General features: G+C 33.8%; 5 protein-coding genes across 9 annotated transcripts; 3 read left to right on the top strand and 2 right to left on the bottom strand.

The window, feature by feature from the left end:
- Positions 1 to 5,535: 5,535 nt before the first annotated feature.
- On the top strand, positions 5,536 to 9,064 carry LOC110686196 (protein indeterminate-domain 2-like). Its single transcript, XM_021862795.1, has 4 exons — positions 5,536 to 6,441; positions 6,537 to 6,933; positions 7,042 to 7,379; positions 7,934 to 9,064. The coding sequence occupies exons 1-4, from the start codon at positions 6,294 to 6,296 to the stop codon at positions 8,728 to 8,730; spliced, it is 1,680 nt and encodes a 559-aa protein (XP_021718487.1). The 5' UTR covers positions 5,536 to 6,293; the 3' UTR covers positions 8,731 to 9,064.
- A 6,034-nt stretch (positions 9,065 to 15,098) lies between these two features.
- Positions 15,099 to 20,206, top strand: LOC110686197 (probable protein phosphatase 2C 80). The gene is made up of 5 exons (XM_021862796.1): positions 15,099 to 15,254; positions 15,607 to 16,255; positions 16,896 to 17,220; positions 19,056 to 19,208; positions 19,650 to 20,206. The coding sequence occupies exons 2-5, from the start codon at positions 15,660 to 15,662 to the stop codon at positions 19,944 to 19,946; spliced, it is 1,371 nt and encodes a 456-aa protein (XP_021718488.1). The 5' UTR covers positions 15,099 to 15,254; positions 15,607 to 15,659; the 3' UTR covers positions 19,947 to 20,206.
- Positions 20,207 to 20,801: 595 nt separating this feature from the next.
- Positions 20,802 to 25,379, bottom strand: LOC110686198 (vicilin-like seed storage protein At2g18540). The gene is given in 7 exon segments (XM_021862797.1): positions 20,802 to 21,475; positions 21,512 to 22,586; positions 23,087 to 23,205; positions 23,208 to 23,385; positions 23,499 to 23,579; positions 23,674 to 23,848; positions 24,973 to 25,379. Coding segments are annotated over 7 exon segments (2,472 nt in total). The 5' UTR covers positions 25,323 to 25,379; the 3' UTR covers positions 20,802 to 20,981.
- A 14,863-nt stretch (positions 25,380 to 40,242) lies between these two features.
- Positions 40,243 to 42,915, top strand: LOC110686199 (scarecrow-like protein 15). The gene has a single exon (XM_021862798.1). The coding sequence runs from the start codon at positions 40,428 to 40,430 to the stop codon at positions 42,234 to 42,236; it is 1,809 nt and encodes a 602-aa protein (XP_021718490.1). The 5' UTR covers positions 40,243 to 40,427; the 3' UTR covers positions 42,237 to 42,915.
- A 1,334-nt stretch (positions 42,916 to 44,249) lies between these two features.
- On the bottom strand, positions 44,250 to 52,250 carry LOC110686200 (G-box-binding factor 1-like). Of its 5 annotated transcripts, none has more exons than XM_021862802.1 (12): positions 51,997 to 52,248; positions 48,000 to 48,088; positions 47,813 to 47,863; positions 47,159 to 47,245; positions 46,978 to 47,067; positions 46,689 to 46,852; positions 46,304 to 46,358; positions 46,084 to 46,132; positions 45,755 to 45,969; positions 45,298 to 45,375; positions 45,093 to 45,218; positions 44,250 to 44,688 (listed from the first exon to the last, which is right to left on the bottom strand). In XM_021862802.1, exons 2-12 carry the CDS (start codon positions 48,057 to 48,059, stop codon positions 44,608 to 44,610), a joined length of 1,056 nt encoding a protein of 351 aa, XP_021718494.1. In that variant the 5' UTR covers positions 48,060 to 48,088; positions 51,997 to 52,248; the 3' UTR covers positions 44,250 to 44,607. The 5 variants fall into 5 exon arrangements, with proteins under 5 accessions (XP_021718494.1, XP_021718493.1, XP_021718491.1 ...); XM_021862801.1 differs by having other exon boundaries at positions 48,000 to 48,095; XM_021862799.1 differs by having other exon boundaries at positions 48,000 to 48,123.
- Positions 52,251 to 72,089: the final 19,839 nt, after the last annotated feature.

The following is a 72,089-nucleotide window of genomic DNA, read 5'->3' on the forward strand; positions in this document are numbered from 1 at the left end:
GTGAGTCTCCACAAGTACCAAGACATCAGGTTGATTAAGGAAATTGAAATCAAAATACTCCACTGGCAAATTAGGGATGCGCACCCACACGGGTAGGACCTTGATCGGAGAATCATTTGGAACAAAGTTTGGGATCCATTTTCTAATGGTGAGGTAGTTGTCATCTAGCAGCCAAGGCCCTTGGGTAAGAACATAGTTGTAGTATGCTTGGTTGGAGAATCTAGCAATATAGTAATTGCAGCCAGTATCAGTCAAGGTTAACTCACCTCGGATATTCCATTTTTTCTTCAACCTTCGCATTAAACCCATATACCCCAATTTAACACTAAACATTTTGATGATTAGTGATGTTTGCCATGGTTTTCTCAGTCTTTTCTTCTATTCTTTGGTCAAACTAATTATTGGACACCTTTCATCATTTAGGACCTCATCAGGTGGTGCTTCATCATCAGATACTTCTTCTTCATCAGGGAATGATTCAATCCATTGGAATTTCTATCTCCTTTCAGAAGATCTCGAAACGTGGACTGGGATTTTGGAATTTCTGGGTTCTTGACAACGTCATGAGGGTTATTCCCAGCAGCATGAGATGGATCAGAACGATGAATTTCCTCCGTCTCCATCATTTCTTCATCGTTTGATTGATCTCGATTGAAAATTAGATGTGTAATTTTTCTTTTAGGTTTCTTGTTTGATCGATCCAGTTGATCGTTTTCTTCCCTAGATTTTCCTGTTTCTACCATTGACGAGAGAAGGAAAATGAAAATTCGTTGTGATTTTTTTCTTCAAATGTATTGGAGAGGATTTGAACCCGGAAACCTAGAGAGCTTAGTGATCCTTACAATACAAACTCAACCACCAAACCAAACTTATCTTTTTAAAAAGAAAATTATTATTTTAATTGTGTTTGTACATACATTTATTAAAACTACCTTTTTAATAAAGACAATAGATTTATGACACACGTAGAATAAATTATAATATATGCAGTGCTTTGGTGTCGGTCTTCTAAGTATTTGAGCCATTTTTTTTTCTATTTTTGCAATATATAATTTCAATTATTATTTTCAAAAGAAGAAAAATAATCATGCCCTACTTTGACAAAATAAATAGGATATGAAGGTGCTTTTTATGTTGCGTCAGTCATCAATTGATAGCCATATGATATGCTTGTTCATGTATTTTTGACGGTTGATGTTTTTTCAAAGGCCAAAACCCACATTGCTCGTACTTTTGTTTTGTCGTAGTCATAGATTAATTATTTGATTAACATGACACATTTATTAAGCTAAAAATAGCATTATTAGAAAAATGCGTTACAATTTTATGACATACCCACATTTAATCGTGCATGAAAAATTAAAAAATTGTGGACATTCATATCTTGATTCTTGAGGTACAACTATACAATCTATTGACTTTAATGTCTTTAGATCTAGCTTTAGATGACTTCGTATTAAAGGGGAATTAAAGAAAAAGTTTTCTTTTGTTTTTCTACAAAAATTGTGGGTGTGGTAGCTTTCACAATACAAATCTAAGTTTCAAAATGTGTAATCAATATCTGTATTTTATACTAGAGATTAATTAATAACTTCTTGAAGAAAAAGGTGTAATCGTATTAGGGTATATGATGATGAAGGTTTTCACAAATAGTTATCAACAATTCACATTTAAGAATTAAGAATTGGCGTATAATTATGTAACTTTTGTGAAGTAAATTTTATGTCGTTTATTAATGCCATGGTAATGTGAGTCCATCTTCAAATATCTCATTTTCTTCATAATTACTTTGTACGAGTATCCTTTATCATCTCTTTAGATCTGGTATCAACTATCAAGTGTTGATGAAATTTTATTAGAAAAGCCCCATATATATAACAAACTTATGTTATTAGAAATTCATCAATCTATTTGTTTTTTAAATTTACTGATTTCAACACATTTTTACATAACATTTTCATCAAACTATGAATGTTACATACTTAAATCATTATCATTGAACTTTAAATTAATATTCCTTATTACTTAATATTACTCTATATTTTCTAAAAGTTTAGTAAACATGGCCTTATACGAAATATGAAATAAAATTAAAACGTACTCGTACTCATTGGCGGACTTGGCCTTGGTGGGTCAAATGACTCACCAGGGCCCAAAATATTTTTTAAGTTTTTAAAAAAAAAAAAAAAAAATAAATTATTTTCTAAGTTTTTTTTTTTTAAAAAAAATACTAACTTTGAACCTTTTGTTAATGTTGTTGGGTTTTTGATGAAATGTGAACCTAATGCTTGTACAAATTTTAATCTTGTCAATTATTAGTTTGTTAATTATTAGAGAGCTAAGCTTGTCATGTTGTCAATTATTAGCTTGTTAATTATTAGTTTGTTAATTTTAGTCTTGTCAATTTTAAGCTTGTTAATTATTAGTTAGTACTGTAATCTTGTCAATTTTCTATTTGGATGATCTTTGTAAATAATTTTTCTTGGGAATTTTGGTAAATTTTTTCTTTTTACATATTTGGTTATCAATTGTGACTCACCAGTCGGAAATTCCTGGATCCGCCACTGCTCGTACTTTGTTGTAAGATATCCTCTAGACTTTATGAACGGATTTCTTTCCATTAAATGTGAGCAGATTTTCATGACTCAATTATTGTCTAGCCAAGCCAAAAATATTTTTTTTAAAAAAGAAAAACTCCAACAGATGGTTTGAGAGAGACGAGGGCAAATACAAAAACGAAATAGAGTAGATAATGAAGCATTAAATATGAAGACTTACTGGGCCAATGGGCCCCAAAGTGATGGGCCATGGATCTAAATATAAATAAAGAATACTGCTACGTACTCGGGTACTATACTGCATGTATGTAACACTTCTACAGTTTTCTTTTGGGTTTGCCTAAAAGATAAAGATCCCAGTTTATAACGATTTTTGTAAAAAGGTGGGCCCAGATACCAGTTGGCCTAAGTAAATTTTTAAAAAAAAAAAAAAATTGAAAATGGTCGCTGTAAATCTGAGTCAATGCACGCAATGATGCATTGATGCGTACACAGAAAAGATAATGCTGCCTTTTTGGTTGTACGTCCCTCTTCCATCTTATCCTCACCACTCTTTTTTTACTCTTACTTAGGTCACTATTATTTCTTGCGGCCCAAGGCCCTTATAAATACAAAGTACACAGTACGTACTGTATAAAAATTAAGAATTACAGAGTTTTGGTATATTTGTCTGTTTCAAATTAGATGACACAGTTTGACTTTATACATATTCACATAAAATGTTTTAACTTCCTTGTGTAATTTCGTGTTGAGAGAAAAGTTAAGTTATGTGAAGTCTTGTTAAATCCGTTTCAACATCTATTTTGTAAATATCAAATTTTTATAATTTTTGATAATATATAATCAAAGATACTTGCATTAGAAAGTATACATTGACAAATGTGCCTAAATGAAATGCGTTATCTAATATGAAACGGAGGAAGTATTTACTTATGTTAATCAATTAGGATATATAACTACGTACCAAGTTTAATTTGGTCTAGGGAAAAAGATTGCACTTTCCAACCCTGAGGTTTGGGTTCAATCTCCACTAGAGACACTTTGAGTGTAAAAATCTCTCACTCTTCCCCCTTCACTTTCAAGGTGTCTAGTCCGCGAATACCGAACCAAAAAAACCGTAAGAGATAAGGTCTGGTCAGGTTCCTAGTGGAATATGTAGCATTAGGTAAAAGAAAACTCATATTGCATCCACGTTTTAAGCCCTATGGGCTCACATGTGAAGGGATGTGGTAAATTATATAAAACAATGATGTGCATTAATTACTAGCTTAATTTTTTTGGTCGAGTTGGTTCTCTAACAATAATAAGGCTTTCATAGCTTATCTATGAACTCTCATTGATTTTTAATAAACAGGTGTAGTTATTTACTTAACGTGTAGTAATGAGTACTAACATAAACATTTTTTCCCACAAACTATTGTAAATGTTGGTATGAGTATATAAGCTAATTTAACTTTATTTTTGGAATATGACAAACCTAGAATCTTACATATACAATTACTTGATTCCATTCCATTTTTTGATTATCAAACTTTTTATACTTTTTATTTGTTGAAAATTAAAAATAAAGTTAGTTAACGGGAAATATCAATAAGCGTAAAAAGAATCATAATGAGTAAATTAATTAACCTCTAGTGGGTTTAATCCCCACTGGGAAAAAGGATAACCCGGTAAAAAGCTTAATTATGCAATAACAATATATTAGTCGCATCAATTTGCAAAAATACTCGACATGTTAGGACATACTTGAGAGAAGTTACCCTCTTTATATTTGCTTTTAGGAAATATGATTTCTAAGGTAAAAGTATAGTCTGTGTGTTTTATAGATGGAAAGTGAGTGTTTTATAATAAGTTTCAAAAGTAGAAATTACTATTGTGGAGTATGATAAACAACTCTTGTCTTTTAGATTAGGTAAGTCACCAAATGAAGAGCTTTTGAACATGGGAAACCTCATTAGTAATGAATATAATTTGAAGAGGAAAAAAAAAAAAAACCCTAAATTTAAAGGGCAAAAGTACTTCTTAAAATATTACATGAATATTCAAAATTATTTATTAATAATCTCATATCAAAGAAATTTGTTAATAAATTCGAGTTTTATTTTTTATTTTTTTATATTGAAAATGACATGATCTTTGTTAAATGTGGAATTGACAAGATTTGTTATCAAAACTTAGGTATATTTTAACCAACTAATCTACTTAACATTTACAAGTTTAAAATATTATACTCAATCTATATGCACACAATATACGCTTTATCTTTTTAAAATTACAGACCAGACATTTTTTTTAGAGATTTATTTATGTGTTTTAGGAAATTTACATAGACACTACAACCTCACCCCTTAATTGACTCGTGTGACAGAGGTATTTCCCCTATAACATACTTGGCTCATGATTGATTCATTAATATACATTGACATTCATTTTTTAAAAGAGGTTTACTAAACTTAGCAAAACTGGCTCATACTTAATTATCGATTTGAAATATTTGAATACACATAATCACTTGACTTGATCTTAACTTAATTTGAATTTGAATTAACCCAACATGACCTAACAAAACCCATCAAATCAATCCTAAAGGAAATTTTTTTAACATGAATTAAGCACATTGACAACACAATCGAAAAATAACTTATTCGTTCTAAATCACCCAAAAGTCCAATACCAGATTAACACAAATAAATCTAATCCGAAAATAATCTGATCCAACTCCAATCTAACGACCCATTGACCACCTCTAAAATGAACCAACATACTACGACAAATCGGTGCCACGAAACATCGATAGGGCCAAACACAAAGCCATGTTGCCGACGAGTCACCCAACGGGTTGACACGACACCGTGATAAAATTCGAGTAAATCAAAACTCAATAAAATAACACAAGATTTTTCACCTCAACTCACGTGCCCGTACATTTTTTTTCGTTTATTACCCCCTTCATTTAATTTCATTTTCTTTTTCCTGTCTTTTTTATTTCCTTTCCAAATAATTAAAAACCTATTTTCTCTCTCTTTCCTTGTTTTTTCCTTGTAGAAGACCAACAAATGCATAGCAATTAGCAACTCATATCTGTTGACAATTTTGCAGAATTTCTCTCTTTTTTATTTTCTCTCTCCTCCATTTCTCAACCTCGCCGTCTTTTCAAAAATTCCCTTTTAACCCTCTAAAATTGTCCACTTCTTTAAATCTTTCCCTAAATATTCCCAAATCAATTGCTACTTCAACCCTCCATATCTTACAATTTTAGAAATCCCCCCTTTTTTCTTTGAAAAAAAAAACCCAAAAATTTCCCATCAAATCCTGCTTCTTCTTCGCCGGAAATCGGTTCATTTTCCGACGATCTTTCCGGCAAATTTTTTTGGTTAAGCAACAAAAAGAAGAAAACCCAGAAATTATTTCACCCTTTGTTTGAATTTTAGAAGTAATTATTAAGAGTAATTACTCTGATTAGTAGAAGCGTTAGCTAATTTTCGCTCCTAGTGTCATGTTCTTCTAGTCAGAGAATCAACAGTGCAGGGACCAGCTGGTAGTTGGGAGAAAGATTAAATTTTTATTTTGGGAAAGAAAATAAAAATTGTAGTGATAAAAGCAAATTGACTGGTAGCTGTTGAAGAGAGAGAAAAGGAAAAAAAAATAATTTGAGTGTGTTTTTTGTTTTTGTTTTTTTCTCTCTCTTAAAAAAACCCTAAAAAATATCGGTTCTTCCCCAAACATAATTTGGTGATGCCGGCAGATTTGGATGATTCATCAGCTCAAACCATGTCAAATAACACAGGAGCTTCTGGAGAAGCTAGTGTTTCTTCAAGCGGTGATCAAATAGAACCCTTAAAACCCCCAACTAGAAAGAAGCGTAATCAGCCTGGAATGCCCGGTAATCCTTTGATTCTACAACTTCCGTTGTCATTTTTGTTTGTGTTGTTGTATGGAATGGTAATTAACTTGTTGGTTGATAATTTGAACGAGCAGATCCGGATGCTGAGGTGATAGCGTTGTCGCCGAAAACCTTAATGGCGACGAACAGATTTGTGTGTGAAATATGTAACAAGGGGTTTCAGAGAGATCAGAATCTTCAGCTACATAGAAGAGGGCATAACTTGCCGTGGAAGTTGAGGCAGAGATCGAGTAAAGAAGTAAAGAAAAGGGTTTATGTTTGCCCTGAAATTAGTTGTGTTCATCATGATCCTTCTAGAGCTTTGGGAGATTTGACTGGGATTAAGAAACATTTTTGTAGAAAACATGGTGAAAAAAAATGGAAATGTGAGAAATGTTCTAAAAAATATGCTGTTCAATCTGATTGGAAAGCTCATATCAAGATTTGTGGTACTAGGGAATATAAGTGTGATTGTGGAACTCTTTTTTCAAGGTTGGATTTTTTTTCTTAAGTTTTTCTTGGTTGTAAGAGATTTTTTCTGGTTATTAATTTTGTGGGTATTTATTTCATTGTTTGTTTTTGTTGTTAATGAATTGACAGGAGGGATAGTTTTATTACACACAGAGCATTTTGTGATGCTTTAGCTGAGGAAAGTGCCAGAAATCATCCTAATGGTAAGAATAATGCTAATAACAATAGCACTAAGATGGAGATTGAGTCAAAAGCTTCAACTGTAATTGCTTCGCCGCCACCATCAGCAGCTGCAGCAGCACCGCCGCAGCCATCAGTGTCACAACAGATGCCTCCTCCGTCGCCATTGCCTGCTCCACGGCAATCAACACCGCCACCAGCACCACCAGCACCGACGCAGTCAACCCCGATTTCTGTGACTCCAGCTACTACTATGGTGTCATCTGTTTTGCCTATTCAGAGTTCAGGTATATTGACCATTTCTTAAGTAGGAAAACTAGATGGTGTCATATTAATATTTGTGTTTGTGTGCGTGGTTCTCTGATATGCTCTATATTTTTTTTTGTTGAATTGGATGATGAGTTTGGTTGTCTTTCTCTAATTTTGTTTGTTCTTAATCTTTGATGATTTTTCTTTGGATTTAGTTCATTTTGTCTGTTGTTGATCTTATTTTTTCCTTTTTTTTTTTGTTTTTATTTGGGTTTTAGATTGGATGCTTATATATTATTGCTGACTTAAAGATTGTATTAAAGCTACATATTTTAGTTAAAAGATGTTAACAGAGTGCATTTGGGTAGGAGATTAAATGATTTTAATATCTTTTAAACTTTCATTAAAGGGGCAGATCCAAATGATTCAAAGTGTTTAAGAGTGGAAGAGTTGGAAAGAAAGGGGGAGATGAGAAAGGAGACTATGATTGAATTTGACTCTTTTACTTTTATTTAAAGTTCATTTTCAGTGCAGAAAGATAAAAAGGCCATTGCTGTTTAGTGAAGAAACACTTTTTCATCTTGTTTTACAGTTCAAGGGTTGCCCGAAAGTCATACTCCAGTCTCGGAAGATGTACTCCCTCCGGTCGCTATAGTCCCAACTGGGGTAAATGGTAGCGGAAGCAGTAGCAGTAGTTGCAGTTCTAGTAGTGGTGCCAATACTAGCAGCAGTGTATTTGCTACCTTGTTTGCTTCTTCCTCAGCTCCAGCAGCTAGCTTACAATCTCATGCAAATCCGGCTTTCTCAGACTTCATTCAAACCATGACTCAACCTGAGTGCCCTCCACCAGAACTTCCCCAATCTGCACCTGCAGAACCCATTTCACTTTGCCTTGCTACAAATCACGGGTCATCGATTTTTGGGCCTGCTGGTCAAGAACGAAGACAGTACGCACCGCCTCCACAGCCAGCAATGTCAGCCACAGCACTACTTCAGAAGGCTGCTCAAATGGGAGCAAATGGTGGGTCTTTGCTTCGTGGACTTGGGCTTGTCTCATCGACTTCATCTGCTGGACCCTCAGATAGTCTTCAATGGACTTCTCGACAAGTTGAGCCTGAGACTAGCCCCGTCCAATCTGGCCTAGGGTTGGGCTTACCTTGTGATGAAGGGTCCGGATTGAAGGAACTAATGATTGGAAGTTCTTCAATGTTTGGGCCAAAACAACCTACCCTGGACTTCCTTGGATTGGGAATGGCTGCTGGGGGAAGCCCAAACGGGGGACTCTCGGCACTAATCACATCAATGGGGAACGGCCTTGATGTGGCTGCTGCAGCAGCTTCGTTTGGAGGACCCGAGTTCGCCGGTAAAGACATTGGAAGGAGCTCATGATATGAGGGGCAAAGGGAGAAGCTATTTTGTACAGAGCATCACTTAGATGTTGCAAGAGAATCAGATATAATTGTAGGTGGGGTTACTTATTTGCAATTTATTATGCCTATAATTAAAGACTTAAGAGGCAGTTGGGGTCTTTTTGATAAATCTGCTGCTTTTATAATGATAAAAAAGGGCTATAAAATATGTTGTACTATGTTGTAATTCAACTACTTCTGGTTAGAAACTTTAGACAAATCCATTCCCCCTGTTAAGTATGTAAAAGGGGGAATTAGTAAATTCTTGAATCAAGTTAAGTTTTATCAATTGTCCAATCTCTGCTGGTTGCTTAGCTGCTACTGTTCATGCTTGTTGCAATTTCTTTTTTACGCAAATATTTTCGAAAGATACGCAGTTTTATTACTATACCTTTGAAAAATACAGTAGTTCACTACTAAACAAGGTTGGTCTGATGGTGGGAGCTGCACTTGGCGACTTGAAAGTCCCAAGTTCGAATCCCACCGATAGCGCTTGTTTTGCAGTTTACCTTCCCCCTCTTCCCTCGTAGTCTCCTGCCCATGGGCAGATTCACTGTGTATCAGAGCTTCACGGTAGCAAGTTTTCTTCGTGAAGTTTAAATTCAGTGGCAAATTGAAAATAGAGCTTGCTGAAATCTGGTTGATTGCAAGTCAATCAACGGGGTGAAGCATTGTTGGCTAAGTGACTCTAACATCTACTTGTGACATACGGCAGTGCTTGAATCTAATTGGCGATGATCGTTGGCAAGTGACAGTGGCTCACATATTCAGAGAAGGGAATAGCGCAGTGGATTGGGTTGGCCAACCACGGAGTCATTCAGGAATCTCAATTGGAAGTTTATAATAATAATAATAATATGTTGGTAGAACTTAGTCGTATTTTAGAGGAGTATAATAGAGGTGTAGTTATGCCTCGCCTTATCCCTCCGTAGGGATACAATTAATCTTTATACATATATCAATGAACTAGTTTGATCTATGAAAATTATAATATAAGTTTTATTTTAAAATTTTATATTTATACCTATCTAACAATATATTTTATGACAAAATATATTTTTTAAAAAAATTTATAATTAAAGTTAATATTTGAATAATGAAAAAAAGTCTAACGCCTCACTTTTCTGGGACGGAAGAAGTACCTACTTTCTGTTTTAGGTTTTCTTATTCGATGTTTTAGATTCTATTTCCTTCTCTTTTTGACATACATTTTATTGTATGGAGTATTTCAGTTTTACCTAACAATATTTATACATTTAAATTTTCTACTCTGCATTATTTTTATCAATTTTTTTTTTTTACTACTATACATTTCTTTTACTTTATTTACCTTTTTTCATGCATTCTCTTATTTCTCTCCTCTCTTTGAAACAAGGTATGCAGTATTAATTGGACATACCAAAAGAAAACAGAGGGCATACAAGAAGCAGATCAGATTGATATGGTTATATTGGCACTTTCATGTGAGCTTCCTTTGTTTGCTTGCTGAGAGAATTAGCTTTCTTCTGGGATAACAACACTCTTTTGGAATATATATATACTGTATTTAATATCAAGTCAAAGGAAAAAAATAATTGACACTGAAATAATGTTAGGATATCCAACAATCTGACAAGTTGGCATTTAAGATTGCGTACCCCAAACAAGAATGCTACTTCTTTTGCTTTCTTTGGCCATCTCTATTTGTTTAGGCTTTGCCCTTGACAATCACCGGCCACTGCTCCTCTAGACTCGTAAACAGAAGATTGTTTACGTCTCGTCTCCAGCTAATATCCACAATTATTCGGTACTCATAGCCCGGCCCCATTCTTATACAATAGGTCATGTTCCGTAATAATATGTCACTTTTTAAATTAAGTTAAACCTTGAATACCTTTATACTTCGTTAGTGACTTTTGTCTGAATAACATCCACGACAATAAATTCGAAAAAATGACCGATGTTATATATGTTACGCGTTTCTAATAATTTTCGAACTTTATTTATACAAGTACTGTACTACTTTTAAGGTGGACAAAGAAATGAGCAAAAGATAATGGAACAGCTTAAAGACTAAAGAGGATGTTTTGAAAATTAAACAGAGAAATTGGATGAAATATAACATGGAATAATAGTAGTCTTAGTTCATAACCAATAAAAAAGATCCAGTTTGTAGTCCTATATATGAGGCTATAATGGTTGTTATTGTACACAGCAATTAAGTGGATGTCTAGTTGCTTATCAAGTTTTGACGTCGGCAATTGAAAACAACAGTACTGCTGAAACCCCTGGATCCTCATTATTGACATCACCAAATCGGTCCAAATTACCAATTATGCATGTCTAGCCTACCATCAAATATTAATGCTCAATCAGCTGTATCAATTTTTTCTTCTTTTATTTATGTAGCTTCCAGGCCTAAGTATAAAATTTTAAAACATATTCTAAGACTAAACTTGTACTTTTTTGTTTAGTATTGTAGTAATTTTGACATGTATGACAAAATAATGTGTTATTAAATTAGGATTTCACTTTGGAATTTCCACATATGACTGTAATTCTATATTTTAAAACTTTTTATCCCAAGTTCACAATTTTCCAACCCCTTAATCTTAATATTTTGTTTACAATCCTTTTGTTATATAAATTTTAGAAAATTTCAAGTAATACTCCCTCCGTCTCTAAAAGAATGACTCTTTTGGCCAGGTTTTAGTCCCAAAATATTCTTCTCATTTATATTAAAATACCCTCCAATTTACAATAATATTTGTGCAAAATTAGCTTCCCCATGTAAATATTGTTTTTTTCATGTACTTTTATTACTTTCTCTCTCTACTTTTTTGCAAATCTCATGTAAATTTACCTTTTCAATGTATTTTCATTAGCTTTCCCATACACTTGTATTTCTCATTTAAGTTTCTTAATGCTCGTGAAAACTCCCCAATAGGGTCGTTCTTTTAGGGACGGAGAGAGTAATGATAATAACTTTTAATATTCTTTATCATTATTAAATAAATTATTACTCTTTACTCTTTATATTTTATGCATTAACACAGATACATTTTACTTTATATTAATTACTCCATATCAAGTATTGTAATTAACCCTTCAATGATGGAAATATTTTAATACTTCTAGGTTTATTTTGGAAATTTTCAATGCTTTAGCATTTATTTATTTATTTATTTTTGAAAAATACCCAAGTTTTATAGAACCATCAATGTAAGTATGATTCCCAAAACAAAAAGAGAAAAAGGCCCCCTACAATATTCAATTAGCAACAAATTCCTATATGCATGTTTGACTGTGTGTTCCTGCATCCTGCCTCAAACCCCCTTGTTTCCCACTAGTCTATCTCCATCCAGTTGTTGGTTTACACACCTTCCCTAAGTCCCTAACTCATCATAACTCATGTATACTCAAGAGTCAAGACATATGTCATGAAAAGCCGTGTATGTAATACGGAGTATAAAATAGTATGGTAAAAGCTAACGAACGTTCCGAGGGCGTAGGACAAGCTAACTAAAAGTAGAAATTTTATATAAAATAAACATTAATTAGACTGATCGACACGTGATTTTGACATGCATTCCAAAATTAATAGTACTTTAAAAAATGTTTTAAATGCTTATCTAATGTCTTGGCACGTTCGTTAGCAAGATCCAAATAGTATTCATATATACATCGTAGTATTCATGTTATATAAGTATTATTTTTGTCATTAGGTATTGACTTCTCTCCTCAATCCATATATTTAAATCTACAAAGCGAAATAATTTAATCAGTAATGCTAGTAGTTTAACTCACCTTCCTAGCTCTTTGTGTTAAACATACGATTACATTATTTTAAATAGGTTGAAAAAGTTGAAGGAAGTTGAAGGAAGAAAGATTGAGACAAAAACTACGTAATAAGTGGGGGTTGTGAACTTGTGACCAAGATTGATGTGAAGAAGCAGTAGTTTAAAAAAATACGCACACACATTCTAAAAAAATGCTGCCAAGAAAATGTGAAAAGGGCAAAAAACCCGGCAATGCGAAAAACTAAGTACGTGTAAACGGGCTCGGATCCATATTCCCACAAACATTAATAATTTGTGCGACCTTCAAGACAAACTACGATTTCTATTATTGTTGTCCTTTTCTTATTTTTAATTATGCCGCGGGCTCGGTCTACAACTCTACATTTTACATTCAACTATTCTTTGTTTCGTTCTTGTCTTCTAGCTACCACATGTCTATGAAAACACCCTTTTCATTAAGCGAGTAAGTTTGGTGTAGTTGGTAATGTGTTCGTCTTGTAATTTAAGGTTACAAATTCAAGTCTTATCATTTACTTGTGTTTGAAAGTGAGGGATTCTTGTATCTTTATTCATTACTTTTAAGCGTTAACTTATTTTTCTGTTTTTCTTTTTTTATTTTTTATTTAATTTTTTATTTATTTTTTTTATCATATTTATTAATGTAAAACTTTAACGATCAATAACTTTAATTCTCCACAAGTAAAAATTACAAAAGTTATATATATATTTTTTTTTGGTGCAATATAAAAGTTATATATTATGATAGTATTTATTGAGACGAATTTAAACATATCCCACGTAAATATGTTTTTCTTTACATATTTATTAACTATTACTAAAACAAAACATTGCTGACATCATCTCCCCACAAAACTGTATACGTGTCGCTTTCTTATGAAATTTTTTCCCGCCTAAAACCATTGATGATGTCATTATTTTGTGATACTTTTTTTTTAAAAAGGATTTTTTTCCCCTTTTGTGTGATACTTTGTAAACAAGCTAAGTAAATTCTTTCAACAACTTTAATCTAGAAAATCAAAGTATAGTAAATTGATGAATATCAATAGTATCCCTTTCTTTTGATTTAAAGATATATCATTCCCTCTCCTCAATTCCTTAACACTAATATTTAAACGTCTGGAAATTCCTAAAATATCCAAACTGTATTTTAATAGGAAATCTCCTTCCAATGAATTTATGAAAAAATTGAAAAGATTCATTATATATACGAGTTCTATACTATATATATATTTTTTTATTTTTTTATTATAACCATGCATCGCACGGGGATAATCTAGTTATTCATAAAAGACGGTCAAAGGAGAGGTGATGAATAGTGTAAAAGTCAAAGCGAGTCAAGTAAAAAAGAACGGAGGAAGTATTTAGCTAGACTGATTGACTTGTAAGATGTGTCAGTTAATAAGCTTTTGAAATTGTCTAAATAATATTATGCAAAGTGCTAATTAAGGAATTATATGAAGAATGACTTACATGTATAAGGGTTACTTGAGCTACCATCTATTGGTTTAAGTATGGATCCTTATAAATGGAGGTAGTATGGTATGGAGTATAATATGTTTGTCAATGAGTACAGAGTACTCAACGAATTCCAATTGTAATATATAGCATTATAGTTTTCAGGTTTTGGATTGTTTTTATGGGTCTAGACTTCATTTGATTCAATCTAGTTTAGGTTTGGATAAGTGAACAACCATAGACGGAGGGTGTAATGTTTTGAGCATTAGTTAAGGAAGTTATTATTACTACTATTATCATATGTTAATGAATAGGATCTTATTGAACCTATGCCTCTATTTATTAGGTATCCATTTTAGCATTGCTAGTCCAACTCATTGGTGGTGTTGGGAGAGGGATTAAAGAATCCCCACTTCCACAGAGTTTGGTTCATAAATTTTAGGTAATAACATGAGTTTGGAATAAATAAAACTCGTGCCTAATGTCTACCAAAACTCCATATTATAAACTCATACCTTATATCTACAAATATATAGTTCAAATAAAAGATGAGGAGGATACGACTCATATCAAACCTTAAGATATGAAATTAAAAAAAAAAAAATCTATTAGTACACAACCAAACACAGACATTACGAATTAAGTTCCAATCCTTTATCACCAGCTCTATCCCCGAATCCAAATCCAAACCACACTCAATAAACCAAATGTCAATCCATTTTCAAACAACAGCTAAATGCAAGTTACTAAGAATCATGTATCGACCCATATTATCTTGATTTATTTTTTACTTAGTATTCCAAACTCATACCACCCATATGAACCAAATATCAGTAAAATTTAGTTCCATAATTGTTAAGTACGAAGACAAACCTTTACCACTAAGCCAATTCTGCGTAGTATTGAAAATTTGAGATTAATTGAACGTTTGAACCAATTGGATAAAGCTCGAATGAACGAGATTGGAATTAAAACGAATCTAGTCCATTATACGTATCAAGCCCATAGATCCGTTTAGACCATTTCAGGCTAGCAAGTTGCAAATCACGTGATTTGTGTTTCTCGTTCTGCCATATAATTTAAAATTATTATATCCATTTCTCTCCTTTTTTTTTTGGGCCAAGAAGAGAGAGAAAATTCCACCTTTTTCCCCATCGCCGGCACTCTTCTACTCTATCGCCGGATTTTATTAGGGTTTTATCCAACTTTCATCAATTATCCAATTTCTCATCAATTAATTTCTAATTAGGTAAGCTCTAAGCTTGATTTTTTAATTATTTTTTTAATTATTTTTGCTTTTTACTGAATTTTTTTTGATGTTTATTGTTTGATTTAATTTTCAATTAGAAGCTTATTTGATGATCATTGCAATTTAATTTTCAATTTCATAATTAAATAGCTTGCTGCTTTACTAGATTTTGTGTAATTACTTTCAATCTTTCAATTTTTTTTTGGAATTAATGTTGATAATGTGATATTGTGCTTGAATTATCCAAGGAGTTATTTATGAATTTACATATATATTAATATGTATTGATTAATTAATTAATTAGTAGCTGTGATAGTTGTGACTTATTGTGGAGATATGGTTAAATTTTTAGGTTTTATTGGGCTTTGTATTGGCAAGGGATGATTTGGCCTTTAAGGGTTTAAGATGCAATTGGTATCTTTGTCAAAGCTGAATACTGCTTGTAGTTCGTCTCTCAGAAGATTGTTGTCCGGTCGGGTTATATCGTGGGAGCAGGGGAATTTGGTTGCAAGTTTATGCATTGAGAGTCAAACTCTGAATCAGAGTTGTAATTCTGTGAGGTCTTATAGTAGTCATCGGATAAATAAGTTTTTGGTAAACACAACTATCGCGTCTTTGTGCTGCCGTGTTATAAGGAATCCGATGGCTGCTTCGGGGTCCCACGCTGTTTCTGGGGATGTATGTGTTGATACATTGTTTAAGGGGTATGGTAATGTTGTGGACTTTGCGAAGCCAGCTGGTGTTTTCTTTGGTGATAGAAGTGTTTATAGTTGTCGAAAAGCTAGTGTTGGTTTAAGAAATCGAGATGTTCACTTTGTTAGTCTAGCTATCCCTGGTTTATCTTACAAGAGTTGGGACTCTAGGCAGTTTCTTGGACAATGCTTGAGGAGTTATCGTGCATCACCTTCTGCGAGTTATTCTGATGGAGCTGCTGCTGATGTCCCATTTGACATTTCTGCTAGGGATGTGCCGCTTGATAATCCTACAGATACCTCTTCCTGGTATGTCCTCTTTCCCATCATATAAAGGACCTTTTGTTTGACATAGGGTTATGTATTATTGCTTAGGTATTTTGAATTCTGCTGTTAATTGTTAGTTTGTTACATGCTAGCTCATTTGAGAATTGAGATGACAGGGATCTAGTGTGGATAGCAGCTCTTCACTATAAATGTCACTAGTTTGAAACATTGGATGGTGTTTCAATCATTTAATTTGGTAAAATAGCTAAATAGTTTGGATACAAAGTACAATGGTATCTTTTTGGATTTTTTTTACCATACATAGATGATAGATGTACTGATATTATTTTTTTTCGTGAAACAGCCATTTTAACAATGGTACCTTCCCTATCCATATTCTTTCAAAGATGACAAATATATATAAATTCATTATAATTGTTATAGGCCTTAAAGTTAATTTGAATACATTAGGAGAGAGAGTAGGACTTGAGACACTGAGAGATGTTTGATTCTTGGATTAGCTGATGTTCATATATAGAGCATATCAGTTAACTCAACCTTGAAAAAGAAAAGCTGTATGGGTGTTTAGGAGGAGGCAATTGAATCATTGCATATTAAATACATTTATGAAAAGGAAAATAATAATAGTGATCAGCTTTGTTGTTGTTGTTGTTGACTGTAGTAAAAACGTAAGTCATAGATCCTTGAAGCTTCGTTCAGGATCATGTTACCTGCCACACCCTGACAAGGTTAAAACTGGAGGAGAAGATGCTCATTTCATTTGTGAAGAAAAAAGAGTGATTGGAGTTGCAGATGGTGTTGGTGGATGGGCAGATGTTGGTGTTGATGCTGGAATTTATGCTCGACTACTTATGTCTAATTCTATGACAGCTATACAAGAAATTTCCAAGGATGGGGTAGACCCGGCTAAAATATTGGAAAAAGCTCATGCTGACACTAATGTCATAGGCTCATCCACAGCTTGTATAATTGCTCTCACTGACCAGGTTGGTACTTTTGCTGTTCTTACCTGATAAAAATGAGACAACACTGTTAATTATCATGGTTGAAGTTGTTTAGGCGTGGTCTGTTTCTTTTTACAATATACGGAGCAGTTTATTGTCTGACTGCCTTATTTTTTTTCACTTATGTTTAAGAGGCATGTTACTCTTGCTCATCTTGTGTTTTTGTTGCCAGGAGTGCTTTTGCTTCCCCCTCCTTTTTAATTTATTCTCTATATTGCTTGACCATGAGTGAATGTTTTAAGTATCTTGGGTCCCTCATCCAGAAAACATTGATCCAGACGTGGCCCACGGGATTAAGTCGGGGTGGCTTAAATGGAGAGCGCCAACGGGAGTGTTATGTAACCGAAGCATCCCCTTACAGTTGTAGGGAAAATTCTACAGGACTGCCATAAGACCAGTGTTGCTCTATGGTAAAGAATGTTGGGCTTCGAAGAAGAAGCACATTAAAAAGATGGAGGTTATGGAAATGTACATGTTAAGGTGGGTGTGCGGGAACACTCTAAGAGATAGAATAAGAAATGAGGTTATTTGCAATAAAGTAAGTGTGGGAGGCATTGCAGACAAACTAAGGGAAAATCGCCTGCGTTGGTTTGGGCATGTAAGACGGAGACCCAAGGGTGCACCGGTTCGAAGATTGGAAGAGTGGGAACATGGAGGGGTTAAATGAGGGAGAGGGAGACCGAAAATGACTTGGTTGGAAGGAGTTAGGAAGGATATGAAGTATATGGATTTGCATGAGGATGAAGCATTGGATCGTAAGGGATGGAGGAGGAAGATTTATGTCGATGACTACACAGAATAATCAAATTTTGGTTCATGTAGCTGACCCCACTTATGGAATTAAGGCTTTGATTGATTTAAGACAAAGACCGAGGGTGCACCGGTACGAAGGGTGGAAAAGTGGGACAATGGAGGGGTTAAACGAGGGAGATCGAAACTGACTTGGTTGGAAGGAGTTAGGAAGGATATGAAGTTTATGGATTTGCATGAGGATGAGGCATTGTATCGTAAGGGATGGAGGAGGAAGATTTTTGTCGATGACTACACGAAAAAAATCACTTTTGGTTCATGTAGTCGACCCCACTTATGGGGTTAAGGCTTTGATTGATTATATTTATGTTCTTTAAGTTATGCTTTCTCTGCAATTTTTTTAAAATTGTTGATTCAAGTTAGAAAAACATATACACTTCGTTTCACAAAAATTACACCATGTTGATCTTTAGAATATTTACAAGCTAACGAGCTCTCTTTGACCATCTATTGTGATTTATATGTAAAGAAAAATATAGTCATGTGGGGTCTTGTTATATTCGGCTAGATCTATACTTTCAAATTTTCAACATTTAATAATTTTCACATATTGAGAATTATACATATTAATTGTCAAGGTTATAAGTCGAGATTCTCGGGAAGGATGAAATTCTCCATGGTGCAATATTTGTGGAATAGAGGAAATTGAAATGTACACCTTAGTTCTCTGCTATTGTTGGGGTGGTCTCTGTTCTACTTAATTAGAGGATTATCATGAATTGCCCTCATCGTCTTATGATTCATCTGAAACATAGAACCATTTATGCATTCTGTGGCTCTGTGCTATGCTAGATGATAACAGATAATACCAAGAGGACATTAGGAATTACATGTGTTTGCTGATTTATGTTTCTTTCCATGCCTAATTGGATATAATAATTCAAAACTTTTAGCTTGGTCACATGACTTTTGCCTGAAGCTCTGTATGCCTTCTGGATTTCTTGATATCATGTCTTCTATTGTCGTGAAAAGTCCACTGAGTGACTTATTATTTTATTATTTGGCAGGGGATCCATGCCATTAATCTCGGAGACAGTGGATTCATAGTAATCAGGGATGGAAGTACAGTATTTCGGTCCCCTGTGCAGCAGTATGGTTTCAATTTTCCGTATCAGTTGGCAAGTACTTCAGCTGGAGGTGATTTACCCAGTTCTGGCCAGGTACATTTTCTGCTGTTAGCTTTCATGGTTTCCTCTATTAGTTGGATCATACCATGACTACTCTAGTGATGGCTGTAAACATATTTAGGTTCCCTTTACCGTAAAACATTTGATGAATAAGGGCAGTTTTAAAGAGGAATTTACTCCTCTGCAACTCTGCCTTTTTTTTTTGCCAGCTTTCCAAATTTCTTCTTCTCTATCCCCTTGCTGGGGATTTAAAGAGCTGGAACTATAAATTATATTATTGGATTTTCGGGGCATGCTTAATCTCGTGCATGTGTTGTATATATGGTTTTCAATTTTTCCTTAAATTTTAGTTATGGAATATCTATGTATGCTAACCATTAGACTCTGAAATAATACTCTTCACCAAACTTGGTTTTTCTAGAGTGGTAGCTTCCATGTTTACATTTAAGTGATGTTTTATTCTGTATGTGGCAGGTCTTCACATTTCCTGTTGCTTCAGGAGATGTTATAGTTGCTGGTACAGATGGATTATTTGACAACTTATATGACAACGAGATTACTGCTTTGGTTGTCCAAGCTAAGAGATCAGGTCTCGATCCCCAGGCAACAGCACAAAACATAGCCACTCTAGCGCAACAAAGAGCTATGGATAAACATCGAAAAACACCATTTGCTGCTGCTGCACATGATGCTGGGTTTCGTTATATTGGAGGAAAGCTGGATGACATCACTGTTGTTGTATCTTATATCATTGGCGAGGATAATCAGTGAGTTGTGCCCCTTGTTAGTTTCTTTTTGTGTTCCTTTCAGTTTCCTGGTCACTAGAATTCCAATGAATAGAATGGTGAAACTAACATCGATTTTGCAGCAAATGTTCAATATTTATTTCTTTCTTTGTACTGGTTCATTCCTTCTCTCCTCTTGTTTTGTCTCACCAAAGTAGAGAATCTAGGGTGTACGCACTACACTTGGATGATAATGGGAGGGCTAGGAAAGGTGAAATAATTAGAGAATTTCTTCTTTTACTTGAATCTTGTTTTAATTTGAAAACTCTCTCTCTCTCTCTCTCTCTCTCTCTCTCTCTCTCTCTCTCTCTCTCTCTCTCTATATATATATATATATATATATATATATATATATATATAAACAATAATAAAAATAAATAAATAAATAATAATCTGAATAAAAACCACCAGGGAGTAGCCTTTGTTTACAAGGGTAGTTCTCTTGGAATAATGGCCCTATCCAGGTTTTGCCAACTTCTTGTTCTTATCATATTTGATGTTGTAATAATACTCCCAAAAAATCTTTAAGATAGATAAAAGATTATTGAGGTTAAATCGTAAAAAAATTTTCAAATAGCTGTTTAGACGAAAAAGAAAGGGTAAAAAAAAAAGCTGCGTAGTTTTTCAGAAAGATTTAATCTAATGTTGTTAAGCTTGAAAGTTGCCCTTTTTTTTTTTTGGCGTTGCCATGAAAAATTTAGTCTAGTGCAGCAACTGAACTGCTTAGAATTTTTGAGAACGTCACAAAATATTGAAGATGCAAGTGGCTTAATTTTGCAAGCATATAATAAGATAAACTATTAGGGTGCCATTGCAGATATTATCAAAATACAGAAGGAAAGAAAGAAAATTACGGTTTCCACTGCTCTCAAAGTGAAATATCCACCAGATTTCTACCTTAAAATCACATTACTTAACTATTACAAACATTTTTTATTGCCCTGGTGATGAGCTATATGTGGCATTATGATATTTAGGCAGGATTTCAAACGATGGTGCTAAGCTAATACGGGCATTGAATTTACCAACGAACATCTGAAACCTTTGTTGTACGCCTCAGAATTCTTCCTTCTCCTCTGCTTCCATCACTTTCTTCTGTCGATCTCCTTTTCCTTGCTTCTTTCTCTGCTTGCCTTTCCCATTCCCTTCTTTCTTCCTCCTCTCTTTTTGCTATTTCTTGCTCAGTCTCTTGTTCTTCCTCTCCTCCTTCCTCCTCTCTTCTCCTCCGTTCTTCTTCCTCTTGTTTTCTTTCCTTCTCTTCTCTCTTCCTTTCTTCTTCCTCTTGTTTTCTCTGTTTTTCCTCCTCTCTTTGCCTCTCCTTTTCCTCTTTCTTTCTCTGTTTTTCCTCTTCTCGCTGCCTCTCTTTTTCCTCTTGCCTTCTGTGCTCTTCCTCTTCTCTTTGCCTTCTTTTCTCTTCCTCATGTTCTCTTTCCTGCTCCTTTTCTCGTTTCCTTTCTTCTTCCTCTTCTTCATGCCTTTTCTGTTCTTCTTCTTCACGCTTTCTCTGCTCTTCCTCTTGTTCTTCCCTTCTTTGCTCTTCCTCTTGTTCACGTCTTTTTTTATCTTCTTCTTTTTCACGCTTTCGTTGTTCTTCCTCTTCTTCTTGCCTTCTTTGCTCTTCCTCCTCTTGCCTTTTCCGTTCCTCTTCCTTCCTTTTTCTTTCCTCCTCCTCCTTTCTCTTCCTTTTTTCTTCCTCTTCTTCTTGCCTTCTCTGCTCTTCCTCCTCCTTTCTCTTCCTTTTTTCTTCCTCCTCTTCTTGCCTTCTCTGCTCTTCGTCCTCCTGCCTCTTTTGTTCCTCTTCCTCTTCTTCGTGCCTTCTCTGCTCCTCCTCCTCTTGTCTCTTTTGTTCCTCTTCCTCCTTTTTTCTTTTTTCCTCCTCCTCTCTCTTCCTTTTTTCTTCCTCTTTTTCTTTCCTTCTCTGCTCTTCCTCCTCCTGCCTCTTTTGTTCCTCTTCCTCCCTTTCCCTTTTTTCTTCCTCTTCTTCTTGTCTTCTCTGCTCTTCCTCTTCCTCTCTTTTCCTTCTTTCTTCCTCTTCTTCTCGCCTTTTTTGCTCTTCTTCCTGTCTCTTCCGTTCCTCTTCCTCTCTCTTCCTTCTTTTCTCCTCTTTTTCTCGCCTTTTCTGCTCTTTCTCTTCTTCCTTTTTCCAATCTTTCTCTTCCTCTCTTCTCCTCCTTTCTTCCTCTTCTTGCCTTTCCTTTTCAATCTCATCTTCCATCTTCATCTCCTGTTCTTCAGCACAAGAAGTGCAGTCCAATATGATTGTTTCGTCTTGAGCTGCTAGCAGCTGGTCAATTGTTGTGTTTGACACATTAAAGGATGCACCTATAATGGTTTTGCTTAGTGTCTGCAGCACTGAAGCCTTTCCTGCTAGGAACTGAGGATGGTTCTTCTTTGTTGTGCTGCTGAACCCCATGAAAACAAGTGAGCCATTGTTGAACGATGTTTGTGCCATTGGATGAAACCTTGGGACAGTGAATATATCACCTTCCTCAATTCTAAACCTCGAGTTTTTGCATTCTTTGTTTGTCAGTGCACTTGGACAAACCACGCGAACCATTCCCTCTCCTTCCAACACAACTGATACCTCCGTTGCCATCGGGTTCCAGTGAGGCCCCATCGTTGAACCCTGGATTTTGCAACCAGCAATGCTGTTAGAACACTAAAATTTTTATGTGGTCTAGCATAAGTGAATTTTAACATTTAACTCTTGAACCAACTTTACGAAACCTACGTAATTTTTTTTTATTTGGAAACTTAACAAAAAGAAGCACCCTGTTTTGTAATCAAGACCATCCTATCATTACAATTTTGCTTATTCAATCTTTACCAACTACTAGTAAATTGATATCGTTGTGGGTATTTTGTTTGAATATTAGTCGAATTTTGGGGCCTTTAATGAATTTCTTTTGTTGGTAGTTTTAAGAATAACACCTTCGCTTAAAGGGTGGTTTTTGGTTCATTTCCCTAAGTTTATTGGTTAAGATACCACAAGTAGAAAAATACTCAGAATATGTGAGTAATGCAAAATGTGGAATGATATCTATCTTGCTGAGTTTGTTCTTATTCATAGGTCGAGAACGTTGTGACAATGCTTCTGTAAATAGAATGAGTATGTTTGTGGCTCACCTTGGTAAGGTTCACCATATAGACACCGATATGGGAATCTTGTAATGCGTGCAAGTTGTGATCGCTGACTGCTGTACTCCACCCGCTGCAGCTTTTAAAATCCGGGTCTTCCTTGAATTGAATGTCTTAGTGTGCTTCTTCTTGTTTTCACTGATTTGATTGCTGTAACTCTGGATTCCTAAGAAAACATTGATAAACAGAAGCTCCTGCTGCCAGAAATTCTTCTTTTTGGTCTCTGCGTATACTATTGCTGGTGTATCTGTTGCACTTGTTAATTCTTCTACTACTTCCTCAGGTACCTGCAGTATGATAATTTGTTAAATACTCCGTAGGAAGATGATGAAAAAGTAACACGGAACGTAAAAGTTTTACAAATATTACTGTTCTTGTGAGATGAGAAAGAATGGGGTACCTGGAAAGCCGCTTGAAGGATGCTCTTATCAAAGCCTCGAACGAGGTCATTGATGCTTGAGTACGGCCCAATTGATGGACCCTAAAAGAGGAAATTTGATCACAACATTTTAGTTCTATTGGGAGAAAAATGTGGCCAATTGAGTAAGCTTAAAAATTCTTCCTGTCCTATTTACCTGTAGTTTCTCTTCCTCCGGATTGGCAAAAACAGCAACGATTCTGAGCCTCGTCTCTTCAGCCTCTAAACTGCTATGAAGGTAGAAGAGACTGCCAGACTTGAGTCTGTAAACATCCCCTCGCTGCAAGCTAACTTTATTTAGTTCATCACTATCAGTCCAGCTTATCTTCCCACTTCCTGCAAAGAGTGCAAACTCACCAGATTTATAACTAGATATTGGTAGATATATAATGTAAGAGATTTGATTATTGAGGGAGCTTTCAAGGTAGTTATAAGCATAACCAACAATGGTAAGCGTGCTCCAGATTAGTATATGGAGTTACCGAGCTTAGTTTGTTGCTGCGTTCGATTTACATAAAACAGCCTTCCTTGTCTAATTACCTATACAAAGTGCTTAAATCTAGTATTAGTTTTACTCCGCCTGTTTTGATAGAGCAAAGTTATACTACTATTACAAATAAGTTCGAAAGCATTACTACCTAGTCCTTATATTCCATATCACCCTGTCTACTTATCTAGATTAGAATGGGAGCTTTGTGACCTGATTGTTACAACAAAATTCTCATTCTCAAGATCTAGTGTTTGAGCATTTTTGGAGCTTTTTAGAGTTTGCTCAAGGAGTTAGAACTAACTCGTATAAGAAGTCAGGTCAAGCTCAAACTAGATATGGCTCGATTGTGCATCTGTCTTTGACCGAATCGTTAATATATAAATGTCCATGAATTGTCTAGTTTAGTTAATCCTCTTAGTTAGGGATTAGCTCCTAAATGACTGTCTAGTAATTGCCCCTAGCCAGCTAGATTTGGAAAGCTATTATGTGTAGCCATTGAGTCTAATCCTAGTGCTTAAGAAGGATGATGTTGAAATTCGTCGCTAATTACTCGTTGCTTAAGAATGAGTTGGAATTAACTCGTTGCTAAAACTCTATTCTTGGTCATGTTATACATTCACACCATTACTCATGTGTGGTCTTCCTAGATCAATGTATCACTACAGGTATGTCGGACTTAGGAAGACGAACATTTAACACGCATTTCATCTGTATTACCCATAAGCACATCGAAATTGCTTTCTTGAACAACACTATGAACTAAAACTAAACACACTAAAATTACAAATTATTGCATAATATATTCTACTCTTCTTCCCATCTAAGAGTAATAATAAGGGTAACTTTAATTTTACACAACAATATGTTTAAACATCCAAAATTAGATAAATAATATACGTGACTATTAATTTCGAGTAGACAAACGCAGAGTTCCATATAAGCAATAGGATTAGAAGAGTTCGTCACGTACCTGTTTTGACATAGAAGACCATGTCAGCATGTAGAAGCACAGGAAGAAAAAGCGCATTAGGCTCCAAAGTAATGAACTGAATATGGTAGCTATGCCTCCCTGTACCGGAACCGTCATCGACATCGACCGCCGATATCTCGCCGAACTCCGTCGCAACAACCGGTATCCTGTCTTCCTTCTTCACTAGCCTCCCAATTGTACCAGTACTCCCACTACTCACAACACTATCTTCATGAAAATTCAATCCTCCATAAACAACACTACAATTACTTAATTGTAGCACTATACTAATAAGTATGAGAAAAACACACCAAAATTGTTTCATATTTCCTGATTTATTCATCATTTTATTTGATGATAATACTAATAGAGTAAACACTACTCAAAGCGTAACATAAAAACAGTGTTGGATTTTTATTGTGAATTTAAAGAATGAAGAGAGAGAAAGAGAAGTGCATGCAGATTACACACGTAGGTGTTGGTGTGGCAAGTGGCAAGTGGCAAAGAAAGACTCCAATGAGGTGAGAGCTTTTTTGGTCGTATATTACTACTGCCTAATAATGTGTTTTAAGGGTGAAATTTCGAAGAAATTACGTACACTTTGATTTGTATTTATCTAAATTCAAATTTTGGGAATCTTATTTTGAGATATACGGATTAATTGGAACAGACAAGCAAGAATATATCATGTAGGGCTGTTCACTACTGGATTGAAGATTGGAAATTTAAAATTTAAGATCCGAAAATTGGATTAATCTTACTTGGATCGAATCCAAACCAAATTGAAAAAAGCGGTCCAATCATAAGAAAAATTATTGTTTGAACGTCTTATATAAAATAGCCTTATAGAGGCTTGTATTCATAATTCAAAAAAAAAAAAAAAAAACAGAAACTGGTATGTTCAAAGATCGATTTATGGGGTTTTGGACTGGACCAAGGATTAGAAATTTAAATTTCTCACGCTGTATATGATATTTTCGCTTGATATTAAATTTGCTATAAAAGTTGCATACAAAATCACAAATGTGGTATATCAGAAAGAAATTAAAGTTAAAAGTCAAGTTTGGCTTTGATCAATTATGTTACACGAAGTAGGAATTTTCCTCTTTCCTTTTCTTTTTAATGGAATTTTCCTCTTTGATTTGATGGGGTTGATAATATGTGGTACCTGTATTTTGTTTTTTTAGCCCAACTGATTTGGGCTGAGTTAGATTGATTAAATGTTGGACTTTTGATGATCCAATCATTGCAGATGATAGTAAGAACAGCCCATACCATCTTGTACCTCATTGGGTGTTAGTGTGTTACTCTATCACTAAGGGAGTATCTCTGAGAGTGAGGGATAACTCAAGTGGTTAGAGCTTCCCTTTTGATTTCAGGAGATCTTGGGATCGATTCCCATTATCTGTCCTTTTGGCTCTCTAAACACCAAAAAAAACTAAGGGAGTATCTTTCCACTGCTCCCTCACCATAATATTTACACTAAAAAAATGCACTAAGTTTCAACCACATGTCACAATGACTTCTGCTTTTCATATTTGATCTGCTTAGGCAGAAAATAGTCAAATTTTTTAGGAAATTAGACTCCCTTTCTCTTTGTATAGTTCAGATTATTTTAGTTACATAAACCATTTGTTATGATTGTATGTTTGTCTCTTTATGGTGTAGATAGTCTTTGTTTGAGTAGTTTAAGGCCTTGTTTGGTAAAGAGCTTTTAGCTTATTTTGCCCAATTAGAGATTTGATCAATTAAAAAAGCTAATTTGAGTGTCTGGTAAATAGCTTATTAAAAGAGATTTTTAGGCTCAAAAAGCTCTTTTAGAAAAAGCTCATTATAAGAGCTCTTTAAAATTAGCTTATTAAACAATTAGCTTTTTGGCTCTTAAAAATACTAAAACAGCTAACAATTAACAACTATATACTAAACACTTTTACACAATTAGCTAATTATAATCAGCTAGTCAAACCAGCCAAGATAACAAGCTAGTCAAATCAGCTAATACAATCAGTTATGTCAATCAACTACCATCTAATTACCAAACAGGGCCTAAGTATAGTCTAGCATAGAGCATATGTGTGGATTGAATGGAAATTTTCTATACATCTTTTTTATATTTTGTAAGGTATATAATCAAATATCCTATTTAAAATAAAATAATCTAAAGTTGCATGTATAAGGAGTTATCATGACTTGTATATAGAGGTGTACATAAATAGGACCGGACCTGAAAACCGACCTGATCCGGACCTGTTGGGACCGGACCTGACCCGGACCTGTAGATTCAGGTCCGGTCCCGGTCCTTAAAATTCAAGGTTTCCGGTCCCAGTCCGGATCAGGTCCAAACCCGGGGTTTTCAGGTCTGGACCTGAAACTCGGTAAAAATGTATTTTTTTTAAAAAAAACTTTTTTTTCCCAAATATCAAAACAAGAAGTCAGTTCATTTCTAACCCTAACTTAATCACTCACTCCCTAACCCACTCTGCCAACACAAGTCACACAACACACTTACAAACCCACTCCCTCACGCTGCACACTCCTCTAGCGACCACTGGATCGCGCGACTCTAGCAACCCCAACCACTAGAACGTGCGACTCTAGCAACCGCAACCACCACATTGCGCGACTCCAGCAACCACAGCCACCAAAACACACGACTCTAGCGACCGCAGCCACCAGATCGCGCGACTCCAGCGACTGCAGCCACCAGAACGCGCGACACTAGAGGCCGCAACCACCAGATCGCGCGATTCCAGCGAACGCAGCCACCAGAACGCGCGACTCCGGCGACCGCATCCACCAGATCGCGCGACTCCAGCGACTGCAGCCACCCAATCATACACCAATCGCCCTCTTACTCGCTTCACGATCTACCCCGACCTTCCTTTGCGACCATCTACTTTGAAGGTGGTAGATCTGGTGGTTACTGTTGTCTAGTATTTTTGGTGTTTGGGAATTGGGACTTTAGTCAATTTATACAATTTATGTAGTATTCATGATTGATAATATCAGATTTTATGTTATTATTTATTTTATTTTTTAAATAAAAAATCAAAAAATAAATAAAAAAACAGGTCTATTCAGGTCCGAACTCGGACCGGACTTGATTTTTCAGGTCTAACCCGGAACCGGACCTGTTGAATCAGGTCCGGTCTCCGGTCCTCAAAATTCCCTGATTCAGGTCCCGGTCCCAACAGGTCCGGTCCAGGTCCGGTCCGGTTTTGGACCAGTGTACAGCCCTACTTGTATATTACACCTTGGCCTCATAATATATCAGAAACGATCCTGATTATATCTTATTCAAGTATGTTACAAAGTAATATGTCTTCATCAATTATACCTCATGATCATCATTGTGTTGTGCATCATAAATGTCGCATATAGTAGTATAACTTATAGTTCATTTTATTTCGAATACCTTAAATCAATTATTAAGTTGAAGAACATCTCCTTCCATATTGATTTTTTTTTTTAATTTTCTTACTACCACTAAAGTAGCATGCAGCTGATCATTGGCGAGTGGCCACTTCTTTTGGTAGAGTCACTTGGTTTGGCTATACACTTTTACTTGTAGCGCATTCACAAAGATTGGACCATAAAATTGGTAATGGTTGGGACCATAAATCGGGAAACTTTTGGTCCTGCCCAAAGAATTTTCTAGTCAACTTATGTGATGCATATATGGAATGAGATTGAGGGCCTTTTTTTGGACTTCTCTAAGGAATTTTTTATCCATCATTTCTTTTGGTGCACATATTTTTTATTCCTTATCGTTGTGACTTGTGAATTTTTAGTTTTATTGAAAACTTTAAAATACGGTTTTGAATCTGAAAAAAGTTGTTTCCTTTGTTTTTAAAAGTATTTCAATAGTATATTAATGATGAATTTGATATGTATTATGGATATCATGCTAAAAACTTTTATTGTTATGATGAATCTCAAAACACCCCGCTCTTTAAGTAATTTTTGGACTTCCACAATAGGTCAAATAACCCTTATTTCAAATGAGAGTTTGACTATATATAAAAGTAGATTTCATCCTAAGACAAATTTGTAATAGGTAAAGTAATCCACTAATTTTATATGTAAGTCGCTCGTCCTCTAATTCTTCATTGTGGTACAAGTAATCCCAACTCAAATGCGATCTATTTCCTAACAATATTGCATTGGTTAACAGATAAGATCAAGAAATCGAGATTCGAAAGTTTATAAACAGGTATAAAACTTGGTGATTTTATCATCTAACTCAAAGGCACTATCTATATCAATCAAGGAAAGATTTCTTTATCAAATAAGTTTATTGAATCCAAATTTTACTTCTCACTATTACGGTTATGTACATGTTCCACATTTGTGGCAATCCTTTTATTGATTCATATCTACTATTACTCAAGGTCTCGTCACCCAATTATTTAAAAATTACAAAATTTCAACTAATAAATAAATTTAAATTTAGTAGCATATAAAATCTTACATTAAAAAAAATGAGACAGATAATTTTATTCCAATTTCAATCATATAGAAGTGATGAGACAAAAGCCACGTGTGAATAAAAAGGAATCATCATCATCACCATAAAGATTAGGAAAAAAAAACTTTGTCCATCAAAAATTACAAGGAGTAGATCTTACATGAATCAACAAGGTGGAGGGTTCTCGTTAAAGGGGAAGAAAAAAAAAAAAAGTTAGAATTAGATGGTATTTTTTCAAAGCATAACAAAAAAATTATACACTATATGAATGGATCCCCACATTGGAAAAGGACAATCCATACACATGATAACTTCTATAATATTTTATAATATGAAATATTGTATAATGAAACTTCTTTAAAATGGTATCAAAATAATACATCAATTTACTATATTATAAATTATTATTAGTATTATTAAATAGTTTATTATTTTATCATATGGCAATAAAAATGATTTCCAACCATTAAATCCTTACCCACCTTTTCTTTTCTTTTTTCCGTCGAAAGTGGAGAGTGAAAGGGAGACCCATCATACCATGGCTTTTTCTATGAATGATTAAAATCAGAATCTTAAACATGTACACTATAATGGTTTATTTTTTTAACTTTTGGTGTTCTTTGTTTGCTTCAACTTTTGTATTCTACAAGACTCATCTATCGTTTCTCCCGTGTTGTTCCAAGCTACCTTAACTTCTAAGTATTTGACGTAAGCTTGTTATATATTCTCTTCCAATTATTCTTTCTACCTCTAATCCATTTTTTTTTTTTTTTTGGAATAATCTTATGTTAATCTAGACTTTTCTAGTGACATTTGACGATAAATGGTTCTTTTAACAATGCGTTTGAACTAACTACCACTTAGCTAGGTTAGCTGGTAAAGCTTAAATTTAGCTTGAGGGTTAACATCTAAGAATTGAGATTGAATTTCTTTTACATCTTTTGTCTTTATGACATGCATTTGAAAGAGAAAATTGGACCACCGAGATGAGAGAAGGCAAGATATTATATAAATATAATTTCAATTATAAATAAAAAAGAGGTCTATTATACCACCGAATGAAAGGAAATGGATTGTTTTCATGTTGTTATAAACTATACTGTAATTAGTTAGTATCTTCTAGCATGATCAAAGTACAGAAAAGGAAAAACTCCATATACTTGTAGATATCTTGGCTTAGGATCCATTGTGTATCTAGCGCTAGAAACCTTCATGAAAGAGCTGAGGTAGGAAATATAAAATTCTTGCATGCATATGTATATGTGGATTATCCTTACCTCCGTACCTCTTCTTTCTTGCAAGTTATACATCTTCTGTTTCTTTATACTTGCAACAAATATCTTATCTTTCTTTTTACCATTTCATGTTTGATAAAACATAAATCGAGACGAATTTAACAAGATTCTACATGAATAAATTTTTCCTTAACTATATAAATCATTAAAGTCAGTAAAATCAAAGTAATGTGAAAAGTGTAGAAGTCAAAATGTTGCAAGTAAAAAGAAATGGAGGAAATACAAAATACTATATGTCTATGAGTGGATTTTTCGGAGAACCTATTTTAAAGAAAAAGTATATGTTTATTTGAGAGTTGGTTGAAATAAAACTTATTAAGTGAATGTCTCAAATTAAATTATGTGCTCCATTCTATATATATATATATATATATATATATATATATATATATATATATATATATATATATATATATATATTCTTTTTATAAAATCGAGTCCAATACTTAACCATAAAAGTAAGTAAATAAATAAAAACCTCATTTTTCACTATTAGGAGAAAAAGTAATTTGGGACATTAGGAGAATCTTACAAACTTGTGAACGATGAAATCAACTTGTAACTCTATCATTAGCACACACCAAAGTTGCAAATATCCTAGTCGTCCTTTAATTTTGTCAAACCCATCTAAAAGGGAAAAGAAAAAAAAATGGACTTATCCTTTTCACTGCTTACTAATTAGCAAATATTGTTTGCTAATTGCAAATGCACTTTTTCCCACTTAAAAGTTTTTGTTTCTCCCTTTGTCTATTTTACCCGCCTGGGAAAAAAGGGTTAGAAAAGAGCACTTGATTTAGGTAATAAATTCAATGAATCTGAAAAACGACCTTTCATTTATTTTCTGGCTCTTTGTTGTTTCTAGGACTTTCTACAATCTTTACATTGGAGGGTCGCTCATATATATACAAAATAATTTTTATTGTATAAGGAGCCACGAAAAACAATGATATTTTTTGGTTCATAAAGTTTCGTGTAAGATAACAATAACGTAGAGATTCATGTTGTTTTATATTTAAACAAGTAAAATAAAGTCATTTCTTTGTAATTTGTAATACCTATATTGGGAATATATAATTTCTAGCTCTATATATGGAGTTCATGTTAATACACCATGTATACTACGGAGTACCAATTGTTTGGTACGGAGTAATATTTTCTAGAATATACTTACTATGCTAATCAAGATTAATAAAGGGTTAATTGGAAAGAAAAATCCAAATTCATTTTGGATGAGGATCAAATCTCCTTTTGTTTCTTCTCTCAATAAATTTTAGTTATAATAAGCCACATGAGTGAAGATTATATGGTTTTCATTTTTAATTAAAATAAATAAATGCACCTAAAAATCTAACCTAACCATTTAATAGCACATTTGATTCTTCTTGTTTTTTTATTTAGTCGCCTGGACCAAAACAAAAAAAAAAGGCTAATTTTACACTTTCCTTGAAGATGGAACGTTATTAGCCGCATCTTCCATCCTCCTCGACAAAAAGATGAGTATTTAAAAGTTGATTACACAACTCATGCATGCGCTTTACTAAAATGGAGTATTAACAAGTTAAATATACCAAAAGAAGTTTGGGTCCCATCTCATTTTATAACAAGCGTTCACACGATTTATATCATTTTTTATATTCGATTTTCAATGATAAGCGTCTACTATTCACCCTATGCATACACAATATATTTACAATTGTTTTCTACTTGCTGTTTCAATTTTCGGAGCAATGAGTAATAAGATAGTTTTGATGTTCGTTAGATGTATGTGATTCATTAATGATAAAAGGACTCGACGATTCAAACCAACATAATTAAGATTTTTGCTTTTTCATATGAAGGATATTATGCAACATAACATAACATTGATTCTAGAAAACATGAGTTTCCATCATATATAAAAGCCAAAATACTTAGCTTAGCATGACAATCAGTAGTGCAAGGTGAGTGGTGACTAGCTAGCTAGCTAGTCTCACAGATCCATAGTAATATGAGCATTTAATCTTTAACAAGTGATTAGGAATAAGTACACATATTCTTTTAAAAGAAAAAAAAAAATATACGAAGTATATATTAGTGAAAGGATGTTTTGCTACGTATAAATTATCTCCATTTTAGCTAATAAATGAAAGAATGTTTTGAGTTTAGAAATATTATATTATGGAGTACTAATTTTTTGTTCAATTGAATCTTATATTACTAACATTATCATAACTAATTACCTATTCCAATCCATCTTTAGTTTGTCTCATTGGCTAATCTGACTACTGTCCTCAAATCTATCTTTGGTCAATGATCGATATAGTCATTGGTCCTTATTGAGGAGTAAAGTCAAAATTATAGGTCAACCTCTTTCCGTTAGTCAAGTTGATTAAATTTTGAATAATAATTTTTTCAACATATATTGTAAAGCAGGTAAAAGCTTACAAAATACGACAACACGACATAAACCAAACTCGAGTGACGACTAATGTTCGTAGTCAATACCTTGTTATAATGGTTGTCGTAACTTTATTTAAGATTCAAATCTTCATTTTCTTTTAAAAAAAGAATGGGTACTCCGTATGATTTTATCATTCTGCAATACAAATGAAGATCTAGCTAGATTCATCGTTTTCATAATTAAAAAAAAAAAAAAAGCTTCATCGTTGCCCTCTTATTATTCCACACAATTATTCAATAAAATTACATTTTTGTCACTTACAAACCCACTTTTTCACTAATTTTCTCATATTCCTAATTCTTGGGCAATTAGATGTCAAGAACATTAAGGAACTAACGGATTTGTATTATATAAAACAAATGTCTCAACATAAAGCTAGAGTAAACGAGTAAATAGAATACTAGTGCGGTTAAAAAAAGTGCATGATATTGGATGGATGCATGATCGAGTTCGTTAAAATTGGAATACAAAGTGCAAGCTTTATTTGGTTAAAGGGTTACAAATCAAGAAAGGAGAAACATAGAGATATTGGATGGATGCATGATGATACGTAAAAAAAAACAGAGATTAAAAAAGGCATGGTGTGATTGGTTAATGGATGATACACGATCTTTCTGTTAGGCTTATCGAACATATTCTCTTCTCTCTTTCTTTGCCGTCTATTGCTCTGCTAAACATGTAATTATTATTATTATTATTATTATTATTATTATTATGGGTTACTTATTCAGGGGTTACTCGGTCAGAATTACTTAATTGACCAGAGGTTAACAGGTTACTCCTCGATTAGGGGTTATTCAATCGATTGGGGGATTACCCGTTAAGTATTTTGATGTGTGTCATCAGCTGACCACACGGTGTGGCTAGCCACACGAAAAACGCACTAACCGACCGATTAACTCCAAAATAAGTAACCCTTAACCGACCAAGTAACCCCTAAATAAGTAATCCCGACCACACAGAAAACACATTATTATTATTATTATTATTATTATTATTATTATTATTATTAAGGTATGGAGAAAGACTTTAATAAGACCTTAAAACTTACGATTTTTTGTCCAATATTTACGGATCCCACACTTTGAAAGTGAGAGAAAAGAGTAAGAGATCTCCACTTTCAAAGTATATCTAATGAGAATTAAACCCTTAACCTGAATTGAACCCTTAACCTTAAAGGTGCAATCTTTTCCACGACCAAGCTTACCTTGATAACCATGCATGTAATTACATGAGACATGACATACATTGATCCATGCATGCATATGTACATGCATGTTACACATAAAGCTTCCAAGTGGGTCCCTAGATGTATAAATTAGCCAATCACAATATTTTTCCATGTCAAGGAGTGGGACCCTTCAACATCTTTGTGTTTTACTTCTTTAACTAATAGAGCAATAGTACCACTACTACCACATGTATACGTACCTTTATTTTAAAATACCACTCGTACCTCTTGTATATAGAAAATATTAATAAGAAAAAGGTGGATAATATATTGATTAAGTAGATCAATTGGAAGTTTTTCAAAAAATTAGTTGGTAAAATTTGGGCGTAGTGAGGCTTAGGTAAAAATTGTCAAAACTGAGATACGAGCAGCATTTTTTAAATTTTTTTTTTTATATTGAGTACTAAGATATCAGGTTATCGATTTAAAAGATATAGAGAAAGCAATTATTGTGTCATACGTGCATGGTGATATGAACCTAAAATTAATGAAATTTTAAAACGAAAATATTATAAAAAAAAAAAAAGATTAAAATCAAGTTGAAAAATGATTAATGTAATTTTGCCTATTTAACGTGACATACTGAAATAATTTGTTGTACTTAATTGGGTTCCTTAGTTTAATTGGGTGTATTTTACTTAATTGATTTCATCAATCATTTATTAATTTTTCTACGAAAAAGGATTCCCTGGTTTAGGATTAGTAAATACAGTACCATAACATGGGGATCCTCTAAAGAATATTTCTACCGATGAGAAAGAATGTTCTCATTTACAAAGGTGGAACATTGCAAATCTTGCACAGATATTCGACTTACTGGTCAGGTTAAGATGTATTAAGTTGATAGTGATAGTTCAAATCTAGAAATTTGTGAAGTTCAAGTGAAGAAATACATGGTGGAAACTTAGCTATTCATTAAACTATGACAGTTTATCAATGTCAGCGTAGTCAATTATTATACATGAAATATGATGTAATCAAAGCTATTTTTGAATCAACTCGTCTTGTATGTGCGTGGTTGGCTACACCATGTGGCCATTTGTTAAAAAATAAAGTAACCCCTATAACATGACCAAGTAACCCCTATAACACCGACCAAATAACCCCTACAACACTGACCGAATAACCTCTATAACATTGACGAAGTAATCCATGTAACGCTGAACGAGTAACTCCTATAACACTAACGAAATAACCCCTATGATGGTATGGCCAACTACATATATATAAGAATTTGTGTTTTTGAATACAATAAATATATTCTCGTACATTTTATCTTACAATATAATAAAAATTCAGTTAATACAGCGTAGTGTATATATTCAAACCAAAATTCCTTATTTCAAATATTAAAAGGCAAAAAAACGAAATTATGTAATCTAAAATTATTATTTTTAAGTGGAAAATTATTTAATTCCACTTAAAAAATGATGTATGTACTATGTAATAATATTCTACCAGAAAGGTTTTTTAATCAACTTATCAATGTTCTGTTGTTAGTACTGATGTCACAAAATGTTATGATATGAATCATATGATACTATCAAGATAATGTTTATTTTCTTAGTGTACTCCTAGTCGTCTTTATTTATTTGCCTTATATTTTTAGACTTTTTCTTTAAATATTGTTTTATCTTCTCATATAATTACATCTTTTCATCATTTATCCCACTGAATTACATACACTCGATCACAAAAGTAAAAAAGACGACACAAATTGTTAATAATTTGGGTGTATTACAAATATTGTAATTGAAGTTAGGGTAGCTAGATCCTATTCTCTTTACCTTACAAAAATATTTCAATAAATATAATATTATTTTAACAAAATTAATTTTATATCAACAAAAATAATTGCTTGATATTTTTAAAAAGACTAAAATACCTTGTAAAATTTTAGATCAATTCTTAATATTTCAAATTTTATCTATTGACATGACAAACAAATAAAGACAGCGGGAGTAATTATCAAGAAAATATAGAGTACTAAAGAAAAGAAAATACTAGTATAAATGTTTGCCAACCATGTTATATTTGACTTATTTTGTCGTTGCACGATTGAAAAGACCTAGATTTTGCGTGTGATGTGAAATGACCTATGTCTGCCAAAGCCACAAATATTCCCCATCTTTAAATCCACTAGTGTCTATGAACTCGTAAGAGACTAGGATAATTAATTTGTTAGAATTTCTTTTAGTTTGGTATGCATGGTGTTAATTTTACAGGTGTAAATTTACACTCTTTTACATTTTCAAATACTCTCTTCATCTTTTCTATCATGTCACTCTATATAGTGTGAAGACTGTGAACTCTTGTTTTCAGAAAAGTTAACAAGAAGTGAGTGGGTGTAAAAGAAAATGAGTAAAATAAGAATGATGAAATTAAATTTGAGTCATTTGAGGGAGTAAGAAAAAGGTGGATAAATAAAATAAGAGTAATCGGTTGGAATGAAATGTGTAAATATTGTGAATTGTATATGTGGGGTTAAACGGGCTAAGGTGGTATAAGAAATTTTCTAAAATGGAACAAAAATAAAATAAAAGAAGTAAATCGATTACATAGGAATTTTTGAACCACTTTGAAATGTAAAGTATGTAAGTGTCGAACATTTGAGAACGAATATTAAACGAATGTAACATATATGGACACGTGATTTTATATAGAAGTAAAAGTCGTAAAAGTATATATCATCACAAGAGAGCTAATTGGATGTAAATAACAAACACGATCCAACACAAATGAAAAGATTGGTTTACACTTCCTCCATATCTATTTAGCTGCACATTTTCTCGTAAATGATAATATTGATCATAATAATCTTATCAATCATGTATTTTGATGACCTATATACCCATAATTTTTACATGGGGTTCATTTTATACTTGCCTTAATTTATGTAATTTCTTTACTTACAATGCCCTTCAAATGTCTTTACTATTTATTCTACGGAGTAAATTATTGTGTCCATAAGATCGAAATGGTATAACTAATTAAATAGATTCTAATGAAGCTAAAATGAGGATGCATGTGAATTACAAAGCATAAATAAACGTCTAGTGCCTAGTATATATTACTTCAAGAAAGAGCATTAATTTGCATACATTAAAATTAGGTTAGAATAAAACAAAATTGAGTAAAAAATTTACATGAATGCTTCGTTATTACCATGTGAGTTTTTTAATTATATATATATTCAGATTTTCTTACTAAAGAAACAAATAATAGTCATGTCAAACAAAAACCATAACATGTGAATATGTGATATACATGTTGTACAAGTATTTTTTTTTTTCCTCAAGTAACCATGCTCGTGGACGACAGAGCAGTTCCAGATCACAAGGGTTTAAAGTTTGGGTGTTTTAAGCATGTTTAAGCATGGGTAACCTATCTTTTACAAAAGTCATGGCTTTTTTTTTTATTACTAAAACTTGATTTTTGGGGTCAAACTTTGCTGAAATTATAGGATCCATAATTAGTTTACTATTCAAAAACAAATGTTCTAATGCTGGAAAAATGCAATGAATCTGGATTATTAGTCTAACTTATCAAAAGGTTGTTTGTGACTATGTGAATCAGTGACCATATAATTGCTTGTAAATTTCTTGGATTAGTTGTTTCTAGAAGATTGTTGAATTGCATTTGGTTGAAAACATGCATAATGATTTGTACTTGTAAAGTAAGACCACGTATACTCGATCTTCATTTGATATTTATTTAACACTTTTTCATTCACTATATATATATATATATATTTTTTTTTAAACTTTTTCTTACACCACTGATTTTTTTTATACACTCTTACTTTTTTCTCATTTTTCTTATGCTAATAACTCAGCACATCGATCAACATAACAATCTCTCACCAATTACGTTAATTTATGTGCAAATAGCAACGTTAAATTAAAGAGGTAGTATGTGATATTATTTGTATCACCTCAGGATGATAGTCAATTGTCCACATTGCAAGGAGAGCCAATGAAACAGGCAAGAATATTTTCAATTCATCAGAAATTAGATCAAAAAAAACAAAAGAGGGCCCTCGTTAGCAAAAAAAAAAAAAACAATCTCTAAGAAGGAAAAAATCCCTACCCAAGATGGGTTGTCCCTCCTGCCCTAAGGGCTAGAAAGAGCATGATATGGGGCAAGTCCTATAGACGAGTGGATGATTGTCACCTTTGAGGCTATGAGAAGAGCCCTCCTCCAACCATCAATTATTTTTTTCCATATGATTTGATGTGCTTAATTAGGCGATAATAATTTCAATGGTTATAACGTAAAGTAATGTTTGGTAGTACAATAAAAACTCAAGTTAACGGCATGCATCCGTCATAAGGGAGCATACAAAAACATATATGGTACAATAAGTGTACCACGTTAGTTAATGATACAATTCTCCCACAATTCTTAAAAGAAAAAAAAAATTAGGTTTATGTTGTTCTGTAATAAAATAATATGAGTAACAAGAATAATAATAAGATTTTTTGTCTTTTGAAAAAAATTTATATGAGTTTTTTAATCATGAGTGAAAGTGAATACGAAAAGTCAAAATTGTAATATTGTAAAAGTAAACATTGAGCTTAGACGTGAAGATTTTACAAGACTTCATACGAATATGTTTTTTCTTACATTAGTGAAATCCATTTTACGGTTAAAGTTTTGGCTTTGAAACCAAGACATTATTTCAAATAAGTACATTAAAAAAACAGAGGGGAGTTATCATGACATGCATAGTTAATTGTGTCATGTGTATTGACAAGCTAATGATGAACTCAAAGGCTCAAAGCCATATATCAGCAATAATTAACCAATAACGTAACCGTAACAGTTGATTATTGGCAACATGCATAAAGATGTAAAAGATCTTCCATAAACAAGAAAATAATAATAGAAAGAAAGACGAGCCAATAAGTGTAATACTAGTCCAGTAGTCCTTGAAACATGATGAGAGAGAGAAAAGAGAGTGAAGAAGCAAATAGCTGCTACTTAGTGGAGGAAGAATCATGGAAAGCAAAGCTTAATAGAAAGCGCAATAGCTAAAAGCTTGGCTTTGAAGCCTCTAAAATTTTTAAGAGATAAAAAGACCTACTCTTTTTTCTTTTTTATATTTATATTTATATTTTTAGAGCTCTGACAAATGTCGAGTATGTGTATGTTATAACTTTGGTCCTCATTTCTATTAATACTTCCTTCGTTTCTTATTGTTTGTCCCGTATTTTATTTGATACAGTTGAATTATTGTCCGATTTTATTTTTGATTATGATGATCATAACATTAATCTCATGTACTTCCTCCGTTCTTTTTTACTTGACCTGTTCTATTTATCACGTTTGTCAATGCATAACTTTAACAATCAATAACTTTAATTCCCCATAAATAAAATTATAGAATATATATATTATGATAATATTTATTGAGACGAATCTAACAAGATCCCACACAAATATGTTTTTACATATATATAATTCACAAAAGACGGTCAAAGGAGAAGTGATAAATAGTGTAAAAGTCAAAGCGGGTCAAGTAAAAATGAACGAAGGAAGTACATTATATTTGACTCGCTACTTTTATCTCTTATTATATCAAGTCTATTAGACTAAAAAGTAACAAATTAAAGGAAAAATTAGCTCTGTTCAGGGTGAATAATTAAAGACGGAGGGAGTACTATGGAATGTATGTCAACGTGACTCACATCTTTTTCCCACCCCCACCACCATACCATTTACATGCATCCCCACATCACCAAAAAACACAGCACACACCATGCACGCAAAGATAGATGATGATGATAAAGTCCTCAATTATAACACCCCCTTGTAAAAAGCCCTACCCCACCGTCCCACTTTCATACATATAAGCTCCTTTTTTCACAAGTTACCCCTAAAAAAGCTTAAGACTTACTTACACTTCTTTACAAACCTCTACTCCAAGCAACTTACTTACTTACAAGAGAAAGAGACCAAAAAAGAAGAGGTTAGCTAGTTTAAGGAGGTGGGTGTTTGTTTTTGCTCATTTAGGAATGAAAGTGCCCGTTTCCACCCCTCAAACTTGCAACACCGTCACTGGAAAACCAATCTCCGCCGACAACAACAACAACTTCAACACCACTTTCCATTCTCCTAGTAGCAACATCAGTAGCAACAACAACAGCAACAGCAACAACAACAACAACAACAACTTGTGTTACGAGCCTACATCGGTCCTTGACCTCCAACGTAGTCCTAGTAGCCCCGCGGGTGCTACCAAGACTGTCACCAGTACTCCACCACCTCAACCTCCATCTTCAGATACGACGAAGAATAACAACAACGTTGATCTGGACAATTTAGAGGGTTGGGATTCAATCCTGTCTGAACTGGGGCTTACTGATGATTCAAACTCCAATAATCCAAAACTTTTATTATCCCAAATTAGTCCATGTGATTCATCTCACCTTACACAAGTCCTCCCTGATTTTCCATCCTCTCAAAATCATTTCACCCAAAATCATCCCCCTTTAGACCTACCCTCAGATTACGCCAACTTCTGCGATTTCTCCTACAACCAAAACCTCAACCCGAATTTCAGCCCCTTCGATCATCACCAACAGCAACAGCAACAACAACAACTTCATCATCATCATCAGACCACGGCAGCTAATAACACGTCTTTCGGACTCGATTTCCTTGACGACCTCATACGTGCAGCTCAAGCCTTCGAATCCAACGCCTCACAACAAGTACACTTGATATTGGCACGGCTCAATCAACGTCTCAGATCACCCGTTGGTAAACCCCTTCAGAGAGCTGCCTTCTACTTCAAGGAAGCTCTCCAACACCTCACCACCACAACCAACAATAATTCATCATCACCTCGACCACCTCGGCTTTCCTCGTATGAGGTGGTCCAAACCATACGGGCTCGCAAAGCATTCTCGGGGATCTCCCCCGTGTCTCTCTTCTCCACCTTCGCCGCCAACCAAGCCATCCTCGAAGCCGTTGTCGATGGAACATCTCCCTTTATCCATATCATCGATTTCGACATCGGTTTTGGAGGTCATTGGGCGTCCTTCATGCGAGAACTCGTAGACAAAGCAACCGATCAAACCACCAAGATGAGCACTTCCATAATATTAAGGATCACGGCGATTGTTCCAGAAGAGTTTGGTATTGAGAGTAAGCTAGTTAAGGAAAATCTCATGCAATTTGCACGTGATCTTAACCTTAATTTTCATATAGATTTTGTGTTAATACCAACTTTTGAGATATTATCATTTAAGTCTATGAAGATTATGGAGGGTGAAAAGCTAGCTGTTCATCTTTCTCCTGCGGTGTTTAACCGGTTTTCGAATAATTCCCGAAGCGGGATATCGAAGTTTCTCGGCGATCTCCGAGGAATATCGCCGAGCTGTGTCGTGGTGGTTGACAAGGAGGTCGGAATTGACGCCGGTACGGCGTCGTTTGGACCGACTTTCCTTGCTGGGATTGAATTCTACACCGGGATGATAGAGTCGATCGAGGTGGCCGCCGCCAGTGGATTCGCAGGCGGCGGGTTTTCTGTCGGCGGGGATTGCCTCAGGAGGATTGAGACGTTCGTGCTGCGGCCGAGGATTTTTGCGGTGGTGGAAGCGGCGGCGAGGGTGGCGGCTGGGAGGCGGACGTCGTGGAGGGAGGCGTTTGTGGCAGCGGGGATGAGGGCTGTTGGGTTCAGTCAATTTGCTGATTTTCAAGCAGAGTGTTTGTTAAGGAGGGCTCAGGTTGCCGGGTTCCACGTGGCGAAACGTCATGGGGAGATGATGTTGTTTTGGCATGATCGGCCCCTCATCGCCACATCAGCTTGGCGGTGTTAAGCCGGTACCGCCACGTAAGCCGTACTCCACTAATTTTATGGAGGGTATTTAACATTAATTAGTAATTTTGCACCCTATAATTATATAATTAGAGTGCATTAATCTGTACTTTTGCCAATTGCTAAATGTCTAAATTTAGGGGGGTGGAAAGTGTCAAAACTTTATAGTAAAATAGAGTGCAAATGATATTGTCCATGTGAATTATTGTAGGTAAAACTCTACAGATCATGAAAAGGGGAGAGAGAAAATCATACCTTAATTACATGTCACGTCGGACATTATATCAAGTTTAATTAGCTTTAATGAAATGTAATTTAGTTCTTAAGTTTTTGTTGGGTAAATAATTTAGTGAGAGGGCGAAGGTAAGGGAATTACATGATGGTACTAAGTTGTTCCTACCTTATAAAAATGGTGTGTTTTAATTGGATCGGAGTACTAAAACATTTGAACTCGGAGATAGATGCTAGTTGTTCCTTCTGTTAAGTTGGAGAGAGGCTTAGAATGGTTATTAGGCCTATCACTTACTACATATTAGGTCAACTAAACCACTATAGTTCTATAATACATGTAGTAGTAACACTATGTATTGGGGTTGGTTCAATTCCGTTGTTCAATTTCTGGAAACTTTTATGTTACTCATGAATTTAGTGTATCATGACTCTTTTATCAATTTTACTCATTATGTGTTTTGAGTTTTGAAAATTGTATCACAAAATCATTACTAATTGCAGCGATTAACCAACTTCACTAATCAAAAACTTGATAATAATCGGATTATTCGTCAATTAATCGCATGTCTAGGTGATATGACTCTTTTGCTAATGACGATTCTATTTGGCTTATGATGAACCATGTAGTTTTAATGCAATTTTGTTCGACAAACATACATGCATGCATGGAGTAGTTGTGAGAGTGTGTAGTAAGGAGGCATCATCATTATTGTACAAATTTTTTTGTGCTAATGGTGTTATATGATTTCTAAGAGGGTAAACGATTTGGTTTTACATAATTACATCAAATATGTACTACAAAGTCGTAGTCAAACAAATGAACCTTACTTTTAGGAAATGATTCAGATGACAATCAAAATTCAAATACATGCGATTGTTATTTTTTATAAAAAAAAAAAATATTGGACACCTTTATAAAATTAACTCATACGTAGATAACATATTTTTGATATTGATTGAATTTGAAACATCTTTGCTAGAAGATAGACCGCCAATCGTTTGATATTCACTTTAAATGAGTACAAGTTGTGATTTAAATAAGTTGGAGAGCTATGTTCACTGATGACTCTTTACTTTGTGACAATGTATAAAAAATACGTAATAGGTTTTTTCTAAGTAAAAAAGGGCATCCAATTTTAAAGAGGAAACGTGAATTTTGGTTAGGACTTAGGAACCGCAAAAAAGCAAGGGATCTTTTCGCAATTGCTCGTATTTGATTATTGCAATACATGCAATTTGCTAAACACGTTTATGGTTGATTGGTGGCTGTTTGCTTTTGACCATTTCATAATCATACATTCATACTCGGCACATTTTCATTAAGAATTTGTGATGCTGTACTCGAAGAAGTTGCATCTTCGAGGAGTCGAATCGAGTTGGTCGACGAACCATGAACATATAAATTCCAGCTTAAACGACATCGTATGAATTGGAAGATCGGTACATACAATAATAAGCATGAATGCCTATGGTGTGAATGAAGTCTTACTAGTGAAGTTTGAATTGGAGGACTGAAGATGAAATCGGAACATAAAATAAACATGAGTGTCCATGATTTGTTGCCATCTTCACAAGTAGCAAGCAATGAACTTTTTCTCCTTAATTTTTATTGTGACTTATAATGCGCTGTTGATAATGAGCTGTGGAAATGATAGCAGAAAATAACCATCTGCTAGGGGAGATTCATATATCGACATTTCATGTTAAAAAATTACGCACATTAGGGTGCCCTAAACCTGTTATTCTGCACCTAACATGCCAACATAATAATCAACGTTCGATATAAGAAGATTAAACTTTTTATGTCAATAGTTGTATAATAGATTTGTGAAATCATCTTGGAATTCAGAGTAATATGATAAAATACACACTTTGACCTCTCTATTACATAAAAATCTAGCTGATACTTATCTTTATACAGTAGTTCTACTCAGACAAATGAGGTTGTGCACTTATGCGTTAACTGAAATCCCCCTTAGCATAAACCAAGAAATCACAAATCACATTACAAGCGTTATCAATGGCTAAAAAAAAGAGAAAAAAAAAATTGGTATAAGCTGTGTTAAAAACTGAAATTTCCCCTATTTGTTTTGTCAGATATTTTGAGCTGAGCCGAAGAAGTACTAATCTAAGCTCTCATTTCAGCTATCGGCCTCACCAGAAGCATTGTTTTCTCCGAGGCTTTGTAAGCTATCTGGTCCACGTGTCTGGGTTAGCTCCTCCTGTTCAATACCAAAGCATTTAACTTTTGTATACAAGTCTTGGAATCAAGAAACACTGAGATAAACAAGCATAATACTTATGCCCTCTAACCCTGATAATGATAGTGTGTTTGATTTAGGGTCATTTTATAAGAAATCTCTACCATACCAATACTTACGAACTGTCGTGAGGGCTATGTACTACGAAATATATGGGAATTATAAAATCTAACTATACTAACTTCATAAAGTGGCCTTCATTTTGGGATGGACTAAATTAATATTGTGAACTGCGAAGTATGATTCAGGACAGAGGTACTACTATAAAAGGAAATGTGGACAATGGTTTTTGAGCAATTCAAAATGCAAAACCAATGTGTTTTGCAGATAAAGTTGTTCAGGGAAGCTGATGCGTTTTGACAAACCTTGATAGAATTGTTTTCAGAGGTCAACTTCTCGCATTCAGCAGATAACCTCTTGAGCTCTTCTCTGAGGCTGCTATTTTCATTATTCAGAGACTCAACCCTTCTTTGCAATTCTTCACACTCAGCCTAGAAAGACCAAAGAATTTCAGAGTTTCAGAAGCCAGCAGAAGTCATATAAAAGGTAGAAAATACACAAAGCCTATACCTGCTTGCGCAACCTTGATCGCCTGGCTGACTCTCTATTAGATTGTTTACGTTTCTGCCTTTTAAGTTCACGCTCATCCTGCCAAAAAAGTTCGTCAATAAAACGAATTGTAATCTTTTATCAGCAAGTTAACTGTTGTGTATTCAGAGAAATCATGAAAGTATAGCGTTTCCCTGAACTCAAAAAAGTAGTTCTACATTCATATTTATGTTCAAGCTCAAGCTGTTCTGCAAAATGTACCATAACTTGAGGTGTAATTAATCAATTAAATATATAACACAACAGATTAGCTATTTGCTGCAAAACAAGTCCATTTTTATCCCTATGACTTCTTTTCAAAATGAAGCATTTACAAATCACAATACTTTAATTTGCTTCTTTTAATAAAGAATATCAAACACAATCACGAAGCAGAAGGGGAACTAGAAATTCCAGCGGATTTGAAATAAAATCATACTTGGATCCATTGGTGGTCAGGCATAAGCCCTTCGCGTCCAACCATTGCCGGAGCTACTGCAGATGCTACTCCAGTATTTGGTCTCAATTTAACTCCACCAGCAGCAGAAGTATTCCACAAATCCATGCCAATGTTAAGATTAGTAGCAGCAACCACCGGTTTTCCTGGCACTGAACCCTGAGCTGCATTCCCTGAGCTATTCTGTGCATTAGCCCCTACAGAAGTTACCCAAACTCAAATGAGATGTCACATTAATGTGACTTCAATGTAAGCGAAAACTAAAAGGAAAAAGCTAAGGATGTTAATCAAACATAATTTATAGCATATACCATCTTCAAGCATCAGATCAAAACTTCCTTTCTTAGTTGCAGAGTTTTCCTGAACAGAAGAACTAGCTAAGTTTAGCCTAAACACTAGATCAACAGCACAACAAAGTCTAGAATATGTTACAGCTCAAACTAATCCAATAATTGATACTAGATAAATTTTTTCCTTTGGATTCTATACTCTCCCTGTATGAACTAAAAAGAACAGCCAGTAAAGACATGCCTGCTGATTGTTGTCATCACTACCATCTGATGAGCCTTCACTTCCACTTTCAGCGCTGTTATACAATAATAACTAGAAGTTTAGAACATTAATGAAAATAAAGAGGATTGGAGTAGCTTGATTGATTAGCCTTAGGCCCCATTCTTTTCACATGCTTTATACTGAGCTTCAATTATTATTACAGATCAATGATAATTATCGAGTATTACAAATCAAAACTAACTGCTGATGGATAAAAATCATTTTTGCTGATCAGAAACAATTAAGCTGAATTTTCTGAATACTTCTTATTTTACAGTTGAAGAGAACAGAGCCTAAGCATCAAAATATTGTTAGAAATTCACAAAAATATTATAAACCAAAAAACAAAAAAAAAAACACCCACCTCTGCGAGGCACCCTCATTTCCGGAGCCTGAAGTTGCTTTGCCAGTTTCAACAGCCTTTTCATTCCCCATGCCGGAATTTCCTTTGGATTTTTTTGCTGAATTCTGATCTTTTACATCCAAGTTTTTTCCTTCTGTTTCCAAAGCAACAGCAGGATTTGGAGTCTACAAGAAAAGATATGGAGCAATAAGTGTCAATCATCATTTATCAACCATCTACCTTTAATTACCATATCAGATATCATCACTTTAATTTCTCATTATCGGTATTGTTTATACGTCATAATTACCATTGCCATATTAGGATGAGCATAAACGCCACCAGGAGGATATAAAGCTGGGTAAGGGACTGGAGTACCATAAGGTGGCATCATAGGGTGCTGTAGAGGGACAAGCGTCCATAATTTGTATTAAATATAAGTACAAATTTAAGAACTAGACACAAAACTGTGGGACTAATGGCCGACTTACCTGTCCTGCCCACATATAGGGATGAGGTGCTGGAGCTGCAACAGTAGAAGCAAAAAAAGGAGGAGTAGCACCGTTGCCATAATACGCCTGCAATTATTACAAGTTAGGATGAGCCAAACACCTTTCCCTAAACCCTCAAATTTAAAGGAAAAACAACTGTCACTGACTTGTTGGGTATAAATGCTATATCTAGAAGGAAAATAAGAAATTCAAATATTAAAGAAGATCGTCACATGATTTCCATTATAGAGTCAAATAAAACATGGGGCAATTTGAACATTTCCTGAGACTTAAAAATGCCATTATGCTGGATCTGAACTTTAGAGTCGGGTGTACTAAGTCACTTGAGAACATCAAAGACTAAATTACAGATCATTATTTAGATAACAAAACTGCTAAATCAAACACAAGAAGAGACTCTTTCGCTGGCAAGTAACAAGTGATGGAAACAAATTGCATGTATGACCAAAACCACTACTGCAATCATACTAAATATTGGAATGTCTCGTTTCCTATGCCTCTTATAATCCTAGAGAAAGAGTCAACAACTTTCAACCATTCATGAGACCAAGATGAACAACAACAACAAAAGCCTTAAAATAAAAATAAGAGAAAAAGGCATCAATTAGCTTTTTTTTTTTCCAAATCACAAACCTGCATGGGACCTGACCAATCAGGATATGATGGCACTGCCGCCTGAGTCTCCTAGAAGGATAGGGAAAAAACAAGAATTGAGACTGGCATTAGGCTATATAAACAGTAAACACATGAACAGAAAGAGGCAGGAGAAAAGAATGAGCGTCAGAAAGACTTGGGAAGAAGAGAGAGAGGGAGAGAAAACCTGTGCTGAACTTGTTGCTTTTGAAGGCTTGGAAGGTGTCTGCTCCTCGGCTGCCCCCATTTACATAGGTCCAATCACCACCAGATCCACTAAGGACTAAGCAAATATTGTGAGGTATAAAATCCTATTATATGTGATATGACAGATCAAAACCTATCCGATGAGATGCATCATACAAATATTGAATAGTAATACAATGCAAAAACAATCAAGAATCACATACTTTCCTTAAACCAAAATTTGAATTCGCATAAACAGGAAAATTAAATTGTTATCGAACCAAATGCAAAGTTAGAAACCGAGATCAACTGGACATAGTCACAAACTTCTAGTAATTTTTAATCCTATATTTTGTAGCCAATTCTAAACACTCTAGCAAGTGTTCACAATAGAAATTACTAAGGCAGAAGGACTAACTACTGATGTAACTGTTTTACAGAAGCAGGAAATCGTCTGTAAAGTGTACAATGTACCAAAATAGGGAAATTTAAATAATATATGAAAACTACGCCTTTTTTCAGTCTTAACATTGCTACAAGTGATGAAATGGTGTTTGAAACTATAATATTCGTATCAGTTAATTCAGTCATCAGTTTAAAGTGGGCTTGTCATTCTACAACATGTCATCTAGTCCCAACTCCCAAATGAGCAATTAGGATCAGGGCCCAAGTAAAAGAAAGTTAAGTAGCATCCAAGCAGGAGTGATCTAGCCCACACTAACCCAGTCAAAGAATCACGTCAGTTGTTAATCCAAGAAAAAACTATCAATAAAGAGGGAAAACTTACATCAAGGAATCGATGATGATATAACTTACATGTAGCCAAGCAAAGGAAACTATGGGGTGAAAATGGCAGGAAAAGATAAAAGTGAAAGGTGCAAGAAGCTTAAAAATATAAGTACAACTGAGTGGGAAAAGACGATCTTTCAGACCAATAGACCACCAGATCAGTTCTTCAATGGCTTCAAATTATAATTACGACCTTTATTGATAGCACCACTTGCCTCTTTCCCTAGTCAATCTTCTTTTTAGAACCTTTATCTAAAAGCTTTCAAGGATTGAGCCTTATTTTCTCCAATATATCGTGCGCTTAAAAATATATTTAGACAAGGGATTGTAGTTTCCATCAAATAGCACGAATGAACACGGATTTTTTCTTCATAATTATTGATGCATGTATTACTAGCTCATCTTTTTGGTTGGGCTAACACTTCTTTGGCATGGAAATTAGTTAGGGTAGATATGATAACCCGGCAAGTGAAACTACAATCATAAGGATCCTATTGCAGTCTGGGATTCTTATGTATCCTAGATGGTTTATATCTAAGCATTGGGTTAGCTTGGTTGTATAAAAATTTCCACCTAGGCCCACTGAAATGCCATATTAAAAGACTTGTTCTTGACTCCTAACTATTTTGCCCTCAACATACTTACCATATTTTGGTTAGTTGCTCTAATACTTGTGGTTGGAGAATAAATTACAAGATTTTGCTAGCAAAAGGTTTTATTCACAGCTGTATAGGTATTCGGCTTGGCTTAGATAGCTATTAGTACATTTAAGGCACTCCTTTCTAAGGGCGGTAGCTTGGCTTAGGTAGTCCAATCTTTAGATTCACAAGTGTCTCACTGAAGTAGGTGGTTCTTAGAAATTTACTAAAAAAATTTGTTGGCAATTATTTAGATATATGAGTTTTTAATCTAGTTAGAAAACTAGTTATTTGGAACCTCATACTAATGAGGTAGAGATGGGTGTGTGTCTTTGTCGAATATCCCTTTCGAAAGAAAGATTGGATAATGTATGATTTGGAGACCAAGTTTTTTTAAGATGCCACCAATATCCTCATTTAAGCTGTAGGATCAAGAATTATTGATACTCAATAGATAGGGATTATCAAAGAGATTAAAACAACGAAATCCGGCAGATAGACTATATTCACCATTCAATCACCCTTTTGGGAAAATCTTTTGTTACTTGTTAGGCCAGTCAACTGGGGAGACTAGAATTAAAGCTATTGTTGTTCCTGTGAGCAAGGGCTAAGTGCCAATGCTTCACCTGGAATCCCACCAATGGGATCAATTGTAAGAGGGCTAAGTGCCAATGCTTCACCTGGAATCCCACCAATGGGATCAATTGTAACGGTGGGATTTTTACTATCTCCAGTACAAGTTAACTACAGATGTATCACATACCTATATTCAGAGCTATTCGTGGACAGTTAAGGTTATCCCCCAGTCTGAAGACAGAAGTGCGTCCTACGGGATATACACAAATAAGGAATTCTATCTACACAGATAAAAACAAGGTTGCCTTTTAATAGGCCAGCGCAAGCTGAAGACCTCAAATCAATCTCATAAGGATTAGTTAACAAGCCTTCAATGTCGATTAGTCAAACCTTCATGTTCTATATGGGAATGTGGGCATCCAAGGGCAACCCCTTAACTTAGAAAAGAAGAAGTGCACAACTGACAACACCCCCCCCCCCAACCCTTAAAAAAATTTAAATACAAAATCATAGTAAAAGTTCATCATGCTATGAGGAACAGATAAATGATATAATCAGTCTCAAACATTGGGACATTAGAAAACCTAAATACCCCAATAACTAAAATATAAAAGCAATCAATCAATCAATCAAAGCCTTAATCCCATAAGTGGGATCGGCTACATGAACCAAATGTGATTATTTCGCATAGTCATCCACAAAAATCTTCCTCCTCCATCCTTTACGATCTAGTACAAGCAGTAGAGGAACTTTTAAAAAAAAGGGAGGGCAAAAATAAATTTAAAAAGCGATCCAATACACTGCATTTTTAATTGAGATACGGACAAAGAAAGGGAGCGAAGATAAAAAGTCATTAAGAGAAGCTTTAATATTAAGAAGCAAATACTTAAACCTATTATTTTTTACAGGATGAAATCAAGATGTAACAACCCACCCCCACAACTCCCGGCTAATAACAGTCATTAAGACTTCAACGAAATAACTTTTAGTTCACAATCACCATTAGATTCAACACTGAAAATTATCATTTTTGGTGTATAGAGAGAACTACGAAGAGCAATGATGTAGATAGCATCACCCCCACTAAACTAGCTATTATCCTCTAGGACCACTACAACACTCCAATACGTTAGAACTTATCATCACCAAATCTTCAAACTAAACCCTATCTATCCTATGACAAGGCACAACGGCCGACAAACGAAACAAGTAAGAGATCATATATTCTTATAACAAAACAGCAAACTTACATGTGATTGATGATGAATGAAATAGCAATATGTAAACCAAATTTACCTTCAAATTCCCTCACAAAACTAACCGTACAAAGCAAATATCCTCCCTTTCATCCAAACACAAAACCCTCAATAGAGAGAAAAGGTAAAGGTCCTAAATTAATCCACTTAAAAGAAGATTAGCTTAGATCTAATTACAGCTGAAATATGGAAAACTTTACTTATTTTAGAGGATAAATTCAGTTAGAAGCCCAAATACTGAAATAATGGTTGCAAATATATATCTAAACAGAAATATGGGAATTTTACCATGTAAACTCTAAAAAATCCTTATATACCTAAAATTGCGAGCTTCTTAATTCCTCATATACTATACTATCCTTTTTTTTTTCTCCATTTTTCTTTCTTTTTACTCAACCCAGTAAACCCAGACATAATTCAACCCCTTCAAAACCCGGATCAAATCCCGAATACATCATTTACCCTTTGTGACTCTCTCTTACGACTTTACACCAAACAACCACAAATTCAACAAACCCAACAATTAAAGTTCTCTATCTCAACCTTCAATTTCACAAAAAATTGAAATTTCTCAAAAGGGATTTATTAGATTACCAACAAAAATTAGATATTTCTCAAAAAAAACATAAAATAATCACAAAATATAAAAACAATTAACAAGAATTAAAGGGAAAATCAAAAGAAAAATTAAGAGAAATCCCATTAATTAAAAAAAGAGAGGAGAGAGAAAGGGAAGTACCTGAGAGAGAGAAAGTAGGCGGGCAAGAATTAAGAAAGAAGGTGTGAGTGAGGTGGATGTCCAACTCGGATACAACAACCTTGGTTTTTATTTCATTTCTGTCTTATTTCAAATTAAAAATAAAATAAATTAAAAAAGGAAGGATTTTTACTGGAAAATAATAAAAAAGATTGGATTTTTTAAGAAGATGAAGAAATTAGAGTAAGTTCATGAGAGTGAAGTGAGTAAGTGCCGCAGAATTGAAGTTGGTTGGTTTCAGAGATAGAAAGAGAAAGTGTAATAGGGTTTTACGGGATTGACACGTTGAAGAAGAAAGGGATTACAGGTGTCGAATTGTGAATGGACAAGAGTGTTGAAAATGAAAACTATGCGGCTGTATGACTCATCTTTGTTTGTTTTGTCATCATGCGTTGCGCAACTGATTGAATTTAAGTTTATTTTATTATTATTGTTGTTGTTATGGTTACTCATTTGTCACTTATTTTTGAGTTTTGGATCTTATCTAGAAATTGTTTTGAACGTAAATTATTTGCTAATTATGTATAATCTTAGTTTTTGAATTTGAGAAAGATACAAATTTTGTCGGTCTTTCTAAAAATGGGTGTGTTATGAGTCTTCGAAATTAAATTGAATTAATATTATTATGTATAAAGATGGCATTGGATCGTATTGAGTCGTGTTTAATGTTATGTCAATAAGTTGGTAAAACTCGGTCCATGATATTTTTTTTCTGGCTAAAATCCCAATATGGCTGCATGATGGTCATGTTGTGGCTACTTAACTTAATTTTTGTGCTTTTGTCATCTTAATATTAATTTTCCTTATGTTTTGTACTGTATTGTGTCATGATGTGCTTCTTTAACAAAAAAATTAACCACATGATGCACAGCTTTAACACAAGTCTTGTCTAGTTTTGGTTTCCTTGTGTAGTTGTGTAATACCCTTGTTATTGTGCCTTGGGCCAATTTGGGCCCAGTGTCATTTTTGCATATTTTTAGGCCTTATTTGGTTGAACAAAACAAATACAAAAATTGAAAATTCATGGAAATTTAAAAATGGGAGAGTAATTTAATTTGGTTGACTATAAAATCTAACATACTCCCTCCGTGTTTAAATAAATGAAACTTTTGACTTTCACGGAGTTTTAAGAAGGTAAGTTGAATTTATTAAAATAATAGGTAGTGATGTATAAGTTTGAGGAGAGAGAAGAAAGGATTTTGTGGGAACCATATAAGTGTTAGTACAATATTATTAAAAAAATACAGAGAATATTATTAAAAAAATAGAGAGAAGTCACTTAAAAATGAAACTTTCATTTATTTAAACACAGTCGAAAAAGAAAAACATTTCATTTATTTAAACACAGAGAGAGTATGTAGGAATTGCAAATTCAAGGAAATTTCTAATACCTACAAACTGTAGGAATTAAATTACCAAGTCCGCATGGGAACTCAAATTTTTCATGATTTGCAAATTCCTTTTTAACAACCAAACAAATTTATGCAATTTCTAGGAAATTGAATATAGGGATTTACTTCCAATGAAATGCAATCGCCTATGGGAAATGAATTCGCTCGTCAACCAAATAATACCTTAGTAAAGATAAATAGTCCTAGAGTCCTATCCGACAACTTCATTTCTTTTCAAGTGCCCAAATATTACTATTGCACTACTCACATACAATCACCACTTTGATCAACGTTGGCGTTTCATAATTAAACATGATAAATACATACTTCGTTCTATCCCTTAATATTACAACATGGAGGTTGGACACGGATTTTAAGAGAACGAGAGAGATAGAGAGAATAAAGGTATGGACCCATATGATAAGGAGAGAGAGAGAGAGAGAGAGAGAGAATGTACAAATAGGGAATAGGGAAATGTTGTAATATTTGCGAAACCTTCTAAAATGATAATTGTTGCAATATATGGAGAAAGGAGGAAGTCTAATATATATATATATATATATATATATATATATATATATATATATATATATATATATATATATATATATATATATATATATATATATATATATATATATATACTCCCTCCACATTTTACTACTTGCTCCACTTTCTATTTGCGGCCGTATTTTATTACTTGCACTATTTTCTTTTTTGGAAATTTTTAATTATATTTTACTAATTTCCACTAGTGATTCCCGCATATCATTTTTTTATATTCTCTCTTCTCTCCACTTATACTGATCACTTTTTATTTTATATATAGATTCTTTTATTCTTCCATCATATTTTATTACTTTATACTGTTCCTCCTTAAACTCCGCGCATGGAAAAATGGATCAAGTAATAAATTACGGATGGAGTATATATTGATAATTAATGACATAGTTGGTCAAAGTCTTGTATTGCCATGTGTGTCCGTCAAATTAAGACCCTTATTTAAAACAGAGAGAGTATTACTTACCAATCAATCAATTCATTAATCAAAAGCCATACGCCATCTACAAATGGAATCTAAATCAACAAATACATAAAAATGAATCAAATAAGGGTTTCCTTCATCAAAGCTATGATTGTTGAATAGATATTGCATTGTGGTATATCTCTCACACACATCACTGGAATATACAGCCTTTTCGAAGAGACGGCCTAATGATTTGTTGTTGCCGTAAGGATGATTTTCATTTGATTCACTTGAACACCTTTGAAGATTTGACAATCGTTGCAATTACGGACAACTCTTTATCAACAAATTGATAATAGGGCAAAAGATGATTACCTTTTTAATAAACCCTAACACACAAAAAAACCCTAAACAAAAACAAACAACAAAACTAACAAAAACTAACGACTTCGCTATAGGGAGACACTCCGCCTTAGGGAGACGGACGAATATCTACACTACTCATGTAGATTTATTGAAAACTAAATTGCAAAACTAAAGAAATTAAAGGGAAAAGGGTTGGAAATAGTCTAATTTCTTCAAAAATTAGACTATTTTCGGCCTAGACAGCCAAGAATTTAAAGAAACCCTAGAAGAGAGGAGGAGAGAAGAGAATAAGAGAGGCCAACCGGGCTTTAGCCGAAGGCTCCTATCATAGGAAACCTAGATTGCAATGCTCTAATGGGGTAGGGGGTGGGATTTGTTGCTGGTGAGGATCGAACCTCGCACCTCGAGGATGCGAGGCAACCTCTTGCGCCAATGCACTAAGAAGTCTCCCTCGCTCCTTATTAATGATTATAACACAACAACATAAATGTATACAACTCATTATCACATATATCACTACAAAAAAACAACCTATTTCCGGCAAACTAGTTCCGATGGACACGTTATTCTGTTGGAAAAATTGAAATTTACTAAGGATTTTTATTCCTTCGGAAAGTACATATATTCCGACGAATTCAACAATTCCGTCGGAATTCGTTGGAAATTTCCGATGGAATTTACATTCGTCGGAATATATGTACTTTCCGACGGATTTAAATTCCGTCGGGAATTTCCGATGGAATATAATTTTTCTTAAAAAAAATGAAATAATACCCTAAAACACAGCCCCCTTATTCCGCCACTTCTCCTTCTCTTTCCCTCTTCTATTTCTCTTTCCCCTTCTCCTTTTCTCTTTCTTTCCAACTCTCTCTCATCCGACATTCTCTCTCCTCTTCCATCTCTCTCGTTCTCCTTTTCTCTCCTATTCTCCTCACTTTTCTTCTTCGATCTCTTTCTCATCTTCCCTTTCTTACCACCACTCCTCTTCTCTTCTTTTCTCTTTTCCTGTCTCCTTTCAATTCTCACGCCTCTCTTCCTTTCTCCTCTCTTCTTTCTCTTTCTCTTTGTTCTTTCTTTCTCCAAATTCGGTATTGTTTGTGACATTCGACCATGGAATTCTAGGGTTTTAATTTTAAAAAATAAAGTTACATGTTTTTCATGTCAAATTCGACCATGAAAACTCTAGATTACTCTAGATCTAGAGTTTTCATGGTCGAATTTGACCTTTAAAACCCAAATTCAAGCCAATTTTGGGGTTTGGTGGAATTCAAGGTAAGTTCTCTTTTTTCTTTCTTTTATTTTGTTTTTTGAGATTTTTTTTAAAAAAATTTTATTGTGATGTGTGGTTGAATTGTGGTGGTGGTGGGTGGTTTGTGTTCAGGGTAAGGGTTGGGTGGGAGTAGCTAGGCTAGTTGTTTTAGGTGGATCTAGTTTGGGTGGGGGTTTTGGTGGGTGGGGATGGTGGTTTAGGTGGGGATGGGGGTCGTGGTGGGTGGGAATCTAGTTTGGGTTGGGGTTTTGGTGGGTAGTGAGGTGGGTTACGAGTTTTGGTGGGTGGTGAGGTAGTTTACGGGTTTTGGTGGGTGGTGAGGTAGTTTACGGATTTTGGTGGGTGGTGAGGTGGGTTAGTGTGTTTACGGGTTAGGTGGGCTAGTAGGGGTTAGTGTGTTTACGGGTTAGGTTTTGGTGGTCGGGTTGTGGGTGGTGTTGGGCGTCTAATGGGGGTGGTGGTAAGAGTTAGGTGGGCTAGTAGGGATGGTATGGGCCGTTTTTTTTTTTTTTTTTATAATTTTCTGAAAGAATTTTCCGACGGAATTTCCATCGGTAATTTTCGGCGGAATTGTGTCTGCCGACAATTTCCGGCAGAATTTTTGGGCTGGAAAATCTCTTCAAATGCCAGAATTTCGTCGAAAAAGTGTTTCCGATAAAATTTTCGTCGAAAAAGGTCGTTTTTCCGACAAATACTTTTACGATAATAGTTTCCGACATAAAACAGGATGTTTCCGAGGGAAAAATTCCGTTGAAAATCGCCTGTTTTCGAGTAGTTTATTAAGATTTTAAAAAAAACTTCATTACTATCCAATTGAAAATAAAAAAGAAAGAACTTGATTGATAGGTTAATCTAATAATTATTAAACACAAAACTATGAACTATTCTAACATTTAACATCCTAAAATTAAATATTTTTTTCTCAAAAAACAATACCATTGAAATTATAATTTTGCTATACATTTGGCCTTAGTTTTTTTGGCATTATTGATTGCTGACAAGCCCGTTTATGAGATTTTGGTGGCCTAGGATGAACCTACATATTGGGCCCTTAATTAACTTGTATGTAATTTTTTTTTAAAAAAAATTGAATTTTAAGGGTGATGCATAAAAAATTATAAAAACATTAAATTACATATATAAAGAGCAATTAAACTTGATTATGGAACAAAGGAAAATGAGCAGCCTCAATTTTGATTCCTATTTAATGTCAACAAAAAGTGTACTCTAGAAGAAAAAAAATAGATATCCTATAAAGGTTATAATAAAAATTAAAGCAACAATAGGTCGTGAATAATAATGAAAAGAAAACAATAGGTCGTGAGTATTACACATGAATTTAAAAAGCAGGAGAGTATATCTCTAATCAATGTCTACAAAAATTGTACTCTAGAAAAAAAAAATAGATATCCTATAAAGGATATAATAAAAATTAAATCAACAATAGGTCATGAATAATAATGAAAAGAAAACAATAGGTCGTGAGTATTACACATGAATTTAAAAAGCAGGAGAGTATATCTGTAATTAATGTCTACAAAGATTGTACTCTAGAAAAAAAGATATCCTATAAAGGCTATAATCAAAATTAAGTAATCCAATAATAGGTTGTGAATAATAATGAAAAAAACAAAAAACAAATCACAAGATAAACAATTAAACAATATTTGTAATGCCCTGAAAATTTCCTTCTTTTAAAATTCTTTTTTTACTCTAAATAAAACTCATTTCAGGAAATAACCAAATTATTACCGCCACCATGATAACGGCTAAGGCTATTTTCAAAGTCACATAGCGGAAGTCCAACTTAAAAATCAACTATTCAAAACAAATAACTTGAGTTCACACCCTCGAAACATAAGTCAAATTAAAAACATCCCCAAGTTGGAACCAATATAGACATGGCCCTTCAAAACCAATTTGAAATAAAACATATCAATGTTAGTCCATAAATAAAATCAACAATTCATAAATATAAAACTAAGAAAGCATAACAGATAACTATCTGCACTGATTCCCTTCATGCTTTAAGTACCTGTCACTTTCTTCAACCCCTCTACTCACCATATAAATGGGTCATAATAGGGTCAATCCAAAGGAAAGCCAAACACAACACAAAAGTACGAATCAGCAAAAGTTGAGTACATATGCACTACACTAACATGAATATCCTAGCAATAATAAATAAAATATACTCGCCATACAATTCACAAGTCAACTTACCTTTGACTCATAACTAACAATATTAATTATTAACAAATAGCTTTGGATTACGCATCGAACAGATTTCCTTCCTTATAAATAGCCCATTAAAATATTGAGTTTCCAATTAGGGAGCTACCCCAATTGGCACCTATTATGTCACCTTATGACGGAATTCCAGCGCATTAATAATAAAAGAAAGTACAGCGTCCTGTACCCCTGTAGAAGCTATAGTTAAATATAAAACTTCATAACTCCCCCCCTATGTTCATACTCAAGGTATATACGTTCCAAGAGTTTTTGTGCGTATCCTCTTACACTTTACGTGATTTACCAATTTTACTTGTGATTACTCCAACCAATCAATCAAGAATACAATACAACAATCATCAACACATACCTCAATTTAATTCTTGAATTAATTAGTGAGCACATACAATTTATTATAATAAAGGTTCCTTGCCTAGTTTTGTGCACAAAATTGCACTATTACTACTTGCACTAGTAGAAAAAAGCAATTGGGAAGCGGTTCAAAATCCTTAATGAAAAGTGGCTTTGAACCGCTTGGGCTTGGGGGCATCCAATTGCCCCTTTAAATGGGAAGCGATTTTGGCTCCGAATCGCTTCCTATTATGCCTATAAAAATTTAAAAAAATTTATTTATTTTTTGTTTTTTCAACTTAAATTGATACACAAACACTTAACATATGTATAAACATAAATATTTTCATTAATCAATTGTTGTAATATTACATTTCATCAAAAATAAATAAATAAATTAATAATAAAATCAATAAAAAAAATTCCTGCTCTTGTTCCACCACCAGCCCCCACCCACGCGCACCACCAGCCACCACCCACGCGCGCCATTAGCCACCAGCCACCACTCATGCACACCACTAGCCACCAGTCCAAAAAAATTTCATCCACCAACACCAACACTCACCACCAATTATATCAGCAACACATACTTGAGATTCTGTAGACACCTGATTGTGTCTCCCCAAAAAACCAAACCTAGTGATGAGTACCTTTCACGTTTTGATTGACGAGTTTGGTAAAGAGTTGAAGAGTCACATGAAGTTTCCTTAAGCCTTGACCATATTTCTAACCTTACCCAAAATGTTTTAATCCAAAATCATTCATTTCGTGTCCTTAAACCCAAAACCATTCATTTCGTGTCCTTAAAACCATTCATTTAGTGCCCAACTATAAAAAAACATCCAAACCTGATTATTTTGATCCATGTTCTCAGTCAAATTATTATTTAGTCGGATAGGGCCTGAAAAGAGTTTTCCAACAATTTATTATAAGCCCAAATTTGGCTTAAAACGAATAAGTTATGGCCAAAATACTAAACCGAGCCTAAGTCCACCTTAGCTACGACCCAATGATTATATGGAGTCCAAATATTTTATTTAGGCTCTATATGATCATACTAACAATCCTAAATCAGTTAGGAACTTCTAGAATCCTCTTGAAGGTTCTAATCCATCTTTTCCGAAAAGATAAAGATCGAAGGAGTTCGAGATTGAATAAAATTTCTCATAAAATAATCCTTGTTCTACTCGAATACGAAGACGTTCGGATATCTTCTGCAAACATAATTCCATTAGAAATCAAACTTCGTACAACTTTACTATCCTTTAGAACCAGCCTACAACGTCAGGACCATCGCACTACGACAGTCTTGACGCGGCACGATAGCACCCAGTGCGACGCGAAAATCCTGTCGCGTCGCGTCAAAAGTGGTTCTATTTTATTTATAACTTCTGATTTTTTTTTATCGTCCAAACTTTTTTTTTCCTTATAAATAGAGGTCATTTTTCCCGCTTCAGAAATCAGCTGGAATTAGCCATAATCAGTCAGAACCATCAAGAGTCCCTAACCACAATTATCATTAACCATCAAGAAACCAACAATAATCATCTATTCGGAATTCTCAAATATCCATGTTCTTAGCCTTAGCCTAAACATATTTTTATACACCCCAAAACAAATGCAATACTTTCTTTGCATGATTCAAATACTCCAAACCATACTTGACGTTACGTTCGACCTCGACGTGAAAGGTTGATAGTTCTGAGGGTTTGGTCCTAATTCTATATTTCAATTCATATTTGATTTGTTTACTTTATTGATTTAACTTTCTTGAAGTTTACTAACGTGTGTATTGTTTTAATAGCAAGAAGGTTGAGGCATCAAAGTGAGTAATTTGATTACCCTTTTTATTATTTTTTTGATTTTGGGAGTAGAAATCATGTTTAGGATGTTATTTTTGATTTCTAGTATCATGTTTAGGATAACGCTTTGATTTTGTTATTGGTGACATGCTAGGAGTTGTTACTAATCTGTTTAGTATCATGCCTAGGATCTTACTACTAACGATGTTTTGATGATGCTCTTATGATGATGATTGTTATAATAATTATATGTTGCTTGATTATTCATTATTTATTGTTATTGCTTGATCACGCCCCTTTTTGCAGGTTTAAAGGAAATTTTTACCTGAAATCACGTCTAATAAAATAATTAATAATTTGATTTAGGCTCAATATGATTTTAATTCAAGTGATCACCAATATTAGATTTAATTTTGCATTAATGATCAACCAACATAGATCTAACAGGTTTAGGGTTAATTTGATGTATGTATGTTGATCGAAAAGCGCACATGAATATCAATAAGAATCAAGTAAAGGCCTATTTAGGGCGGGTTTGTCTTCTCTTAGGTCAAATTCGTACCATTATCTCCGAACATCCAGTCATGGTTCCGGACCACTATGGAGTTAGCAATCTCCATGATTGTGAATGGGGTGTAACCTTCATAACCATGAACAACAAGTTCCTAAAAACTTTGTTGGCGACTCTTTTTCTCTAGCTTCTTTTCCTTGGAGCGCCGCCATGCTTAAAAATATAACCCACATATAGGGCAGCTAAAAATTCCCTACATAGTCAAAAAAAAAAAAAAAAAAAAAAAAAAAAAAACAGTAACACATATCAACAATTCGAACCAAAAAAATTCAAAAAAAATATTCCTTCTGTTTTTTTTATTTGCATCACTTAGGAATGCACGGAGTTTTAGGAGAGTAATATAATATTATAAGTGGGTGAATAAATTATTATAGTAAAAATAAGATGGGAACCATGAAAGAGAAAGTATGGTGAGAAAGGATAGATATTTTTATTATTTAAGTGGGGACCATGGAAGAGAGGGGAATGATAAAATAATTTAAGTGGGGTTTGAAGTAAGAAAGAGAAATGATAAAATATAGTATAAAGTTACCAAATATAGAAGTGATGCATTTAAAAATAAAAAAACACCCATAAAAGGGAAATGATGCAAATAAAAAAAAAATAAAAAAACCCGGAGGGAGTACTCTGTAATTAACAATTTGAAATCAACTAAATTGAATAAACCCAGAAAAATTAAAGGAATACCTAGAAAAATCAATGGAGAAATAAAAGTGGGAAAATAAAAAAACAATCGGCAGCCATCCATGACGCACCAAGCAATTAAAATCTGAAATGTATAATCCAAAATCACAAAAATGATCAATATTCTAAAAATATGAACTAAACTTAATATAATCTAAAATTACAATTATATAAAAAAAATTACAAGTAATTAAAATCTGAAATTTGAAAAATAAAAATAAAACTAGATCTAAATTTCCACCTAAATTAAAATTAGATCTGAAATTATACAGCCTCGTCGATGATGGTGTTGTTGTTGGTCCAAAGACGGATCCAGAAATTTTGTATAGGGCGGGCTGCACGAAGTAACAAGAACAAATATTTTTTGTAAAAAAGAAAAAGAAAAAGAAAATGCAAGTTATGGCGTGTAAGATTTGAACCCTCAACTTGCTGCACTAACATATGAATAAACAACCAACTTAGCTACCTTTCTAATGCTTTACAAATACAACAATTTAGTATTATATACTAAAAAAATTGGGCATGGGGCGGGCCATGCCTGGGTAGGCCCGCCCTTGGATATGTCTATGTGTTGGTCGGTGTTGCTGTTGGTCGCTGTTGGAAACGAATCGCCGGTGTTGTTGTTGCTGTTACTCGTTGTTGTTGTGAAGTTAAAAGGAGAAGAGAGTATGGACATAAGAGGATAGAGAAAGAAAGAATGGAGTCACTACTACAAAAAAGGCCAAAGAAACCTATAATAAGACACATGTTGGTTAATACAGCAGGTCTCTTTGACATAAGAGACCTAATATTAGTGATAACAGGTCTCTAAAATGTCAAAGGGCCCACCACTTTTGTTGCGGGATATAGAGGGAGGGAATTAAGAGACCTATTGTTAAACGCAACGGGTCTCTTATGTGTGTAAGGGCCCACCATGACCCTCACCTTCAGTGGCGGAGCTACTTGTCCCCCCATTTTCAAAAAAAAAAATTAAAAAAAAAAACTAAAGAAAAAACACCGCAGCGCTGCTATTCTGCTAAGAGCCTAAGACAGAAAGAAGAAAACAAAAACCAAAACCTAACTTTTCAATTTTCAGTTTCTCTCTCTTCGGGCGGAAGGTCTCCAGGTCGCCATTGATTCGCCGTCGTCGTTCGCCGTGCGTGGGGTTTCAGGCGAAAGCTCAGCCAGACGCTGCTTCTACTGGCTGCTTCACAAATCTCAAATCTCAAGTTGACAAGTTCGCACTTTGCAAATCTCCAGTTCGCTGTTCGCACTTCGCAAATTCAATTGGCTAATTCACCCAAATCAATTAATCAATGGAGATATATATTATGTAAATCTGAATTTCATTACTTGTTTAATTGTTTTATAGTTTATACTTTTATTGTGAATTTGTCATTTGTGGATATTGAATTGATTAATGATTATTGAAGTTTTGAATTTTGAAGTGAGTCCGCCGCTCTCGCTCGTCGACTCCACTCCCGGCACTTTGTCCCTCCGTCCGTCGAGTCGCCGCCGTCGCTGCTTCGTGATTCACTGCTTCGTCCGTTCGTTGGCTTGTCGCTGGACTCGCTGCTCTCCATTCGACTTCGCTCACTTCGCTAAATCGCTAGACCCAATTCACGGTATGTAAATCTGAATTTAATCTCTGAATTATTAGTTTATTACTTGTTTAATTGTTTTACAGTTATATTTTTATTCAATTATTCTGGGTATTGAAGATTTGAAGTATTGAAATTTTGAAATGTGTTGGTTTATTGTCTTATTGAAATCTCTAAATGTTGAAATTTGTTGGTTAATTGGTTGTTAAGGTTGTGTTTATGTTGTTGCTATCTAGTTTTTGACCTGAATTAAAGCCTTGTAGTTTTTTTTTCATTGATCCTCTTAATGTTGTACAGGAGTATGAGCAATTCAAGAAACTCGCTAAGCTGATGAATGGAAGGCTAAAGAATTACCCATGATGTGTTGTATTAACTTGCCGCATAAAATGATGGGACTGTTGTTGGTTTTGGTAACTTGTAAATTATTTCCAAAAGTTCTTATATACTTGTAAATTATTTCTATAAGTTCTTGTATACTTGTAAACTATTTCTATAAGTTCTTATTTACTTGTAAATTATTATTTTTCTTATTTACTTGTAAATGTTACTCACTACTGTAGTAAGTTACTACTAGTGATTCAATAATAATATAAGTTTATGTAAATTTATTTAATTGTTTGATTTTGTGATTTTACAATTTCTTTCCATTTTTAGTAGAATAATTACAAAATAATAAATATATATCATCGAATTTTTATTTTTAAAAAAATAGAATAAAGAGACCTGTTATCTAATGTAATAGGTCTCTTAATGGATATCAAAGAGACTTGTTGTGTTAAATAACAGGCCTTTTCCCCTTCTTAAATATGTGATGTAATTACATGCAAAGAGACCTGTTAACTTCTTAAACAGGTCTCTTATTTATTACAAAGAGACCTGTTCCATTGAACAAGTCTCTTTATTAAAGAGACCTGTGAGCTAGAGACCTTCTCTAAACAGGTCTCTTATGTCATTTACAACGGGTCTCTTTGGCCTTTTTTGTAGTAGTGAGTATGCGTGACATAAGAGAAATGCGTGACAGAGGAGAGGAGAGGAGAAGAGAGAGAAAAGAAAGGGAGGAGAGGAAAGATGCATGACAGAGGAGATGAGAGGAAAGATCCGTGAGAATGGAGAGAGGAGAGAGAAATAAATAAGAAGGAAGTGGGCAGCTGGTAGTATTAGTCTAGTTAGTGTTTTTTCTTAAAGAATGGGGAGCGGTTCACTGTTCAAACTGCTTCCAATTACAATAATTGGAAACGGTTAAACCCATAACCGCTCCCCATTTGTAAGTTTCAACTTTTTGGTGGGTTTTTGAAAGTGAAATTCAATAACCACTTCCCATTTGGGGCAGCCCAATTGCTTTTTTCTACTACTGTTGGTGCATAAAATGCACTAATAAACTTCCTTGACTCAATCTCAACTTATATGTGTGAGTAAAATAAATAAACTAACTTCTTAACTCAATTCCAATAATATTTGGGTGAGAAATAAAATCATGAATCATGCTCAATAATTCTAACTTTAGCTCTTTTAAACATACATAAGCAAGGCTTATTATATTCATGCTTCCTTGATACTTGAAAATAAAACATACTTCCATGATTCATACATATTAAACTTGTACCATGCCTCAAATAACATGTTCACATGCTTGCCTAATAATTCATGATCAACCAACATCAAATTTAAGCATATATTTTGTAATACCCTGTATTTTTGAAACGTATTTTCTAATTAATTAATTAATTAATTAATTAATTAATTCGTATTTTTTTAAAAGGGTATTTTAGTAATTTATTTTACTATTTGAATTTCGGAGCCAAAATGATATTTGAATTCTGGCGCCAAAAAAATTTTGAAACTCAATTGTTATTTTGGATTTTTGGATAAGATTTATCATCCATTTATTTTATTTTAAAAACCGGATTATTTATATATATTTCGGATATTTTAATTAAGCAAAATTATATTTTCTTATTTAATTTAAAAGGGCCGAATTTCCCTAATTAGTTAGCTAGGATTTTCGGATTTTCTAAGTGTAGGAAATATGATTTTCTTAGTTAAATTAATTAGTGAATAATTGGTATTTTTCTAATTAATTATTTTATACAAAATATATTATTTACACAATCATTTTTATTCTTTAAAAACAAGAAAAATAATTGCCTAAATATTTAAAGGGAGGTCCGAAAATATAAGCTTAGGAAAGCTTAAATTTTCGGCCACTATATTGTATTTTGAGCAAAATTATTTTGGTATTTTTTGTATTTTAATTATCATTTACTCAATTCTATTATTTTCCTTAATTCTTATTTTCTATCTCCTAAATATTTTATCATCTTATTTATTTACCTTAAACCATTCTTGATTATTCCCCAAGCAAAGACATTTACCATTTAATATTTCATGACTACATACTTACCTTATTTATTCATTACTTAATCACCATAACCTAGATTTTCCATAATTCTTTAGCTCTCTTCTCCAAGTAATTTCCTTAAACCAATTTACCATAATTCTTCCTACATTCTCCTGCCATAATTTTTGCATGAACTAGCCTATAAATACTCCCTCATAACTCTCATATTCTTCACACCAAAAACTCAATTCTTTTCTTCTCTCTTACTCTTCTTTTCCCTTAACATTTTCCTACTATTCTTCTCCTCTTTTCTAAAAGAAAGTCAGTCCGTATATATTTAGAGCCAATTTTCGGGCACTTTTGGTCAGTTTTGAGGTTTTTTTATTTCACAAAAAAAGTTTTCCCTCGAAAAATCCTTGAAGTTAAGCTCAATAATCACCCAATTCGGAGTTATATTGAAGGAGTTATGGCCTCTGCAAGTTCTGCCTATTCTTTCCAACGCAAATCCAATTCTCTTTAATCCAATTCCTTTATTTTCTTCATGGTTAGTTTTCTAAAATATAAATACCTATTTCAAAGTTATAATTTTATATTAAAGTATTATTTTTAAAAGAGTTTTATAGTCCATGTACATTAGATTTGGGTTTATGTCTAAAGATGTTGTGATAACCTTATGGTTATGTTAATTGCAAGGTGTATTCGTGATTGAACTTTGAAAGAGTGAAGTGTTGATTGATATTCGGAACCAAGGTACGTTTAGGTGGCTAGATACCTTTGAAATTGATTGGATTGAATAAGCATGTTTTGCATGATTTTTATGATGGTTGAATTAAATTGAATTGAATTATGATTTACGAAGTAAAAGCATGTTTAAATAATTGGTTTGATAAATAAATTGGAGGATTGATGTTATGTTTTGAATGGTTTGAATTACTAATCATGTTTGAATAAAGAAATTGATTTGAAAAGTTTGATGAATTAAATAAAAGGTTTTTTTTTTTAAAAGGAAGAGTTACGGATTTTGAAAAGTTATTAATATGAGATTTAATTCTCAAAGTATTTATTAAAAGGTTGATTTTTAAAGCATGTTGTATTTAATTAAAAAGGAGTTTTGAGTTAACCTATTATAAAGGTCTATTTTATTCAAAGAGGAATTTCATGAGAATTATTTAATTATTTTAAAAGTTTTACAAGCATAATTATTATATTAATCCCACTATATATGCGGATTTATTGAAGACTAAGGACTTTGTATGACCTAGTCTTTCTCCAAGAATAGCCTTGAAATAGTAGGAGACTAGCTTGTGGGGTGTGCACACATAGAGAGGAGGTTGAGTTTTTGAAAATAATTTATTTTATTGATCATTATTATTGAATTATTGAGTTATTGGAATTATTTTGAGATTATTTGAGAATTGGTTTTCAAAAGAGGAATTGATTTTATAAATTGTTTTATCGAATTATTGAATTATTTAGAATTGGTTTGAATCATGAGTTTTTGGAATTCATTGGATTAATTATTGGAATTGGTTTAAAATCATGTTTGCAAATAAATTGAATTTACTTATCTTGCACTTATCGTACTTAGCATATTTTGCTAATCCATATTTCTGGGTTCGCCTTGTTTACCGTAATGGTAAGCAGTGTTGACTAATTTCAGGTGGAGTCAAGAATTGAGCATATGGGAGTCCCGGGAATGTTCTTCACCTACATTAGAAATGTTGGTCTTGTTTAATTATGAGTACTCATGACAATGATTTCTATTTATAGTTATTATTAATAAAGAAAGTATTGAAGTTTCTGCTGCAAAGTATTGGTTTTGGTTAGTAAGTTTGAGTAGCCTTGCGTAATCACGCGGCGGCAATACGGCTAAGTTTATCTCTACGGTATAATTATACGTATTATACTAGTATTTTCGTATAGGGAGATTTGGGGGTGTTACATATTCAACCAAACATGCTACTAAATCATCACTTGAAACATACTTAACATTCCTAGCATGATACTACGCATACATAAATATTTCTATGCGAATAAGTACCTTGAATAATGTCTAAACTCGGCCACTCGCTAGAAATCACCTAGCTCGAAACTTCCTACAAATAAAAATACTTAACCACAATTAATCCACTATTCTCACAAATTTCCAGCAACTATAACATACTTTAAACATCACTAATTAACCCAATTTCATGGTTTAAAAGCCTTAAATCTTTTCTTTAAGTGGGTACTTAAAATCCTTTTAAAAAGACTTAAGTTTTTATGAGTTAAATAAAATTCCAGCATACTTATTTAAAATAAAACATCACTAATCAACTAGAAAATCGTATTTAAATCATCAACAATAACTTTTTTCCTTTTATGGTAATCAAACCCTAACATAATAATTAAAAAGTAGTGTGTATAATTAATTTCCAACATTAATTGTGGGATTAAAACTCATTAAAAACATGTTCTAATAATTAATTTAACAACCACAACAACCTAGAATCAAATCCTAATCATAAACATTAAATTCCCAAATTCTAGAGTTTGTAAATTGGGGTTTTTTTTAATCAAATTAAAATCTGAAAATTATAGGAATAAATCAAAAACATCAACTACCTAAAAACAACATCAAAATATAATTAAAATCATGCATTGAATTAATTAAAATAAGCTTTGAGAGAGAGAGAGAGAGAGAGAGAGAGAGAGAGGAGGAGGAGGAGGAGGAGGAGGAGGAGGCATGGTGGTCGCCGGCTGCTGTTGTTGGCCGCCGGTGGTGAGGAGGAGAGAGGCATGAGAAAGAGAGGAGAAAAAAAGGGAGAAAAAGGAGAGAAAAAAATAAGAGAAAAAGTTTGGGGTTTTGTAAAATTTGACAATATGATTTTTAAGTGTGAAATTCTTGAGTTTTTGGGTATTTATTTCTCCTTTAAAAACAAAAATACTTATTTACAAAACTGTCATTACTAATCCCATTTCTCCTTGAATTTTCCTTTAGGGCTAACTTGTTGGACCCTTAAAAACTCTTTTACTCCCAACAAGTTAGTCAACACTTTTATTGATGTTGACCCAATTTAAAACACTTTATTGCCCCAATTATTATCTCATATTATTTTACACACACTTATTTTGTATTTTAATAATTAATTCATTTAAAATAAAATGAATCATTTTAATTTATAAAAATAATCAATTTATATACTACCTCCATTCTTTCGACTCATTTACTATTCATCTAGTCAAAATAAAATAACTTAGACCACATTTTAAGATTTATACGATCAAAATAAATTAATAAGTTTGGTCTTATTAGATTTCCCCCACATAAATTTTTCAAATATCAACTTTTAAATTTTTTTTTACTTATACATAGCCGAAGTTATTAATGGTCAATAATGTTCATTGAAGACCGTGCAAATGCAAAGTGAGTCGAACTTTCAAGAACAGAGAAAGTATATAAAATATTATAAATATATGGAGTATTACAGTATTACATTATACAACTATACATCCCATTGCTATTCCATCTAAAAAACAAAAACAAAAACTTACGCTCTGCTAGCTTTGTACTTCATATAAGTTCTTGAAAGGACATATTAACGTTCTTGAATAGGCCATTTCATATAGAAAGCAAACATGATAATACCATTTGAAATTTACAACTTTCTTCGTATAATTTTCAGTTACTTCATCAAAATTGTAATTCAACATTATAAACAATGTAAATATACCAACATTTAAAACTAAAAAAATGAAGAATAAACAAAAACCTTTTCATCTTCAGACTGTTTCATCTTCAATAGATTAAATTTAGAAAGAGTAATTAAACTTTGAGGACTAAATTGAATTACGGAAAATTGGGATGGATTGATATGAATGAGTTGTTTTCATTCGGCGTAAATTAATTTCAGTTTGCATTGGAAACTGAAAATTTAGAGAAAATAATGCATTCACTATTATTACGAAAATTCATGAAAGAAGAAAATGAAGACGGGAAGAAAACGGTTTGAATACTCAACAAACCATTTTTTTTTTTTTATTTTTTATTTTTTATTTTTTTTTAACCATATGAAGTATAGCTGAATTTGGGCTTTTCAACTTTGGGCCCTGGGCGGTTGCCCTACCTGCCCCGCCCCAGCTACGACCCTAATTGCTGATGTTATTGGTCTTTAAGATTTTTTTTTTTTTTTATTTTCCTCTCTAAAATTAAGTTAACTCAAATTGAAATAACTTATAAAGAGTCACAATGTTTTTAAACACTTTCTTCTTAACTTATTACGGATATAAAAATCAACAAATATATTGTATACATGATACAGTGACGTATACCAAAATAGAGCATTATTTTTTTTATAATATTGATATGATATTATCATTTTTTTCTCTTAAAAAATTAAGTTGAGATATAAATCCAACATATTGTTACAAAAATTTCTCATTAAATAGAAACACTTGAAAAAGAATAATTGTAAATATAAAAGTGAATATAAATTCTATCTATAAATTTGAAATTATCATTTTTAATATTTAAGTGAATATTAGGGATCGTTTGGTTCGCAAGGAGAAAGGGAATGACTAAAAGAAAGGGAAAGAGGGAGAATGGAAAGCAAATCCCTCATTTATCATAAGTTGTTTGTCTTACTTCGAAAGAATGGAATCAATTTTATGAGTACCAACTGCACATCCAACAACCAACTCCAGCCCCTTCCCCCCCAGCGGCGCTGAGCTCCCCCACTCCCCTTCGTCGGCCTCCACCGTACCCTCCTAGACGGCGACCTACTCCCCGGCCTTCTCCTGCAACACCACCACCCCTCCCTCGTCTACCGCCGCACCGACTCCATTGCTATATGTCGATGTCCTCCCTCTTCTCTCTCTTTTTTAAGTAACCTTTTGGTAAATTTAGTAGGTTGTTTGTTAATAGAGTATTGTGTGTTGTTTTTTTGGGTGTTTGGGGTTGATTATGTGGTGGTTATGAGTTTTTTTTGTTGAGATGGTTAGGGTTTTTTGGGTGGTTTTGTGGTGGTTTTTGTGGTGGTTTTTGTGGTGGTTATGATGATTTTGTGGGTAATGGGTGGTGAACGTAGTGAGTGAGGGTTATATCGAGTGGAGTTGGGTAGTTTGGGGGAAGATGGTTTGTTTTCCGGTGCATTTGGGTGGTGGCCGGGTGGTTTTGGGTAGTTTCGGTGGTGGCGTCAGTGTGTCGGCGATTTTTTGGTGGCTAGGAGGTGGTTCTAGTGGTGGTTGGGCAGTGGTGTCGGTGGGCAGTTGGTGATTCGAGGATGGTCAAGGTAGTTAAAAATTTGGTCAAGGTAGTTAGGTGAAGAGGAGTTTGGGGGTTAGGGTGATTCCCTTGGGGGGGGGGGAATGAAAATAGAGGAAAATAGGGTAATGGGAGGGGTAAAGGGAATGATTGAATTTGCCTATTAAATATCAACAAAGGGATTCATGGCAGTTGATTCCCTTTGTTGAATACCCTCAACCAAACAGCCCCTTAGAGTTAAGTGACGAGCTATTTACTCAAACTGTTGTGCTCTCGATTGGAAATGAATGAAATGACCTATTTATAGACATTCAATTTTTAAGTCTAACCATCCTATTCTTAACCTAGTTTAATGGAGGGTCTCTACATACTTCCATCCTAGTATGTACAAGATTGTTCTAGACATCTTTATGCTAGAATCTTTCACTCAACACCCCTTTAGTCCTTTCGGATCATTGTAATAATTTCTTCTATAGGACACTAAACGCTACACCATGTTACCCAAAAACTCATATTTTGGGACCCGTATCGGAAATTCAAGCCACCATCATGTTTCTTGGCCCAAAAGTTTGAGCCAATTTGAAGCATGTTTGACCCTCCAAATGATCCATTGTCATGTTATTGTTAAATGGACATTCACTAGAGGTAGAAGCTAAGACTAGTCTATTAATTAGACCCATGCCAAACTATCATTAAATTTTTTTTCCAACAAAATAGCATGTGATGCCAATTAACATTTCTTTTATATTTTTAATAAATTGTTTTTGATGGAAAAACCATGCATTATTAATGTAGTTACTTTTAGATATTTTCCATATCTTTCTAAGTTATAATTTAACTTTTGTATGCCCCTTCACTTTTCTTCTTCTTCTTCTTGCTTTTTATACACACTATGTTAGGTTTAGTGAATTGCTAAACATCGCCCGCAAATTACCATATAAAGCCCACATATATGACTTGGTGTGACTTTATTGCCCTTTTCCTTTTAAAAAAACACTCTCTACTTCTCTCTAAAAAAAAATCAGAAAATCTACCTCTCTTAAAAAAATTAATTACGACAATGTCGAGGCGGCAAGGGAAAGAGGTGGCGGCGGCGACGGCGGAGGAAAGGCGGCGACCTGGTGGCAAGGTAATTATTTAATATTTTTTTTTTTAAAAAAAAAGGCGACGGTGGCGCGTGGTGGGGTGGCAGGTCCGGCAGCCAAGGCCGGTGGCGTGGCGTCTGGCTTGGAAGCCCAGCCACCGGACCAGGCGTCCAAACCAGAAGCCAGCCCATTGGCT

Source organism: Chenopodium quinoa, unplaced genomic scaffold (assembly GCF_001683475.1).
Source record: "Chenopodium quinoa cultivar QQ74 unplaced genomic scaffold, ASM168347v1, whole genome shotgun sequence".
Taxonomy (NCBI): Eukaryota; Viridiplantae; Streptophyta; class Magnoliopsida; order Caryophyllales; family Amaranthaceae; genus Chenopodium; species Chenopodium quinoa.

Excerpts from the sequence above, each read along its gene's own strand:
- LOC110686199 (XM_021862798.1), top strand. The coding sequence starts at position 40,428 with ATGAAAGTGCCCGTTTCCACCCCTCAAACTTGCAACACCGTCACTGGA.
- LOC110686197 (XM_021862796.1), top strand. The coding sequence starts at position 15,660 with ATGCAATTGGTATCTTTGTCAAAGCTGAATACTGCTTGTAGTTCGTCT. Across the intron at positions 17,221-19,055 it reads TAATTGCTCTCACTGACCAG|GGGATCCATGCCATTAATCT; the intron begins GTTGGTACTTTT and ends ATTATTTGGCAG. Across the intron at positions 19,209-19,649 it reads ATTTACCCAGTTCTGGCCAG|GTCTTCACATTTCCTGTTGC; the intron begins GTACATTTTCTG and ends TGTATGTGGCAG.
- LOC110686196 (XM_021862795.1), top strand. The coding sequence starts at position 6,294 with ATGCCGGCAGATTTGGATGATTCATCAGCTCAAACCATGTCAAATAAC. Across the intron at positions 6,934-7,041 it reads TGTGGAACTCTTTTTTCAAG|GAGGGATAGTTTTATTACAC; the intron begins GTTGGATTTTTT and ends ATGAATTGACAG. Across the intron at positions 7,380-7,933 it reads TTTGCCTATTCAGAGTTCAG|TTCAAGGGTTGCCCGAAAGT; the intron begins GTATATTGACCA and ends CTTGTTTTACAG.
- LOC110686200 (XM_021862802.1), bottom strand. The coding sequence starts at position 48,059 with ATGGGGGCAGCCGAGGAGCAGACACCTTCCAAGCCTTCAAAAGCAACA. Across the intron at positions 46,853-46,977 it reads CTCATCCTAATATGGCAATG|ACTCCAAATCCTGCTGTTGC; the intron begins GTAATTATGACG and ends CTTTTCTTGTAG. Across the intron at positions 45,376-45,754 it reads CTGACCACCAATGGATCCAA|GATGAGCGTGAACTTAAAAG; the intron begins GTATGATTTTAT and ends CTTTTTTGGCAG.